At 32.2% G+C, this 65,500-nt stretch overlaps 8 protein-coding genes and 1 long non-coding RNA gene across 11 annotated transcripts; 3 read left to right on the top strand and 6 right to left on the bottom strand.

The window, feature by feature from the left end:
• Window positions 1–10,338: 10,338 nt before the first annotated feature.
• LOC108857439 (uncharacterized) lies at window positions 10,339–11,859 on the bottom strand. Its single transcript, XM_057009545.1, has 2 exons — window positions 10,832–11,859; window positions 10,339–10,751 (listed from the first exon to the last, which is right to left on the bottom strand). Exons 1-2 carry the CDS (start codon window positions 11,072–11,074, stop codon window positions 10,608–10,610), a joined length of 387 nt encoding a protein of 128 aa, XP_056865525.1. The 5' UTR covers window positions 11,075–11,859; the 3' UTR covers window positions 10,339–10,607.
• A 2,680-nt stretch (window positions 11,860–14,539) lies between these two features.
• On the top strand, window positions 14,540–15,223 carry LOC108857705 (CLAVATA3/ESR (CLE)-related protein 11-like). Its single transcript, XM_018631719.2, has one exon. The coding sequence runs from the start codon at window positions 14,788–14,790 to the stop codon at window positions 15,076–15,078; it is 291 nt and encodes a 96-aa protein (XP_018487221.1). The 5' UTR covers window positions 14,540–14,787; the 3' UTR covers window positions 15,079–15,223.
• A 4,563-nt stretch (window positions 15,224–19,786) lies between these two features.
• Window positions 19,787–20,577, top strand: LOC108855314 (uncharacterized). The gene has a single exon (XM_018629104.2). The coding sequence runs from the start codon at window positions 19,890–19,892 to the stop codon at window positions 20,322–20,324; it is 435 nt and encodes a 144-aa protein (XP_018484606.1). The 5' UTR covers window positions 19,787–19,889; the 3' UTR covers window positions 20,325–20,577.
• Window positions 20,578–23,276: 2,699 nt separating this feature from the next.
• On the bottom strand, window positions 23,277–23,962 carry LOC108858781 (oleosin). Its single transcript, XM_018632656.2, has one exon. The coding sequence runs from the start codon at window positions 23,915–23,917 to the stop codon at window positions 23,432–23,434; it is 486 nt and encodes a 161-aa protein (XP_018488158.1). The 5' UTR covers window positions 23,918–23,962; the 3' UTR covers window positions 23,277–23,431.
• A 740-nt stretch (window positions 23,963–24,702) lies between these two features.
• LOC108855770 (RNA demethylase ALKBH9B) lies at window positions 24,703–26,503 on the bottom strand. 2 transcript variants are annotated; one of them, XM_018629686.2, is made up of 6 exons: window positions 26,387–26,503; window positions 25,802–26,074; window positions 25,633–25,703; window positions 25,218–25,531; window positions 25,057–25,128; window positions 24,703–24,978 (listed from the first exon to the last, which is right to left on the bottom strand). In XM_018629686.2, the coding sequence occupies exons 1-6, from the start codon at window positions 26,439–26,441 to the stop codon at window positions 24,846–24,848; spliced, it is 918 nt and encodes a 305-aa protein (XP_018485188.1). In that variant the 5' UTR covers window positions 26,442–26,503; the 3' UTR covers window positions 24,703–24,845. The 2 variants fall into 2 exon arrangements, with proteins under 2 accessions (XP_018485188.1, XP_056844097.1); XM_056988117.1 differs by having other exon boundaries at window positions 24,848–24,978; window positions 25,223–25,531.
• A 491-nt stretch (window positions 26,504–26,994) lies between these two features.
• On the top strand, window positions 26,995–27,610 carry LOC108856414 (uncharacterized). Its single transcript, XM_018630207.2, has one exon. It carries the CDS (start codon window positions 27,040–27,042, stop codon window positions 27,430–27,432), a length of 393 nt encoding a protein of 130 aa, XP_018485709.1. The 5' UTR covers window positions 26,995–27,039; the 3' UTR covers window positions 27,433–27,610.
• A 2,755-nt stretch (window positions 27,611–30,365) lies between these two features.
• LOC108815240 (F-box/FBD/LRR-repeat protein At5g18770-like) lies at window positions 30,366–31,459 on the bottom strand. The gene is made up of 3 exons (XM_018587912.2): window positions 31,244–31,459; window positions 31,012–31,155; window positions 30,366–30,932 (listed from the first exon to the last, which is right to left on the bottom strand). Exons 1-3 carry the CDS (start codon window positions 31,322–31,324, stop codon window positions 30,624–30,626), a joined length of 534 nt encoding a protein of 177 aa, XP_018443414.1. The 5' UTR covers window positions 31,325–31,459; the 3' UTR covers window positions 30,366–30,623.
• A 5,587-nt stretch (window positions 31,460–37,046) lies between these two features.
• Window positions 37,047–38,556, bottom strand: LOC108848588 (F-box/FBD/LRR-repeat protein At5g18770-like). The gene is made up of 4 exons (XM_018621986.2): window positions 38,441–38,556; window positions 37,553–38,229; window positions 37,394–37,470; window positions 37,047–37,139 (listed from the first exon to the last, which is right to left on the bottom strand). Exons 1-4 carry the CDS (start codon window positions 38,554–38,556, stop codon window positions 37,047–37,049), a joined length of 963 nt encoding a protein of 320 aa, XP_018477488.2.
• A 25,405-nt stretch (window positions 38,557–63,961) lies between these two features.
• LOC108847452 (uncharacterized) lies at window positions 63,962–65,380 on the bottom strand. 2 transcript variants are annotated; one of them, XR_001948967.2, is made up of 3 exons: window positions 64,639–65,147; window positions 64,330–64,545; window positions 63,962–64,247 (listed from the first exon to the last, which is right to left on the bottom strand). It is a non-coding gene; the product is annotated as an uncharacterized LOC108847452 (long non-coding RNA). The 2 variants fall into 2 exon arrangements; XR_001948966.2 differs by having other exon boundaries at window positions 64,330–65,380.
• Between the last annotated feature and the right edge of the window lie 120 nt (window positions 65,381–65,500).

Genomic DNA, 65,500 nt, shown 5'->3' with positions numbered 1-65,500 from the left:
GTGATATATTTTATTACTTAAATTAAATTTTAATAACTAATACACCCTCAATTTTATATTGTAAGTAGTTTTAGTAAAAAAAAACTTTGTTTCAAAATATAAGTAGTTTTTAACATTTCAATGTAACTTTTGCATTTGTTGTTTATTGTGTAACCAATAAAAATATGTTAGCTTTTTTATAATTGGTTGAGTTCATATATTAAATGATACTTTTTAAAAAGTAAAATTTTTTTTTAATATCAGTGCTTTTTTATCTAAAGCTACTTACAAATTGAAATGGAGAAAGTATAAATTTTAATTAGAAACTTGAGTTTTATTTTGTTAGTGGTCCAGACAGAGAGGCACTGGGGACAAGCGGAGGAAGAGGAAGTGATCTCGGTAGGGAGGTGCCAGCTGTAAGAGACCCAATAAAACAAGGTAGAGAAGTGGAATCAGCTCCCGAGGAGGGGGAGATTCAAATGGAGAAGGAGAGGACCCAGACGCCACCGTCTCAAGAGTTTCAAGATGCACTATCCAACACTCAGGCAGAGGGAACAGAGGTAATATCGGATCCTGTAGATGTGGATAATGGATTGAATGAGGTTAGAGGTTTGACAGGGGATAAGGACGATCTGTTAGAGGAGGAGTTAATGGATATAGATGAGATGAACGCTTATCTCCTGGAACATGGAATTGATATAGATGCGGAGAATTATGATCATGAATTTTCTGAGGAGGGACTCGATGAGGAGATAAGGGAGCAGGAGGTTCTAACAAGCATACTGGAGGAAAAGGCAGAGGTTGGTAATGAGAAGGAAGCACACTTGGTTGACAAGGATATGGCTAAAGCTGAGGGAACCAAGAAGAAGGGGGGCAAGCCAGCAGGAAGCGCAGCCAGCACAGCAGTCAGTACCAAGCTCAGGATTGCTAATGCGCTCCGATCACCACGCAAGCGGGCACCAGCAAAACCAGGAACTCGACAGGGAGGCAACATCAAGCGCATGGAGGAGAAGGGTATGGCAAACCCAAAAGATGGCCATCAGAAAAAATAATTTATGGATAAAGTATGCATAATAATAAATTCTTGCAACCAGACTAGGTTTGGCAAGTTGGTTTTTTTCTTTTGTGTTTTCAATTTTTCATTAAGCTATTTGAGTAGATGTACTCTCTTTGGTATTCAGGTTGTTTTGGTTATTTGTTTCATGCCTTTCTTAAGGCCTCTTGCATTGTTGCTTTTAAGCTTCATCAAAGGAATAAAAGTGGTTGTTTTATTTTATTGGTACGGGTGGTGTGTGGTGATATTAAGATTAATGCTTGGGAACCACTTTATTGTCTTCTTTGAAGTACTAGATAGAGGCTCGAGCACAGAAGCATGTGGGTTATGGAATTGGCTTATGGATTATGTATTGTCTTATGGAGTTTATATCTTTCAGGCAGGAAAATTTGGGACGTGTGGGGTCTCCTTAAACCCTACACAGTTCGGACGGTATTGGATGAAGTATTGGTTTTGTCCTATTTGGGGAGGACAGGATTGGTTTCGTACATGGCATTGTGATACAGGAATTATGGGCTTTTTCTTACGATCTGGATCATGGTCTTTGTCATGGAATATTGACTCAGTACTGTTTATGTTTATATGGAATTGGTTACCTGATTCTGATCACATCAAAAGTGTTGGGCAGGAAGGGAGGAAACGACATGAGAGGACATATGTATTTTTAAATTGGTTTCTACAAGTGGGACTAATGAATAATAGTAGTATTTGGGCTAAATGGCAGAAGGATAACGATGGAGTTAATGTTAATCAATGGGGTGGGTTTTGGTATACAGGTTCGCGATCAGGTGACATTATGGATAATAGTGTTGGGCTTCTCTGGTATATTATGCAGTGCTGTCATTTAAGAATAATGGAAATTGTGTTTCGAAGGGTCTCATTATACCCGATTACATGCTCGGTGGAGCCAAAAATAAGAATTAATTTTGATGAAAGTGCTTAGTTGGAATTGTAGAGGTGCATGAAGCAAATGGACGATAAGTTATCTTCGAGAAATATGGCATAATTATAAACCGGATTTTCTTTTTTTATCAGAAACAAAGCAAGATTTTGCTTTTTTTCACAGGTTTCAATCACATTTTGGCTATGATAATTTGGTTACGGTGGATCCTATTGGAACAAGTGGTGGTTTAGCCCTATTTTATAATAATGAGTATCAACTTAAGATTCTATACACAAGTAATCGGATGATTGATGTGGAAGCCGTTATATTGGGAAAAAAAGTTTTCATGACTTTTGTATATGGAGAGCCGGTGCAGAAATTGAGAGAACGAGTCTGGGAGAGATTGACTAGATATGGCTTGGCAAGGTCGGACCCCTGGTTCATTATTGGAGATTTAAATGAAATAACGGGTAATCATGAGAAAGATGGAGATAATCTTAGGAGTGCAGAATCGTTTGTTTCTTTTAATAATATAATTAGGAATGCTGGTCTGCTGGAATTCCCAGCCAGAGGAAATACACTTTCTTGGCAAGGGAGACGAAACAAAAAGATGGTTCGATGTAGATTAGACCGAGCTCTAGCGAATGAGGATTGGCACACACTTTTCCCGTGTTCTTACACAGAATATTTACGAATGGTGGGATCTGACCACAGGCCAGTGGTGGCATATATGGATAGTAAATTTCAAAAACGAAAGGCCCAGTTTCGATTTGATAAAAGATGGATTAGTCAGGAAGGCTTATTGGAAACAATTGAAAGAGGTTGGAGAGAAAGGGCAGTGTTCTGTTCGGAAAGTTCAGGGGCTTTTGTATCAAAAATAACCAATTGTCGTCATGAAATCTCAACATGGCGGAAGAATAATCCACCCTACGGAAAGGAGAAGATTGGAGAGTTACAAAAGGCGTTGGAAGAGGTACAAATGGATGACAATAGAACTCAGGAAGAGATTATAGAAGTTTCAAGGAAATTACAAGAAGCCTATAAGGACGAGGAGGAATATTGGCAACAAAAGAGCCAAAACATGTGGAACACAGCAGGGGATAGAAGCACGGCGTTCTATCATGCCCTAACAAAACAACGTAGAACTCGGAACCGGATAGTAGGTCTCTATGATAACAATGGTAATTGGATAGTTGAGGAACAAGGAGTGGAAAAGGTTGCTGTGGATTATTTTGCAGATTTATTCGAAACTAGTGATCCTAGTGGTTTTGATGATTTCTTAGAGGAAATAACACCCACAATTACAGCACAGATGAACGTTCGGTTGGTTAAACCGGCAACCGAGGAGGAAGTTAGACAAGCCTTATTTATGATGCATCCGGAGAAAGCTCCGGGTCCAGATGGAATGACCGCTCTCTTTTTCCAACACTTTTGGCACATAATAAAGAAGGATTTGCTGGATATGGTCAATGAGTTCTTGCGTACCGGGGAGCTGGATGAAAATTTAAATGTCACCAACATATGTTTGATCCCTAAAAAGGAGAGACCGACCAAGATGACAGAGCTTAGACCTATCAGTCTTTGTAATGTTGGGTACAAGATTATATCAAAGGTTTTATGTCAAAGGTTAAAGGCGTGTCTTCCACTACTGATCTCGGAAACACAATCGGCATTTGTACCTGGAAGGCTGATTTCGGACAATATTCTTATAGCTCAGGAAATGTTTCATGGACTGAGGACAAATAAATCATGTCAGAGTAAATTTTTGGCTATAAAAACGGATATGAGTAAAGCATACGACAGAGTGGAATGGAGTTTTATCCAAGCGCTTCTCTCGAAGATGGGATTTGCTTCTCACTGGATTCAGTTAATGATGGGGTGTATTTCTTCGGTACAGTACCGAGTACTATTGAATGGTCAACCAAAGGGACATATTATTCCACAAAGAGGCCTAAGGCAAGGGGATCCCTTATCCCCCTATCTGTTTATTATGTGTACAGAAGCTTTGGTTGCAAATATTAAAAAGGCGGAAAGGGAAAAATTATTGACGGGTATAAAGGTTGCGCGGGCTTGTCCACCAATCTCTCATCTACTTTTTGCAGATGATAGTCTGTTTTTCTGTAGAGCTCACAAAGAAGAATGCCAGACAATCCTTAGAATTTTGAAGGAATACGAGATGGTATCAGGACAGCAGATAAATTTTGAGAAATCATCAATTCAATTTGGTCATAAAATTGAGGAATCCATCAGACAGGAACTCCGGGATGAATTAGGGATACAAAATTTAGGTGGTATGGGATCTTATTTGGGAATTCCGGAGAATTTAGGGGGACCAAAAACTCAGGTATTTGGATATGTTCAGGATCGGTTAAATAATAGGATAAATGGATGGACGTTTAAATTCTTTACCAAAAGGGGAAAGGAGGTGATGATAAAATCAGTGGTCACGGCTTTACCAAATCATGTCATGTCTTGTTTTCGTATTCCGAAAACAGTTATAAAGAAGCTCACAAGTGCAGTTACTCGGTTTTGGTGGAGTCCGTCGGGTAATACAAGGGGAATGCATTGGCAATCTTGGGACAAAGTGTGTATACCCAAAGAGGACGGTGGACTGGGATTTAAGGACCTAACGGTTTTTAACACGGCCATGTTAGGAAAACAATTATGGAGACTAATCGAGAAACCAAACTCCTTATTCTCCAGGGTTTTCAAGGGACGGTATTTTCGGAATGCTTCGCCCTTGGAACCAATTAGATCGTACTCGGCGTCTTATGGATGGCGTAGTATTGTCTCTGCTAGATCTCTGGTTAGCAAAGGACTAATCAAAAGGGTGGGAACAGGTTCATCTATTTCGGTATGGAATGATCCTTGGCTCCCATCCACTCGCCCGAGACCAGCAAATAAAAATAATCACTCTCTTTATCCAGATATTACGGTGGATGCACTTATTGATGCAACATCGAGAACTTGGAATATTCAGGCTATAAGGACATTGGTGGACCCACAAGATGCAAAAATAATTGAGAGTTTACCACTGAGTAAATCGAGGTTAGATGACCGAGATGGGTGGCGTTTTACGATGAATGGAAAATACACGGTTAAATCTGGTTATCAAGTGGAGAGGATTTACCCGGATAGAGATCGAATACTACCAGAGTATGGTCCTTCGGTCTCTATTCTAAAAGCTTTCTGCTGGAAGATCAAATGTCCACCAAAGATGAAACATTTTCTATGGCAAATAATTTCAGGATGCATAGCGGTTAAAAAGAATCTTATGGCTCGAGGGATGAAAGGGGATACAATTTGTGATAGGTGTGGGGCTCCCGAAGAATCCATAAATCATGTATTCTTCGAGTGTCCACCGGCACGTCAGATATGGGCCTTGTCGAAGATTCCAACTAATCCGGATATCTTCCCGACACAAGCAATATACACAAATATGGACCACTTATTTTGGAGAATCCATCCGGAGCTGGACGTTCATCAGTTTGCATGGATTCTATGGTATATATGGAAAGCACGAAATAATAAAGTGTTTAGTAATTTGGATATGGATCCAATGGATACTCTTAAATTGGCAGAAACGGAGGCGTTATTATGGACTGAAGCTCAAGCTATAGAGCCGCAGGGCGTTGATCGTGGCAGATCACTGACACAGCCGATAATCCCAACTATACCAGGTAGATGGTGTTTTACGGATGGTTCATGGAAAGAAAATGAAAGTTTCTCGGGACAAGGCTGGTATAGTACATTGGAAGGTTTTAGGGACTTTTGGGAGCGAGGAATACGAGAGCGAGTAGTTCGCCATTACACTCAGAAATGGAGGCTCTTATTTGGGCTATGGAATGTATGAGGAATTTACGACAATTCTCAGTTACTTTTGCAACGGATTGTTCTTAGTTGGTGAAGATGGTTTCGGAACCAGAAGAGTGGCCAGCCTTTGCAAGTTACTTAGAAGACATTATCTCTTTGAAAAGAAGTTTCACAAGATCAGAGCTCCTTCATATACCACAGACACAAAATAAAAAGGCGGACAGCTTAGCACGCAGTGCAAGGAAGCAATCGTCTTTTGTCGTCCATATGGATTCGGAGCTACCAGTTTGGTTTACAGAGTCTACATGAGTCTGTGTTTGCTGACAAAAAAAAAAAAATTAATTATAATAAAATATTTTAAAATCCAACAAAATCCTACCAAAAGTTTCAATATTTTTTGTAAATAATACATTATTATTTCATAATTAGTAATGCAATCTTATTAGAGATTAATGATAATTAATTTTTTACATAGACAAAAGAAAATACAAGTTATATGCTATTTTATAAATATTATAATTATCTAATCTATTAATTAGAATTCTATATTTTATTTACTGTTGATAAGTCATAGTAGGACCATTTAATTAACTATTTAATGTGACATAGTTATTTATTTACAGTAAATCTTAATAATCAATAAAATATTAATAATAATTCAATTTTAATCAGAAATTTGAATTTCATTTTATATATAATAAAATCTACTGAGAAAATTCTAACATAATCCTACCAAAAGTTTTAATATCTTTTATGAAATATACATTATAATTTAGTAATTAGTAATGTAATATTACTAGATTTTTTCATAAAAGAAAAGAAAATAAAAATTATATGTTATTTTATAAATATTATAAGTATCTAATCTATTAATTTAGAGTCTTATATTTGATCTACAGTTGATAAAAAATAGTTTGACAATTTAATTAACTAAAAAATTATACTATTTCATAAATATTTCTCATTAAATTAAATATGAAAATATATTAAACTAGTAGATTAACACCTTTTTAAATAGTTTCAGTTTAATAAATTATCATTAATCGTCAAAATGGGTTAAAATTTATAAATTATATTTTTTACAAAAACTAAAAAATTCACATAAGTTAAAATTTTGTATCTAAAAATATATATTATCATTATATTTATTTTGAAACCCACAGCAATATATTATCTATAGATAATTATATACAAAATATAATAGTATATAACTAACATTTAGTTCATGTATTACTTTACCAAATATATTAATTTCGAATTTTATATTTTATCTGCTGTTGATAATCATAGTAGGACCAATTAATTAACTACTTGATGTGATGTATTTTGATTTACAATAAATCTTAATAACCATAAAATATTAATAATAAATCAATTTAATTAGAAATTTGAATTTTTTTTAGTTATAATAAAAAATTTTGAGAAAATTCTAACAAAATCGTACCAAGATTTTTAATATTTTTTATAAAATAATACATTATCATTTCTTAATTAGTAATGTAATCTTATTAGAAATTAATTGAACTTTTTCATTAAAAAAGAAAAAAAGTATATGTTATTTTATAAATTTAGAGTTATATATGTTATCTATTGTTGATAAGTCATAATAGAATCATTTAATTAACTACATTTAATTAACTACATAATGTAACATATTTTTTACATTAAATCTTAATTATCAATAAAAATATTAATTATAATCAATTTTACTCCAATATAGACAGCGGTGAACCTAGGTACATTAAGAAGGGTGCAGGTGCCCCCACTAAAATTACAACTAAATTTAAATGTACCAGAATTTATATATATCTTGCAGCTTAATGGGTTTTAAACCTTCTGTTTGCACCCACTAAACCAAGGTTCGAATAGACAAATACCTTTTTTCTGTGTTTTTGCCCCCACTAATTATATGTTCTAGATTCGCCACTGAATATAGAGATTCTTATTGGAGCAATAAAGTGTATGAAAAATCTACGACAATTTATTGTTATTTTTTTATTGTTATTTTGTAACAGATTTTTCTCAGTTCATAAAGATGGTTTTGAAAACAAAAGAATAGCTAACCTTTGCAAATTACTTACAGAGCGTAAAAATTTTGAAAAATATTTTTCAATAACTCAGAGCTCAACGCAGAATTCAAAGATAGACACTATTGTACACAATATAAAAAAGCAATCGTGGTTTGTTATGTTATCCATGCTAATATTTATGTTTACAAAATCTACGTTTTCTGGTTTACGTCGTTGACAAAAGAATTAAAAAGACTCATTTTGTCTTTAATCAAACTGTTGTGAATGTATATCTTATTAATGTCCAATATGTGCTCCTTATATAGGAAGTTGCAATGTCTGAAACCCTAATGAATCAGTTACAAGATGGGATACTAATGGGCCAAAGCATAGTAAGTATCTTATAGATAAACATCCATCTGAACCAGTCGGTTTATAACACAAACAACTTTTTTTAGGCTCAACAAACTCTAATACACACTTCTGCACTCGAACATTTTAGGCTATATGAGTTTTAGTGGACACACATTACTAAACCTTTTAAGGGAGGCCCATTATAGGCTCATATGTATTACATTGTAATCAATAAGCTAAATGATAAAGCCGAAGGTGGCATTGGTTTACAGCTGTGAAATAAATCACGTTTAACGCATTGTACGGAAGAACTACAGACGCTTTGATTCTTCTGGGTTTCAAATCTTTGATGTGATTATGAAATTATTAAGTAGACATATACATCATCTAATATGAGAATAGGCCTAAAGTTTGCAATATAAGTATACTTGATTAATAATTAAGAAAATGTCTGTGCAGTGCAACATTTGCGTGTCTTTGCATTCATGCATTGTACTATATTCAGGGCATCAAAATTATATTTTAACATTTCTTAGTGTACATTATGTAAAGTTGTAAACATTGAAAAATATCTACTATTCGTTCAGAAGAGGTTTTAGCTGTCTTTGATTCGTTTGCTTTGTGTACAATGCATATTAATATTAATTACCTATAGTAACATTCCATAGATCACAACGTTCAAAAGAAAAACTTTCCATAGATCAGTTACAAAAAAAACTTTCCATAGATATTTTTATATAAAGGATACACAAATCAAATCAAGTTTGAATAAGTGCCTATTAGTTTGGAAGCTCAATTGATCCAGTGATTTGACAAACACTTTATTAATGCGTCTATACCATGAAGTCTGAGTTTCCTTCCCGAAAAATGCGGAATTATGCGAATAAGAGAAAAAAATGATTACAAGAAATCTACAGCATGGCACAAGTAGTACCGTCAAGCGTTGGATCTCATAGACCGGCTCAGGTGATGTAGTCATGCGTGAATCCTCATACGAGAGATATAATTATCGACTGTAGAATCGTCTGAAATATTTATAATAGTTGTAATATCATAATTATTCAGCGTTAAAAATGCCTATTAGTTTACATCTTAATTTAATAAAATTATTTGCCCCAAGAGATTTAATATACTAATAATATCATATATTTAACGTATCTCAGTATCCTATCATTATCTAAGCATCCTACTTAACTAAAAGAGAAAAATTTAGAATAATCTTTTTAGTTTATTTTACAAAATAACCCTAAAAAAACAAAACAAGATTTCATTGAAGGTAACTATACATTTATACATATAAATATATAATAAATTAATCTAAATTTAGAGTTTAGAGTTAAGGAATAAGGTTTTAGGGATGAGGCTTTAAGAGTGAAGTTTCAAATTTCTTTAAAAATATATATATTAAAATTTCAAAATAAATAGACATTTTAGTATTTTAATGATTTTTTTACGACAAAATTTTAAACAAAGCTATTTAAGAAAACTCCCCTAATTTGAAACAAATAATTTTATAAAAATACATTTCATACTGGACAAATAATTGAATATAGGTAGATAAAATAAGGTTTATTAGAAGGTTTTCTCTCTCCTTTTCTCTCTCTCTGTTCACACATCTCCATCTTTCACAAAGATGAAGTTGAAAAGAGTGAATCAATTGTGTTTTTTGTTTCTGATCTTTGATCAGATATTTAGTTTTCGGGTTAACCGATTAAAATAACTCTGATTTAAACTCTTCGAGTAGCCGATTTTGTTGTGTTTTCGACATAGATCAGAGCTTCTCTTCATAACTTTTCTTTTATCTCTGATATTGAGTTGATTAATAAAGTTCCTAATTGCTTAGTCGAATTATAAAATGTAGCTTTCAGTGTTATTTATATCCTCACCGCCTCTACTCAATCGGAATCGCTCTCTTGACTAGGTAATATCGAACGGATCAGAACCCACAATCCTCAGTTGGCACGCATCTCACTACAAGAAAAATGGCTTTTCTTAGCGGACGAAAAACGCTATCTATCAATACGATAGCGATTTATGAAATGATGTATCATCGTCCGTGATAATAGTCAAGCACTTTAGATAACGGTTTTTTGTGCCGATATCTTTTGTTCCGTTACAATAGCACTTTTTTATCTGCAATTAAATATTCTTTAATAGCATATAATTTTCGTTATTATTTTTTTATTGAAATTAAATATATATATATATATATATATATATAATTTTTTCGTTTAAAAAATGTAATATATCAAAATTATAATTTATAAATTAAATTGAATTACAAATTACAACTGGTTTACATGGAAAAAAATAAACCAAAACTAAACCAAGCTTAAACCTAAACCTATTTGCTAATTAAACCTAATAACAAAACACACCATCTTCAAGCTTCTTAACTCCACCGCCGGCAACCACCTCCATCAACGACAAACTCTGCCATGGATTCAGCACCTCTTCTCACGACCACCAACTTCTTCGTCGCGTCATCGCCACAAGCCCCATGCCTCCACTCTGCTCACGACCAGAAGATTCTCCTTCGCCTCCTCGCCACAAACCCAATGACCAACACTGTGTTCCTCTTCCCCTGTCTTCTCTGTCTCACCGGAGAGAAGCTCGGGCCGTCATCTCTGGTGCTCCGCCTTGATGTCTTCCACCTTCCCTGTAACATCCCGAGTTGTGATATGTGAAAAAGGCTTAAGAGAATTGATTTGGCTACCTATGTCACCAAAGTTGACTTACCTTTTCCGTCACACATCCGTTTAGAACTCCAGAGTTAAGCGTGCTTGGGCTGGAGTAGTGAAAGGATGGGTGACCTATCGGGAAGTGATTCGTGATACCGTGTAAGTGAGGCCAAAGCACGGAGAAAGGTCGGGTGGTGATTGCAGGGTCAGTAAACAATGATTTCGAGCCTTGGAAAATTAATGACCGACCGTCAGATGGGATGGGGCCCACGGGCCGAGTGAGCGGGCGTGGGTGGCCCATTAGCCGTGGGCGGTCGGGGCGTTACAAGTGGTATCAGAGCTGGTTAGCCGTCTCAGTTCTGACCTGAGAGGCGTCTTGAGACCTGTTGTGGGGCGCAACGAGGACGTTGCGTTCTTTGAGAGGGGGTGAATTGTAACATCCCGAGTTGTGATATGTGAAAAGGCTTAAGAGAATTGATTTGGCTACCTATGTCACCAAAGTTGACTTACTTTTTCCGTCACACATCCGTTTAGAACTCCAGAGTTAAGTGTGCTTGGGCTGGAGTAGTGAAATGATGGGTGACCTATCGGAAAGTGATTCGTGATACCGTGTAAGTGAGGTCAAAGCACGGAGAAAGGTCGGGTGGTGATTGCAGGGTCAGTAAACAATGATTTCGAGCCTTGGAAAATTAATGAGCGACCGTCAGATGGGATGGGACCCACGGGCCGAGTGAGCGGGCGTGGGTGGCCCATTAGCCGTGGCGGTCGGGCGTTACATTCCCACTGACGCTCCTATGCCATCTCTGTTTATATAACTTGCCATCTCTTAAGGATCTGGAAAGACAATATATATTTCTCTGCTACAAAATCTAAAAAAAAAAAATCTAACAGTAGGGGAAGCGTTAGGGTGAGAGAGAGAGATAGCAGGGGAACCGTCGGGAAGGTCTGTTGTAAATGACAAAGCTTCGGGGGGGATGAACCATAGGGACTCTCTAGCTAATGAGAAGAAAATACTTTGTTAATTTTAGTATCGAACAAGAGAGAGTTTAGGAAAAAAAAAGATATCGTGAGAAAGAGATTGATCTTAGACACAAGATCAAAACAATCAATGGCCAAAAATTGTAATCCTAATTTTGATAGATTAACCAATAAAGAGAAAGGATAAGGATTGAGTAAAATTGATTTGTAACCATTGGATTAAAAGCAATCAATGGTTGAAAAGTAATCAATCAAAAACTGTTTTTATTTAATAGTTGTTTTAGCAATTATAATTTTATTGTTAACTAATTTTATGTATATAAAAATTAAATTATCATTTACATCTATAAATTTAATGATATATAACATTAACAAAGTGCAAAATTTCATTTTATCTGAAAATCCATACAAATGCATTTATATAAAGTATATTTGTAAATAAATTAAAGATTTATAAATAATTAGTTTAAATTACATATGTAAATAAATTTAATATTTTATGATTTATAATTTTAAACTTGATGCAATAATTTTATAAGTTTTTATTTCGAGTCTATAATTTAATGTTTGGAATTTAGAATTAATGTTTAAAATATAAGGTTTGAGGGTTAAAAGTTTGGAGGTTTTGAATTTAAAATTTGAGAGTATTTTTCTTAAAGATTGATTTTTGAGTTTATATTTAAGAGTTGGAATTAAATTTAAGTTTTGATATTAAAACATTAGAGTTAAGTTTCATGTTTAGAATTTAGGGTTTAAAAACTTATTGAGGGTTTAGGGATTCAAAAGGCAAACATAACGTTTATTTATGTTTTGCTATTAAATCCTAAATTTTCATAGCGTTTCTAATTATACTATTCTATCATAATGTTTCTGAAAATACAAACGCTATCTTAAAAACACGGGTATATCAACTATAACATAATCGTAAAAAACGCTATACTTGTCTGCTATTAAAACACATTTTTCTTGTAGTGTCTCCTGGATGAGTTTAACAGAGATACATGTGTGCTCCTCTCAGAAGCTGATGAAGACTGAAGATGAGAAAGGAAGGCGGCGGTGGGAAGCTACTCTCTTCAGTATCGGAGTCTAAAGCGGTGCTGTTCTTATGGAGTTACTATAAAAAGCGAGCTTTCTTTCGATTTACGGCGAAGATACAAAGAAGATGAGAAGCTGCAGCACGGTGGAGCAGCTTTCCGGCGAAGGTTAGTCGATAAGGGATGCATGATAGACATGTGTAGTAATACATGTTCTTTGGTTCTGACGCTGACTCTGACGCTTGTCAAATTTGATGAGATCAACTGCTTCTTATTTGGTTTTAGAATTGTATTTTCCGTGTACACTTTGGGATATATATGTTAATATTTTATGCCTCATACCTTATGTATAGTCTAGTGGGTTTATATTTCTTTTAATGGAAAACCAAATCGTTTTGGTCTAATAGTAAAGGGGTTCTAACTGGAGTTTCCGTCCTGGATTCGAGTAGCATTGGCAACCAATAGACACCTTAAGTGGCAAAAAACTTGGTTTCTATGGGCTTCGTGGGATTAGTCTTTGGTCTAGAAAGCTTTTGGGATTTTCACGGTTATCAGAAAAAAATCTTTTAATGAAAATTGGATGGACATATATCTTTTAATGGAAATTGGATTGACAAAAAAAAAAGAATATAGATAAAATCAAATAATATATAAACAAACCAAAAAATAAGTTCTCAATTGTTTCAGTTAGTCCATCGAATATAATATTAATGCTAGCTATTATATTTAAACACATGTGACCATTTCTTGATTTTATTGAAAAGTGCTAATATTGTATTATATAGTCCTTCCGTTTTTAAATAAATGTCACCTTGACATTTTTCACACATATTAAGAAAGTGACGGAAATATATGTAAGTTGTTATTAATTATACCTCTCTGACCAATAATATTTGAGATAAATAAAATTATTTATAAAATCAATATAGTTTGCAATTAATTTTTAGCTGAAAATAAGTACTCTCTCTGTTTCTAATTGTAAGTAGTTTTATTTAAAAGCACAAATATTAGAAAGTTGTTATATAAAAATATATCATTTAATCAATTAATTCAATCAATTATAAAAATCCTAATATTATTTTATTGGTCACACAGTATCCAATAAATGAAAAAAATGCATTAAAATATGTAAATTACTTATATTGTAAAACAAACTCTTTTTGCTAAAACTATTTACATTTGAAAACAGATAAAATGTAATTTACATTAAAATTATAAAGTGACGATTTTTATGAAACAGATGGAATATCTAATATCATTATTGTATTTGATAAAGTCATGAAACCAGCAAAAGTAATATCATGAAAGTCATCATCAAGTCAACTACCACCGTGCATTATGGACGAATGTGCAATATTCAAAACGTCGGACTGCTCAAACTTACTTATACAGCTCATTTAATTTGAATATAGTTTCTTATATAAATATACACAAAAGTTAATCTCGGCTTAAGCAGAACCCGTATATATCTGAAGTCTGAACTATATGGAATAGTATTATATAATATATATACACGTCGAAGATGTAAAGTTTAATAATGTGCTCATCCTCCAATGAAATTAGGTCTTTACCAAATACAATGTAATAAATTCAAAACTTTGACTATTTGGCCTCTTTTCATGGCACCACTCCACCACCATTCTCCCTTGAACGTTAAGTAACCTTTTATACTCTTTTATTTGCCTCATTTTCTCAATTTGTTTCACAAATCATATACACAAAACTCGCACGTATACGCCAAATATTTTTTTTTATACGCCAAATATTACTCCATACCATATCTTATAAATTAAATAAAGAACCTGTACTTTGCTCTCTTAAAAACTCGACACATGCTGTATATAATTTCTTGGAGATTAACAAAATACAACCTTCAAGTTAAATCTGAAATCTCATTTTTTTTTTCTCTCACAATTTCTCTTATTATACATCTCTCTCTCTCTTCTGTCTCTGTCTCCATGAGCTCTATTGCTTCTTCTTCATATATTTCATCTTTAAGGCCATGAAGAAACACCCTAAACCGTGTAGTTTCCTTTTCCACATCTTTATACTCTCTTTGCTATTTGTCTTTCTTCTTGTTTCTTTTGCACATACGACCTCGTACAAGCGTAAAGCCGGCACTGGTCTCGGTCATAAGAGAATTCTAGCAAGTAATTTTGATTTTACTCCGTTTTTCAAGAACAAAGATCGTACTCAACGTCAGCGTAGAAGCTCGACCGAAAAAGAAACTGAATCTTGGTATAATGATGAGGACCGGATCGTACCTAGCGGTCCAAACCCTTTGCATCACTAGCTAAAAGGGTTTTAAAACTTTATTTGATTCAATAGGTTTTTGTTGTTTTTTGAATAATATATTGTTGACTACTACATACATGACCGTGGATCATGAATCTATGTTGTGAAGTGCATTAGATTGATGTAACCATTATATTTGTGTATGGTTTCTTGGTTTGCAAAATGGGGCTCGTTATCCTCTATCAATAGCTTCAGTTTTTTGTAAACTAGCTAGTTAAAGTTCTCTCTGCTCTCACTACACTGATTCTTAAGATATCCACTGTACGTAAGCAATTTATGTGAATGGATTGAGACAAGGTACGTACAGCGTTAATCTTTTGTCTGAATATATTTTTCTTTTTGTTATTATGTTAAATTTATTGGTTATAAATTAATAGTTTTATAAGTATTTTGTACATCTTCTATGTTTTTTATTTTGTTGTGAAATTGAAACTAGTGTCTTTACAAAAGATACTACTTTCTGATAATAAAATTTAATGATCATATGTGAGAAAATATTCTGGTACTATATAAAATTAGATCTCTAATATATAGTTCAATATAAGTTATTTAATGTTTTAGTTTGGAACTTTTTTTCCTTAAGATATTTAGAATGGCATATAGTTGGTATTGACATTTAATTTGTAGAAAAAATGGTATCCATAACCGATCTTTCCAAATGTCAACAAAAAGGTTGTGTTTGTTCACTAGCCATTCAATTAAAATATAGCGCCACGAATAAAGGCGAGTGCATGTTTGTGTGGTATGTGGTTCGATTGGATAGCCGCTTCAAGAATAAATTTTCTGCGATAAAATCTACGTCTTGCGTCTTGCGTCTTGCGTAGAGTGAATTTTTATGATAACTATTTAAAATATATAGTATTGAAAAATGATATCAAGCCAGTAATAACTCGGTTTTATTATGGGTAATCATGTCGGTTTAACTACATGTTTAGGTTTTGTTTAAAAAAAAATAAACTACGGGTTTAGGTTCGGTTTGGTTTATTAAGGTCTAAGAAACTCTTAACCAAAGTCAATTCATAACCAAAGTCAATTCAAATTAGTTTGGTTTGATTTGTGTTCGATTTTATTTCAGTTTGGATTGTGTTCGATTAAGTTTTATTGTAGTTTTGTTTGTGTTTGGTTTGTTTTAATTTGGTTTTGTTTATGTTTGTTTAATTCAATCGAATTGATTTTTCTAATATTGTTTTAGTTACAAAATATAATTTATAAGAACATAAAATCTATCTCAGGTACATTTAAAATATTTTTACCATTCTTTCTTATTCTATTTTGATCTGATTTTGTGATATAATTTTTACCAAAGAATTTAAAATATGGTTTTCTGTTTCCTTTGAATTTATTTTCTGGTTTGATTGTCCTCTTTAGAGATTTTATCTTGATGATATATTTCTTGGTTTTGATTCTTTAGTGTGTGTGAAAATCAGAGAAGAGATGTGGTTTGCGGCATCAATGAAAATTGTGTCGGGTTTTGAGTTGGAACAACTTACGAAGTCTTTTCCAAGATTTGTAAGCTGCTAAAGAGTAAAGTTTTTTTAAGTTGTGTTCTTGAAGTTCTTTTCCGATGTGAATAACTTTTAAATTATCTGATATTATTTAGATTAGCCAATTTTTAGTTTTATTTCATTATTACATGTTATAAACACGTATCACAAATTGTAACGGTTAACAAATTGTTAAATGTTTATATACATAGTTTGTTAGTTGATACATTGTTGAGACATGATTTGTTAGTTGTTATATGAGTTATTATCCGATAAATATTTTGTTAGTTGATATACGACTTAAGAATAAATGATAAGTATTCACTATTATGTACAGTATGTTATTAATTCCTGTAACATTAGACTAACCGTTATAACTTGTGCATATGTAAATATAACTGCTTAACCAACTATCTAACTTAAAATAATACTGTACTGCAATCGGTTTTTCATAGAAGATTATAACATGTACAATCGTCAAAGCGGTTTTTGATCATTCAACTAACTGTGCAGTGGGACCCTTTAACACATATATTGCTTACAAGTAAATAAATTGATATTATCATTATTATTAATATTACACCTACACATAAACAAGCTTTTTGTGTATAAGCGTCTTACATATGACAAATCCATCATGTTGCTCAACTTAAGCCGGCCCCATTTAACATATTCTCATTTTATTATAACGTATTCTCATGTTGCTCAACTTAATCAACTATGGGTCATGCTTTTTATCAAAAGGTTTTCATTAATTTTATTTTTGAAAAATGGTTTTCATAACTTTGGACGGTGCTATGTAGTTTTATTTGATATATAATTACAAACACTTGTGTAAAAATAAGAAAAATAAAGATTCAAATGTTTATGTACGAATCTAAAACATAATATTATAAATATGAATTATGAATTTAGTTGAGGAAGTGTAATGGTAAAAGTATTTTTATAATGTTATACAGTTAGAAAATCCAAATTATAAGTTCATTCTATAAGTTATTTTGTTTTTATCTTATGTAAATAGTATGATTTTGCTTTTATAAGTTGTTTACTTTAATTTAATGAATATTAATATAATAAATTTAAATTAATTATGTACACCAAAAATACAATAAATGTTAAGCTATGCATAAAATTTGAAATAAAAAAGCATAGGTTTATTTATTGTTTGTAAAAAAAAAACAAAGTACTTTTAATGTTAAAAGATAAGTATGGAAAACTTTAAAATTTATAGGTCTTATTCCTATCCCAAAGTTCATATCAATATATATCTTTTTGAAAAAAAAAAAAATATATATATATACTGTTAAATCGATACTACTAACCACATTTCATCTATTCTAATAAAAGAGGATTATATTCAATTGAGAAATATTTAGTTCAGTTATTTACAATCCACATATATATAATTCAAATTGACTTTTGAACTGTACTTAGATATAAAAGTTAAATTTTTCAAAAAAAAATTAAAGAAAAATATGTCCGCCCTTTAAAAGTTTATCAAAATTTAAAGAATCACAAATCATATAGTTTATTCAATTTATGTACTATTTAAAATATATAAAAACATTGAATCATTTTAGAAAAAATATAATCAAATTTAAATAGATGTTTATCGGCTAACCAATGTCGGATCGTGGGTTAGTGACGGTCTTTAAAAAATTTACAGGTTTAGCTGGCTTTTAAATATCGGATTTTAACTAAGTCTGAACCATATTACATATGCCGGATTTACCCGTTTGACCGGGGACCTGTATCGAATACAAAAGCGGGTCTGGATTGTCTACAACAGCATAAAACAAAGAAAAATATGATTAAAAACATATATAAAAATTAAATTTCTAAAAAAATGTTATCAAATCTTTATTACTTAAGATTATTAGTTGTCGTATATATATTTAGTCACATTAGGTAATTCCATAAGTTTTATTTAAGGAAAGATATATGCGACCAATGTAATGCTAGAGAGTATAATTTTTAGACTATAGTTTATATAAGGTGCTGTAGAATTCTTTGAAATAGGATTTAGAAAGCATACACAAGTGACACATAAGATGAGGTCCTTTTTTAATTATTACAAAATTGATGTTACATCTTTTCAAAAGATCCCTAATTAATATATAGAAGATATCTTAAATTTGACTCCTAAAAAGATAGAACAAGACTTAGGTTCACCCCATAGGTGAACCTTTAAATTCACCACACCATTTATGACTAATCAAACTGACATGTAGATAATTAAATAAAAAATATTAAATTTATTTAAAATTAGCTAAAAAGAATAATGTCAACTCTAAACCCTAAATCTTAATTTCTAAACCCTATACATTAATTCTTAAATCCAAACCCTATACCCTAAAGCAAAATTATATATCCTAAATCCAATATCTAGACCCTAAACCCAAACCATAAACCTTAAATTTAAACCCTATACCTTAAACCAAAATCCTAGACCATAAACCCAAACCGTATACCTTAAACCCAAATCCTAGACCTTAAACCCAAACTGTAAACCCTAAACCCAAATCCTATATTTAAATTTTAGGGTTTAGGGTCTAGAATTTGGATTTAGGATATACAATTTGGGTTTAGAGTTTACGTTTTGAGTTTATGGTATAAGGTTTGGGCTTAGAATATACGGTTTGGATTTAGGATATATGATTTGGATTTAGGGTATAGGATTTTGGTATAGAGTTTAAGTTTTGATTTGGATTCTAGGATTTGGATTTGGGGTATAAGATTTTGGTTTATGGTATAGAGTTTGGATTTATGAATTTATATTTAGAGTTTAAAAATTAAGATTTGTGGTTTAGAATTGACATTATTCTTTTTTAGTTATTTCTAAATAAAATTTAATATATTTTATTTAGTTATCTACGTATCAATCTGATTGATCATAGAAGTATGGTGAATTTAAAGGGAGTGAACGTAAGTATTGTGCTTGTTATATAGTCTGAGTTCACGAATAGTTCTATTGTCGTGATTAAGATCGTTTATACCTGTTCGTCGAATGCTCTTTGAACTTTCAAACATTAATAGTATAATTCTAAAGAAAACGAATGTTTCAAAGTCTCAAAAATTCATTGTCCATATATGAGAAGATATCAAAATATATTTTAAAGAACACTAACGCAAAATTGACCGGTTCCACGGGTAACCCAACACCTTTTTCTTAAATCTCGTCGACGCGTTTGAACTTATTTATTTATATATTCGTTCATTTCAGACAATATGAGATGAATCCGCCTGGAGATATCGTCTTTGACTTTGACCCACTAAAACAAAAAAAAAGAAAAAACTCTGATCGTATTTTTCCGGCGAAATTATTATGTACCGTTCTACGCCGACACATAACTCTTCAAACAAGGGTCTAAGCGTGAGCTATCTCGTTTCTCTAATGGTACTCTGCGCCAGGCATGCGAATCGCCTCTCCAAGAAGCTAAAGCCGAAGAAGCGCACGCACTACGAAAACTTCGGCGGCCGATGGAATCTGACGAGTTCGCCGATGAGATTTAAGGCTGACAAGGAGAAAACGGCGGCGATGGAGGAGGAGGAACATGGCCTTTGGCAGAGAGAGATTTTAATGGGCGGAAAATGTGAGCCGTTAGATTTCTCAGGAGTGATTCACTACGACCGTAATGGACGGCAGTTAAGAGAGATGCCACCGAGGTCTCCACGTGGCACTCCATTCCCAGTTCCCCAACCCGTTCTTAAGACGGGTCGCCATGAACGGGTCACCGTTGGACATGATAGGAACGAATGATTTTGAAGCAGCAAACAGATTATGTCTATGAAGCATGTTATTATTGTAATGCCTTTTATTCTAAGTTATGTTACAACATTTAAACTTGGGGTTCAAAGTCCAAACCAACATGCCACACTAATATATACTCTTGCTAAGTCAGTTGCTACTGTAATCTGATCATTCCCTTTAGAGATTAGCTTTTATGTTTTCAAATCGCGTTCATGTTTTAAGATATTTACGATATATCGAAAGTATCCGTAGACTGCGTCAGCCAACTTTCAATCATAGCATAGAGCCAGTAACGGTAAAACAGCTTTTCGTTTTTATTTGGTTATTTAAATTGTAGCAAAAGATCGAGTTTTATTGGCTCGATTAAAGTTTGGTTGTTCATTTTAATATTGACTCGATCCGCTTTATTTATTTAATCTGACGTAGTTCAGTTTGACTGGGTTATGTGTGGAAACTGAAAATGCTATTTATACTTTGCTTATCGAGAACAAGTCAGCGGTGAGTAGCCCAAAAGCTATTAAAATGAGAGGCAATGTCCAAAACGAAAAAACAAAACTGAAATAAAAGTTGCGTTTCCACTCTTATTATTTCTTCTTTTTTTTCAGTCTTACTATTTTTTTTTGTAAATAACGTAATTTAATTTAGTTACTAGATATGGATCCCCGCAACCGCGCAGATGTTACTTTTATTTTTATTTATATAAACATTTTGTTTTTATTTCAAGAATAGTGTATATTATAATCACATATATTCAAATGTGTATATGGATTTTTCAAACATAAGTATGTGATTCAGTTTGTTCAAGAAAAAAAATATATGATTCAATTTTCTTGTTTTTCAAAAAATTAATAGTTTCAAAATCTAATATGTATTTGTATCTTCTTTTATACATTTTTGTTTGTTGACTTAGTGTTTGATTATTAAACTCATGAACATATGTAAAGCTGGATAAATAGAAAACTATTTCCATTTCCAAAGATATTGTAAAATTTTACAAAAAATAAAGTTTAAAAATAATCGTACTTAAATCTTCTCAGATCATAATTATAAGTATAATGTAATTAATTAAAAATTTAGTATTTTTGGTTTTTTCAAATCAAGTATTAAAAAATAACACTGACATATATTTTAAATAAATTACATATGAAGGTATACTATTAAATATAAATTTCAAAATCTATACTTAATTTTAAGATTTCAAATTAAAATGTATTTTAAATAAGCATAAATTTCAGAAAAATATATTCAGTTTATCTTGTTAAGATATTATTAGATTACTAAGAACATACATTTAATAAAAAATTAAGAAAAATTCTAATTTAAAAATCACACATATACTGAGTTTTACTTCTCTTTTAGTAAGGAAGATTCAGAGGAAAAGAATTTTTATTATATACAATTATTATACCACTATATACTATATAATTTCAAAATAATATAGTACATAGTGAAAGCTTAATAGACTAAATAAACTTACATAAAATTATTAAATGTAATATTTAAATCAGCTAAGAAAAATATAAACTTAACAATATATTAATTTTAGGAGTGGGCGTTCGGATACCTATTCGGATTCGGTACAGGTCTGTTCGGGTTATTATTTTTGGGATCAAAGATTAGCCTCATTCGGATATTTCTAAATTTTGGTTCGGATTCGGTTAGGATAATTGACGGCTCGGGTTCAGATAACCAATATAAAATATTTTTAAAATTTTAAAGTTTATTCTATACTTTAATTTCTCAAAATCTATAAGTAAAATAATATTTTACATATAAATTTGAATTATATATGTAAAAATACCTAAACTTAAATATAAATTGGTTTGGTTTGAATATCTATATAGAGAATCAATAGATATTTTAAGTGTTTTGGTGTTTTGAGTCTATTTTAGCTATTTTAAATATTTATTTTTGACTATTTGTATATATTTCGACAACTTAAAAGTATCTTATATTAAATAATTTTTTGACAACTTAACTTAATTGCATTTTGTAAAATCTTATTGGTTAAAAATATAAGAAATATAAAATTACAGAAAACTACGTATTTTATAACTAAATTTTAATATGTTTTATTAAAAAATATGAAAATTCTAAAATATGTATCAGTGCATTAGTTACTCAAAAACTGATGTGATGACTATTATTATGTTGTTATATACAGTGAAACCTCTATAAATTAATAATGTTGGGACTACTACACCAAATCTATATTTTTTATTAATTTATAGAGATATTAATTTATCGATATACAAATTGAACCAAAAACTCAATTTGAAACTATAAAATTATATTATTTTATAGAAAATTTTAGTATATATTAATTTATAGAATATTAATTTAAAGAGGTTATATTGTACCTTGCAAGTGATAACCAAAAACATTGCGGTTGTTAGGATTATAGGGTCTGACCAAAATAATAAGTTAAGTCTGATGAAATTAGTTATCTTTATGTTAGGTAGCGGGTTAATATAGCGCAAGTATAGGAATCAGATAGTGTGTTGATTAATAAATTGATTTCACATATTTAATTCAATAAGGAAACAAATATACGTTTGTTAACCGAAAGATTTGGAGTGATATTAGGCGTGGATGGAAATATTTGGAGTGATATAGTAAGGCATATTATTAGTAATGTATAAATGATAACTGATTTCTAGTTAAGATTCATTTACAGTATTTAAAAATCACATATGAATAAGAAGTCATAACTTCTTTTTAATATATAAGATTCGTAAATCGAAATAGATTACTTGCCAATTTTTATACATATATGTGATATTTGATGTATGGTTAATTAAGGAAGCTAGTGGCTGTCTCCAAGGCGGAAAGAGGTTGTGAATGTAAGATCTGAAATTTCTAGTCTTTGAAAGAGAAGATTAGGCCATAAATACATGCTTATGATCGACTTTGGGTTTGTGGAGTTGTTGATGTTCAATCAATATTTGAATCTTCCAGCTAAGACAACTTAAAGCTGAATTTCAAAGCTTAAATTGATCTCAGTATACATCATTGATGATCATACCAAAAGAGACGGAACAAAACTAAAACAACATAAAAATAAAAACAGAAAAGTAATTTCTACATGAAACCAAACTGTATACGGGTAAAGCTTTTCATGCACCAGGTGCTACATCTTTCTGCTTGCCATGGAAGTATCCACCAGCATAGTCTTTGACATGAGCAGCCGTGTCAAAGATCCGACTCCGAGCATAATCCACTTGATCTGACCCGACAGGGTGCATGCCTTTAAAATACCTATACGTCCACGAGATCAAAGCCGCCGTACCGAATACCATTCCAGCGAGGGACAAGAATCCGGTAACGAGGAGGAACAAAGGGATCCATATAGGGCTTGAGATGATGATGATTGGAAGGAAAGCGATGAATCCGAGGACGAAAGCTGTGACGGTGATTCCGGTGAGTAGGAGGAGTATTCCTCCGGAGATGAAGAATGCAAGGAGGCCGAAGAGTTGGCCAGAGTGATTAGGAGCTTTTGATTGTAGCTGACGGAGGAAGGATGCTACTGGATGGTTAATGTTGGTGCTGCGAGGCACGGTGGTTGAGCCGTACATGGGTCTGTGTTGGATGTCGCTAGCCATAAACGAGATAGCAAGAGAGAGGGATGAGATAACAAGATTGAAAGAGAGAGAACATAAAGGGTGAAACAAATGGAGACATGTTTCGGATTTAAAGGCGCATGCATGCAAACACGTGTGGTTCCGGTCATGTTTTTTTACTGGCTTCTTCTGCGTCTACCCGTTGAAACTTTTACTGGTTTAAGTTTTTTTTCCTATTCTTTTCTGGTCAATATTATTAGTTAAATCTGGTTTTTGGTCCTGGAATTTTTAGAAATGTAGGTCTAACTGGTGACTATCTCGGGAATAATAGGAACAAAAAGGAAAAGAATAGATGAGAATAAAATTATGGGAATGATGAGGAACGGTTATTCCATATCAAATTTGGTGAGGAATAAATTTGTTCTTTAATTCTCTACAATAAAAGGAATGAGAAGGAATGAAAAAGAATGACTATTCCTAATGAATGATAAATTTGTTAGGAACATTAAGGAATGCATTATTCCTCTTCATTCCTTGGTCACCAGTTAGACCCGTAATTTTATTCGTTTTGCAAAAGTTAATATAAGTAAGTAACTATTCGTTATCCATGACTTGCGCTACTTACCATGAGTCCATGACCGTAGTTCATGGTTTTAAATAAAGACGAGTAGTTACATATTTGTTAGTTTCTTTTCAACCAAAAAGTTCTGGTCTATCTAGCCATATTCAAAACAAATCCATTCCTACGAGATATAAACATAATATTCACAAAACCTGGAGAAACTTTTACCAAAAAAACCTGGAGGTGTCGATCACTAATAAATTAATCCGTATAAATTTTCGGTTTATTTGATTTCGTAGAGCATATTGTTCAGTCACATCGTTGAAGAAAAGTGGAAAAAACAATTATTCACATAATATATAAACACAAACCAAACTGAAATTTACATAAAGTTACACATTTCAGAAACTAATAAACATGGTTAGATGAACTGGACGATTCCAGCTCGAATGGCAATGGCTGTATCCACTGCAAATCAGGCTCTGGTGTGAACCAGATTGGTCGTTTTGACTCGTTCATTTTTCTAAATGTGATTGATATTCTGTTGAAAAACCCGAGTAAAACACACATAAATAACACAAACAATGTTGTTAATAAAAGAAAAACCAATCAAAACTACCTTTTTGTGGGAACTTCAGGTACACAATGCTTAGCTACATTTGCTCCATTCCCGTTTAGCACAAGCACTGATCTGAAACAAGTTAAACAAAAATTTTCTTATACAGTTCCAACAGCTGACATAAATTTATTTTTCAAGCAAAATACATATATAAGATTTACCCAACTGGAAGCGGTAATAAGTATGAACCACCCGAATAATCACCGTTTTCCTCAAGTTTGAGGTTTGATCCGAATAGGATACTGCATTCGCTAAGGAAAGAAACGGTGCAGAACGGACGAAGAAAGTCGTGATTATCTACATGAGGAGGTATGCAATCACCTTCATCATAGATGTTGACGACACAACAATCAGGTACACAAGTTGGAGGCAGAACATGCCATTTAACCAACCTTCTAATGATCACTTTGAAAAGAGAAGGTAATGGATCAACAGTTTCATGTCTAAGAATCCCAGCCGGGATTCCATCTTTGCTCTGTCAAAATGAGAAGAAAGAAACAAAAGTTCTATTACAAAGAACGAGCTCTACTACTAACTGAAGGAAAAGACAGATCAATAACAAGTTTAACTGCTTACTGTTCGGTAGTTGAAACAACAGCCGAATTGAATAGCTGAACGTCCTTTTCCTTTAGGAGTAAATGCACGCTCTACAACGAAGAGAAATACAAGAGAAGTCTTTTGTAAAGCTTTTGGCAAATCGAAGAAAAAACAAGGAAAGCTTTAGCTTCAAGCTAACCCTACTTACTTATTTCTCCTTTTCGCGCCTTTTCTTGTAGCTCACACACGTTTTCAACTATCATTTGCTGTTCCGCTGCACTAAAAATATCGGTATGCAATTCGATTCCCTCCAGTATGTTCACCATCTCGCCATTAACTTTCTCCAAGCAAAGAAAGTCTCTTTTTCTCTTCACATTCATCACTTGGATAATCTCTCTCTGCCCCCTAGAGAAGTTATGTTTCTCAAGACTCGCATCTCCACATGCATCTTCCTGATCCTCCAGTGTCATGTCAACACTATCTACTGAAACTTGTGTTAAGAATCCAAAAAATCATCCGGATTTACCAAGAATATGATCATCATAGACTGTGCCGTTTCCATCATAATCATAATCATCAATTCATATTGTTATTAATTACAGGTTTCTTGTAATTTTATATTAATCACCATTGAATTTGAAAATAAATCAGGTTCCTCTATATGCATACCAACTAAATGCTATTACGGTTCAACTAAGCTAAGCAAATAAAAACTGAATAATCTGATCCAAAAAATCATAAGCATATATATAGGTTAATTTTTTTCTGAAGTAATGGTTATATACGCCTTTACCTTGTTCTAGAGAGCAGAATCGATGGGAGGCAACCTTGATTTGTGAAGCGCTCATTGATTTCAATCGATCAGAATGGGACAATTAAGATCATAAATTTGAGTTTGGTTAAAAAAGCGTTAAGGGTCAACAGATTGGATATTTTGACTTTTTGTTTAGGTCGCCCAAGTCATAATCAAATTGTATGCGTATAAGCTATCGCATGTCACTGTAAGAATTGGGTTTTGACTTCTGAGATCTGACCAAGTCATTTCGCTGGAAATCTTCAATGAGAAGTTACTAACCAAATGATTTTATTTATGTTTTATCATCTAAAAGGGGATGACAAAAAAATTTTTATAAAAGGCTAGTGGCTTTCCTCAAATTTTAACCTGTATGATCATTTGACTTAGAAGGCTTGAACACAAAACAAGATGTCCACGAGATTTGGAAGAGCAACCAAAATTGACTTGTTTATCCTTAGATAATGTTGACAGCAAATAAAAAGCAGACTAGGATATAATATTATTATCTTGATGCACAAGCACATTTGACTATTCGCATTTTCTTGTGTGCCAAACATATGAGCCGTAAGTGTATGTCCCTCTATATATATATCCACACATGCATTGGTAGTTTTACAATTCATCAAAGTCTCAAAGCAATCTAAGCAAAAATGAAGAGAGAAGGTCGTCAACATGGCTTCGTTCGTATCGGGATGATTCATCCGTCGGGATTTAATCCAAGACCCTCCAACCAATTCGTGAACCGGCTTGATTCACCACCGGCTTTTGGAGAATTTACCAAAGTTCCATCAAAACCTACTAATCATTCAAAATCCACAGGAAAACGTGAGCGTTCCAAGTACAGTAATTGCCATGTATCGCCGGCTATAAAGTCTGCGGACAAATCTAAGGGTCGCCAAAAGTTAGAGTCGACAGATTGGTGGGTTGATGATAAGCTAGACCGGCTCACCGGGTCGGATGCCTCCTCTGCTAGAGATATTTTGGATACATTATGTGGTGAAGATTATGGTGGTCATGCTTATGATGATGACGATGATTGTTAATCATTTCATCAAGAAACTTGAAAGTTGTTATTTTCTTATGTGCTTGAGTTAGATAACATATGTAACAATAGTTACAAAAAAATTAAACAGCTATTCGTTTGATTTTATATTATTACAATTAATTAAACAATCACATTAATTATATAATAAAACTTGAGATTTTTTTATTTATGTTATATTTTATTTTCTAAATGACTATAAAATATAAATTACTAAAACTGTTAAAAATCTCACATTAAAAATTTGTGATCGACAATTTTTTTTTTGGTATAACAAAATACAAATGATCATAAACCTATATAAATAAATTTTTTAATTTAATAGATATTCAGTTTAAGAATATTAAATATATTTTATCTTATTATAGTATTTGTTAGTATACTCAGGATCACTGATAAACAGATTAATTAATTTTACCAATCATAGTTAATTTATCTTATATTTATGAGTTGTGGTTGCTTCTAATGCTTTTGTTGCCATTTAATTTTTCTTTTAATTCACTACTATAATAATTTTTTGATTCCAAAATTATATAATATTATAGTTTAATTATTATTAAAGAAGATTTTGATACAAAACAGAATTTAATGCATTAATTGTCAATACGGATACCAAAGTTATATATTTATAGATAGTTTAAATTAATTAGTTAATTGTAATTAAAAATTATATTTAATTTTGATAATTAAAATAAAAATAAAAATAACATTTGAATATATTCTACTTGGGGTGGGCTCAAATGACTGTACATATTCTACTTTCATGACTTCACATAAAATAGAGATAATCATGCCATACATGCAAACTGTACAAATATATGTACTGTATATATAAAAGTCAGAAGATTTTTTTCCCAGAAAACAACTATCAGCTATTATGAAGATTCGTATAGGATAAAAAATAAAACAAAATTGGATAGTACTTTGAAGCTTTTAAAGAGAAAATAATGAAAATCATATAAATAGAGCCCTTCATCAATAACTAGAAAATAACATAACATATTTTCTTCTCATCAGATATAAAACTACAAAAATTACAATGGATATCACAAAAATCTCAATCACTCTTTTCTTAGTAATGACATTGGTAATTTCATCCAACTGTGAAGTTCTGGCCGCATCAAGTATAACTTTTCTTCCCAAAAAATTCATTATTTTATTATTAGTATTTTTTAACTTTGAACATTTTGAAAGTAGTACTTGTTAAAAATATATATAAATATACATATATGATAGAATTTGCGATAACCATTTATATGGATGTGTAAGAACTTTGATTTGCCAAAAGAAGAACAACTATTATTTGGATATGGTATATATGACTATAATCTTAACCTTGGTTGTTTATAGGTGAAGTAAGTAAGACAACAAACAATGGAGAATGCATTTACGAGGAACTTTGTGAGATGGGAAAGTCCAGAACTCATGAATGCTTGGTTAAGTGTTCTAAGAAGAATAAGAAGTACATAAGAGGAAAATGTATTCCAAAAAATCCAGAATATGGATATTGTTGTTGCACAATATAAATAATGTTATTATAGTATAATGTTGTTTTAAATATTATTTTTTTCCGCTGGATAACTTATTAGATCATTATATAATCTTTAATCCTAATAGATATAATGATCAACTATCTGCAACATATGTAATATCGATGAATAAATTTACGGATAATTATTCCACGATGAACATAATAACTGAACCATGTATATAGAGTCATAGCCACAGACTGATACACAAACCAAACCACTTATAAACATGCATAAAGCTTCAACATCAAATAAACATGTTCTTAAATAGTCACAACAAATGGAAAATCCAAACCAAAAGAATTATCTTACGCACAGTCACAAATCTGTCTCGGGCAAAACAATTTATGATTGTCATTACAAGACACCTCATTGTGCTGTAAGAAAATATTAAGAATCAACTTTGAAAAATAAAATAAAAATTATATAAGAATCAAGTCCAAAACCAAACCCATAACAGAGAGAAGTAAATGAGTCAAAAGTAAATAACATTGAAGAAGAGAAACTAATAAAAGTTATAACACTCTTCAAACAACCAACAACAATTTGACTGACCACAAAAAAACCATTCAGTATAAACTGAATTTCAGGATGGTGTAATATAGGATATTTGAGATGTTTTTTGGGCATTGGTGTTGGAGTTTCTAGAACAAGTCGAATTTCCTCTTAAGAAGATCTTGCTTCCAACGAGGTAAGTTGTTGAATGCTTCTTTCTCCATCCCAAACACACTCTGGAACTCTTCCTCAGATAGATAAGCCTTTGATCACCGCAATGAAAAGAACGGTAAGTTAGGAGATAAGGAGAGTTATACAGTTTCATACACTACACCGAACCCGGTAACGTCTCGTGATATCCGCTTTCCTGAACCCGCTGACCTGGATGAGACCTCATGCTCCCCTCTGTCGTAATTCACGTACACGGATTTATTCTCCTGGAGTGTGTCGGAGGCCTTCTCAGCAGCTCGAGGACGACAGGCGAGGCGAGGGAAGATTCTGGCGGAGTGATGAGGTGAGTAACGGTTGACATTAGAGTAAAAGCGGGGAAGGAGGTTCTGCCGTAGAAGTATTAAAGTGTGAAGTTGTTCCATCCTGTTCTCTTAGTTACTACCATTCTTTATAATTCCATCCATATCATACCAGTAAAAAACTTCATTTTTGTTCTTAGTACTCATTCAAATGTATCTCTTTTTCTTGTCTTCAAATCTACATATAATTTATCAGCATGGTTCACCATTTTGTCTTTTTTTTTTTGTAACACCAGCATAGTTCACCTATCATCCATTTTTATTGGACTGACATTGTGTACAGATGAGTTTGGGTACCTTGTCACATCTTGCTTCCCAACTTTAGATCCAACCTTACTTACACCTTCTTAGAGCACCATTATCCTAAAGATCCATTTAGAGGTTCTTAATTTTTTTTAAAAATATTTTTTAGTGGTAAAAGTGAATTAGGAGACTGCACTAAGAGACCCTGCTATTTTTGTGCTCCAATGGGAGTCTCCTATTAGGGGTTCTCAAAATAATTCAACCAAAACCAAATAAAGTCTACAGTACCTCACACAGAACGGAGAAAAAAAGGAAAAAGGGAAGCCGTGGGAATCAACCTAAACTCTGAGCCAACTAGTTTCATCTTCAAGTCCAGCCTTAGAACCTATGGGATTTTATTTAGGCAATGGATTCGAAGTTGGAAAAACTTTAAATTGAGACAAACCATAGCGCCTTGAATCTTTTACGAGTTGTTCCAAGACACAAGGCTCGTGTTTAGCTCCATTAGACTCATTCAAACGTAGAACGAGCTTCTTGAGTGTTGGCAAGTTCTTCATAAAGCATCTAGCCAAATACAGTTCTGTAGCTTCCTTAGTGACCGGGCTTTCTATTTCAACAGATTCAAGAGACGATACCAAAGAACGAGGCAACCTCACAGTGGAGTGTCCAGTTATCGATGCCACTGGATAATCAATAAACAATTCCTGCAAAAACACATATCTGACACAAGTCAAATCCAGGACCGACCAGATAAAAACCTTTACTAACTAAAAAGTTTGTTACCAATGTAAAGTGTTTCAGATTGGGGCAGCTCTCAAGAAGCAGTGGCAATAGTTCAGGGGGTGCGTTTAAGCACACAGTGGCGCGGAGACGGGTCAAGTCATGAAGTTTGGGGAGTGTGCACATCCGATCCATTTCATATATAAACTGAAAGCAAAGAGAAGAGCATACACAAAGTGAGAGGAGATAAAAAAAAACAATGATAATGAGAAAGTTTTAAAACCTTATTATATACCTGCAGAGTTCTCCATGACATGGTCATATCTTTAACACCTGAAAAATTGTTGAAAAAATTGTAGATGATCATTTCCAACATGATATTACTCTTCTCCGCAAACTCGACATCAATATCAACCTTTAACGACGACTCAGCCGTACTGACTATCTTAAAGCTTATGTGGGCTTTGGGTTTCAGCTTCACTTTAGTTGGGCCGACTAGAGTGGGCTTCGATTTGAATCAGCTGAGAAGAAGTGATCGAGCTGGACTTGCACGTGATCACTTAAGCCCGTAACTCTACTGCGACGTCGTCTTGACTGCGACGTTAGGAGAGGCCGTTATAACGGACATAATGGCAACAACGATCTTCATCTTCTTCACTCGCGAGATCTGTAAACAGAGAGAGAGAAGAAGTGAGACGAGAGAGCTTCACGAGAAGAGAATCAGAGAAGGAGAGCTTTACCGGTAGCTATTTCAACAGGAGACGGTGGTGAGGAGTCTCCGACGTTGATCTAGCCGAGGATCCGATTATCTGTGGTATATTTCGGAGGTAACAATGCACAAGACTACTTCGTTGTATTTAGATCTCTGTTGTACGAGTTGTTACCGAAGCTCCATACTGATTCTAGTGAAGTTGAGGGTACCGATCCCTCCCCGGACATTAGGCAACAAAGTCCGGGTGAACAATCGTCTTTTGCATTTCTCTTTTGTGTTTGATCACCTGCACACAAACGAACGAATCGATTAGCTAAAGGATCATAAACCTGAGAATTGAATCAAGATAAGCATAAGAAATTACCAACAAGTGGTATCAGAGCTGTGGTTGCTTGCTTGAGGTTTCTTGATTCAGGTGGAGCTGGTTGATCGAAGGGAGAGAGTCGTATGGAGAAGGATAAGGATAAGGTTGAGATGGATCCCACACGGGGTCGCTTCCAGATGGACAAGTTCGACGGGAAGGGAGACTTTGGGATGTGGAAGTATAAGCTCCTTGGTCAGCTTGAGATTCAGGGGCTTGGTTCAGTTCTTGAGGAAGGAGCTACTCTCTTCAAGACGTCAGAGAAACTGGAAGAAGGAGCTGATCATGTTCTTGATCCTACAAAGGTTGCCAAAGATACGCGAGTCAAAAATCTTATGGGAACCTGTCTCAGTGATATGATTCTACGTAAAGTGATGCATGAACCTACGGCTTATGCAATGTGGAAAGCTCTAGAGCGTGACTATCAGACTAAGACTCTACCTAACCGGATCTATTTGAAGCAACAGTTCGCTAGTTTCAAAATGGATGAGTCTAAGAGTATTGAAGAGAACATGGATGGTTTTCTAAAGTTGATCAACGACCTATCTAGCCTCAACATTACAGTGAGTGATGAAGATCAAGCTATACAGTTACTTACCGGTTTACCTCCAGAGTATGAAGCGCTTGTTCATACCCTGAAGTATGGAACCGGCAAGGATACTCTCACTGTAAGAGAAGTTGTGTCGTCTGCCTATGCCAAGGAGATAGAGCTGAAGCAAAGGGGTGTTCTTGGGAAGGCTGGGAAGTCAAATGAAGGTCTGTATGTTGAGTCTCGTGGAAGATCCAGCAAGAGGAGTGGTCGTGGAAACAGTAAGGGTCAGTCTGGCAGAGGCAGATCCAAGTCTCAAGGCTCACGTGCTCAGTCTAAGCCGAGAGCCAACAAAGATGGGAAGACAGCCTGCTTTATCTGTAAAAAAGAAGGACATTGGAAGCGTGAGTGTCCTCAGAGACAAAACAAGTCACAAGAGTCTAATGATTCAGCAAACACAGTTTCAGAACGGAAGCAGCCTCTAGTCCTAACTGTGAGCACCTATGATTCTAAGCTAGAATGGATTCTTGATTCAGGTTGTTCATTTCACATCACGCCACAAAGAGATGTATTGTTTGATTTCAAAGAAGTTAATGGAGGAAGGGTCCTCATAGCAAACAATACTCAGTGTGAAGTAAAAGGAATCAGAAGCATCAAGATTCTAAACTCTGATGGGATGGAAATTATACTTACAGATGTGAGGTATATGCCGCAGATGAGTAGAAACTTGATATCGTATGGTATGCTTGAGAAGTCTGGGTGTTCCTACAAAGGTGAAGGTTACAAGGTTGAATTCTTCAAAGACGGTGAACGAGTGTTGTCTGGAAATTATCAAAACGGGTTATATTACCTTCAGGGGACGGTTGCTAAAGGAGAAGTGAACATCGGGAAGGCAGAACCGAGTGTCCAGGCTTGGGCATATAAGTGTTGCCAATATGAACGTTTTGATAAAGAGAGGATACCTGCAAATCAAAGAAGTCAAAGGTTTAGCTTTCTGTGAAAGTTGTGTTCTTGGAAAATCACATAAACAGAGTTTCAAGAAAGCAAAACACACAACAAAGGGTATTCTAGACTACGTTCACTCAGATTTGTGGGGATCTCCTTCTACACCAGAGAGTCTTGGTGATTGCAAGTATTTTGTGAGTTTTATTGATGATTACTCAAAGAAAGTCTGGGTTTACTTCCTAAAGACTAAGGATGAAGCTTTTGATCGTTTTAAAGAATGGAAACTGGAAGTTGAAAACCAGACAGGAAGGAAGCTTAAGTGCTTAAGAACAGACAATGGTTTAGAGTTGTGCAATCACAAGTTTGACAAGCTGTGTAAGGAGTCTGGAGTTAAACGACACCGTACGTGCACCTATACGCCTCAACAGAATGGAGTTGCTGAGCGTATGAACAGAACGATTATGGACAAGGTTAGAAGCATGCTCTCTGAAACTGGTTTGGGTTCTGAGTTCTGGGCTGAAGCTACTTCAACCGCAGTGTATCTGATTAACAGAACTCCAGGATCTAGTATTGAGTTTGATATTCCAGAGGAACGATGGACAGGTGGGAAGGTGGATTTGTCTCATCTAAGGCGTTTCAGGTGCTCAGCATATGTGCACAGAGTACAGGAGAAGACAAGTCCTAGAGCTGTGAAGGGTGTGTTTGTTGGTTACCCTTTTGGGGTGAAAGGCTACAGGGTTTGGATTCAGGATGAGGGAAAGTGTACTACGAGCAGGAATGTTGTGTTTCGAGAGGATGAATTGTATAAAGATACTCAGAAAGCTGAGAGTGAATCTGACACTAAAGGAACTAAGAGCGACAGTAAGATGAAGAAGAAAGTCACTTTCAGTAGTGATTTGATTCAGGGACCGTCATCAGGAAAAGTTGAGATTGGAGAGTCGTCAGGTTCAGGTGGAGTTTTCACAGAAGTGTCAGATGAAGAGAGTGCTCAGAGTTCTACAGATTCAGAAGAAGGTTCAGATGATTCAGACTCAGATTTGGGAGGAGGAATTGTTGTCAGTTCAGGAGATTCTTCACTTGACAACTATGTGCTAGCTCGTGACAGAAACAGGAGACAGAACATTAGGCCACCATCAAGATTTGATGATGCAAACTTAGTTGCATACGCATTGAATGCAGCAGAGGAGCTTGAGATTGATGAACCTAAATCTTATGCAGAAGCTATGAAAACTAAAGAGAGAAAGTTATGGAATGCAGCTGCTAAGGAAGAAATGGTGTCTCTTGATAAGAATCGAACTTGGGATCTAATCGAAAGGCCAAAAGATCAGAAGCTTGTGGGGTGTCGATGGATTTTCAAGTATAAACCTGGTATTCCTGGAGTTGAGGATCCAAGGTTTAAAGGACGAGTGGTGGCTAAGGGATATTCCCAGAAAGAAGGGATAGATTACAACGAGATTTTTTCACCAGTAGTGAAGCATGTGTCTATTCGAATTATCCTATCTTTGGTGGTTAACTTGGATTATGAACTTGAGCAGATGGATGTTAAGACCGCTTTTCTACATGGTGATTTAAATGAAAGGATTCTCATGGAGCAACCTGAAGGGTTTATAAAGAAAGGAGATGAGAATAAAGTTTGTCTACTAAGGAAGTCCTTGTATGGACTTAAGCAGTCACCAAGGCAGTGGAACCTAAAGTTTGTCAGTTTCATGATGAAACAGAATTTTATCAGAAGTGAATATGATTCGTGTGTCTACATGAAGAATGTTAATTCTGATGATGCGATCTACCTACTGCTCTACGTGGATGATATGCTAATTGCTTCAGGGAGTAAGTCAGTTATTCAGGCTTTGAAGGACAGTTTGAGTGCTCAGTTTGAGATGAAAGATTTGGGAAAGGCGTCGAGGATTCTAGGAATGGATATCACCCGTGACAGAAAGAATGGAATTCTAAAGCTATCTCAGTCTAAGTATTTGGAGAAGGTGTTGAGAACGTTTGGTATGATTGATTCAAGGCCAGTTGTTACACCTACAAATTCGAGTTTCAAACTAAAGAGTTTACATCCTAAGGAGAGGGCAGATGAGTATGAACACATGAAGGACGTGCCATATGCAAGTGCAGTTGGCAGCCTTATGTATGCGATGGTTGGTTCAAGACCAGATTTGGGGTTTGCAGTTGGATTAATCAGTCGGTTCATGTCTCATCCTAGCAGGGCGCATTGGGAAGCAGTGAAGTGGGTTCTACGCTATGTGGCAGGGACTTATGAGAAGTGTTTGACATTCAAGAAATCTAAAGAGTTCAGAGTTGAGGGGTTTTCTGATTCAGATTACTCTGCAGACCTAGATAAGAGGAGGTCAGTTTCTGGGATTGTTTTTCAAGTTGGGGGGGAATACCGTGTCCTGGAAGTCAGGACTACAGCCAGTGGTAGCTCTCTCCACTACGGAAGCAGAGTACATGGCTTTAACTCTAGCAGTTAAAGAAGCCATTTGGTTGAGGAATTTTGTTACTGAGTTGGGTTACAAGCAAGACAGTGTAAGGATACACTGCGATTCACAAAGTGCTATTGCATTATCTAAGAACGCAGTGCATCACGAGAGGACTAAACACATGGATACTCAGTTCAATTTCATCAGGGATATTGTGTCTAAAAAGATTGTCAACCTAGCGAAGATACATACATCTAAGAACCCGGCAGATTTTCTAACTAAGTGTTTACCTGGCACTAAGTTTGAATTCTGCTGTGAGGTTCTGAACATGTGCTGAGAAGCACAGAGTGTCTCCAGGTAGCTCCGTGGTGGTCTCACAAACATAAAAAAAAAGAGGATGTGTGTGTGAGATTCATTTTATAAAATAAAAAAAAAAGGAAGAAGCGAAGAAGGAGTTACCTGTCGAGATACAGAGGTCGTGGCAAGGAGACCTCAGAGTTAAGCGTTTCAGGTGGAGACATCTTTTGGAATCTGTAACGCAAAAGAAAGGAAGAGTCAGTTCTGTTGATTCTTCAGGAAAGTTCGTCTGAAGCTTCAAGTTTCAGTATTCATCGGAAAAAGAAAAGTTCTAGAAACTTATCTGGTTACACGAGTGGAGTAAAGACTGAGGCTTTGAAGGTTTCTTCAGTGAGTCTTTTCAGATCTGTTTGAGCTACAGCTGAGCGTGTTCGTCCCATGCAGAGTCGTCTGATTTAAGCTTTTGTTGATTTTTCTTCTGGGGTTTTCTGAGGAGTTTTAGATCGGGGGCTGAGCTGGTTTGATGATACAAGGATGAGAGGGAGTGGTTTACTGGGGAAGCATGATTGATTTCGCTGGTTTGCAGCGAAGGGGAGTCGATTGTTATCGGAGGCGACGAGCATCGCATCCGACAGACGAAGAGAAGAGAGAGAAAGCATGAATCGAAGTCTAGAGCTTTCTCGGTTTGGTCTGAAACCAAAAAGGTGGAGATTTGTGGGCTTTGGGTTTCAGCTTCACTTTAGTTGGGCCGACTGGAGTGGGCTTCGATTTGAATCAGCTGAGAAGAAGTGACCGAGCTGGACTTGCACGTGATCACTTAAGCCCGTAACTCTACTGCGACGTCGTCTTGACTGCGACGTTAGGAGAGGCCGTTATAACGGACATAACGGCCACAACGATCTTCATCTTCTTCACTCGCGAGATCTGGAAACAGAGAGAAAGAAGAAGTGAGACGAGAGAGCTTCAAGAGAAGAGAATCAGAGAAGGAGAGCTTTACCGGTAGCTATTTCAACAGGAGACGGTGGTGAGGAGTCTCCGACGTTGATCTAGCCGAGGATCCGATTATCTGTGGTATATTTCGGAGGTAACAGTGCACAAGACTACTTCGTTGTATTTAGATCTCTGTTGTACGAGTTGTTACCGAAGCTCCATACTGATTCTAGTGAAGTTGAGGGTACCGATCCCTCCCCGGACATTAGGCAACGAAGTCCGGGTGAACAATCGTCTTTTGCATTTCTCTTTTGTGTTTGATCACCTGCACACAAACGAACGAATCGATTAGCTAAAGGATCATAAACCTGAGAATTGAATCAAGATAAGCATAAGAAATTACCAACAGCTTCTGAAATGGTAGTAATCCATGAGACTCAGATACTCAAGTTTTGGTGCATCAATCACAACTGAATGTACAACAGCATCAGCAGCATTAACATGTTTTAAAGTGAAGCTCTTAAGCGACGGTGAGTAGACACGTAAAACTACCACAAAATCATCTTTACTAAGGCATATCTTCAAAACTTCAAGAACCGGAGAGCAGGAGAGCAGCGCCTCTGCAGCCGCATCACTAGGCATAACAACGTCTTCCAAGAACATGATCTTGAGACAAGGCAAGGAAAGAGAGTTCAAATCATCATTCAGCCTAACAAAATGGAGCTTTAAGCAGACCAATGCTTCACAGACGGAAAGTGTTAACCGTGTCCTGAAGTCATCAATGCTATGAGGTCCAAACCTATTCTCGACTTGGAAACCTTCAAGCTTCCTCATATCCACTCTGCCTAGACAAGGCTCGTAAAGAGAAGAATCACCACCAAAGATGTCGTGGTCAATGGTCAACTTGAACTCACGCAAGAAGTACTTGCCTTGGAAAGCAAGAAACTTATCGATGAAAGCCACACAGACTTGGTCGTCTGTGAAATCAGAGCTGTCTAGTTCTAATCTAGGGAACCATCTCCAGATATGTCTCCAACTAGAGGATAAAACACTTGTCTGAACCGCTTGCTCAGTGGTGAGAAAGCTGAGTATGTGACATAGTAACGGGTCAGGTCAGTGGCGGATCCAAGAATGCATTTAAGAGGTGTCAAAATAAATCAAAAGTGTCATTGGTGAGGTTCGAACCTGGGTTAAGGGGTGTCAACAGGGGACTTTTACCAGCAGATCTACTGAATTTTCAATGTTTTTGGGAACAAACTATTTTTTATACTGATTTAAGGGGTGTCACCTGACACCCTATTGACTCAAGTGGATCCGCCACTGGGTCAGGTAATAAGCTTATCATTTCTTCCCCTCTGATAACTACTCCTTGTCCCTCTCCAACTGAACTAGACGAGACGCCTAATAACATTTGCTGCATTAAAAATATCGGTATGCAATTCGATTCCCTCCAGTATGTTCACCATAGATGAGAATCAGAAGAAAAGATTGAGATAGAGGAGCAGAAGAAGAAGACGAGGGAAAGGAGAGAGAGAAGATACAGATATTTTTGTTATTTGATAATTTGATACCATTCATCAAAGCATTTAGTGATTACATAGTAGGGTATAAAATGGGCTTTAACCCTTACTCAACCATAAACGACATTAGCCTAATAGGCCCATTTCCTCTCTTCCGTAGACTTATCAGACTCGCATCTCCACATGCATCTTCCTGATCCTCCACTGTCATAGTGTCATGTCAACACTATCTACTGAAACTTGTGTTAAGAATCCAAAGAATCATCCGGATTTACCAAGAATATGATCATCATAGACTGTGCCGTTTCCATCATAATCATGATCATCAATTCATATTGTTATTAAATTACAGGTTTCTTGTAATTTTATATTAATCACCATTGAATTTGAAAATAAATCAGGTTCCTCCATATACATACCAACTAAATGCTATTACGGTTCAACTAAGCTAAGCAAATAAAAACTGAATAATCTGATCCAACAAGCATATATATATGTTAATTTTCCTCCGAATTAATGGTTATATACGCCTTTACCTTGTTCTAGAGAGCAGAATTGATCGGAAGCAACCTTGATTTGTGAAGCGCTCATTGATTTCAATCGATCAGAATGGGACAATCAAGATCTCATGTACGTACGGACATAAATTTGAGTTTGGTTAAAAAAGCGTTAGGGGTCAACAGATGGGATATTTTGTCTTTTTGTTTAGGTCGCCCACGTCATAATCAAATTGTATGCGTATAAGCTATCGCGTGTCACTGGACGAACTGGGTTTTGACTTCTGAAATCTGACCAAGTCATTTCGCCGGAAATCTTCAATGAAGTTACTAACCAAATGATTTTATTTATGTTTTATCATCTAAAATATTTGATTGTCAATTGCGAGTTTAAAAGACCATGAGAAACCCACGTGTATACAGAAGGTCTATGGCTCGTCTTTGGTACATACCGTATCAGATTGAATTGGAATCGTATGGTAATCGTAAGAATTGACCACTTCATCTTGGTTAAGTTGGGATTGAGATGATGAAAACAACCTCCTATTGTAAGGTTGTTAAGTTCTGTTTTCAACCAAAACAGAGAAGGATACAAGCATTTCTACTTCCTCTTTTGATCAATTTGATGTACTCTTTGATAGTTAATTTCTAAATGTCAATCATTGCAAGACAGCTTATATTCTGCTTTTATTTTTACTTATATATTTGGATAAAGTTGATACAGTACACAGATCACATATCAGGCGGCACACAAGGGTAATCATATCGGCCCATACAATTATAACTTACTTGGGGGTCACAAATACCACTTGCATTATGTCCAGAAAAATAATCTTTGCATGACCGATCACGGTCTGAGATATCAGGACACCGGGTTTCACAATGGTGGTCACTGCACCGCCCAAGTATTCTTGCGCACTCTTTGGATCCCATACTCTGTTCACCTATATCAAACAAAGCTACATTTCATATCTTCTCGATGACAAAAATTTCGCTACTACTTGAAGAAAATAAATATACTGAACTACAATATTTGTTATGTGGCGATGAATAGTTACCCGAATCTCAAAATTATAGCAGGTAGTTATTGAATTGTTTAAATAACATTAGCGATAAATATACTCCAACGGTTAACATCATAACCTGTAGGAATCAGGGGCGGAAGCACTTGTGCCACATCTCTTTTTGGTTTTCTTTCTATAGTGTACATAAGACTTTATGTAGCCCCAACTCAAATATTAAACATAACTACAGTTTGACCCGCCCCAACTCAAATATTAAACATAACTAGAGTTTGACCCGCGCTTTCAAAACACGGGATTATTTTTGTTGACAAATTTATTAACTCGTTTTTGTTCACCAATATGTTTAAATATGGTGTTCGGTTTTTGGTTTTGGTTTTAGGTTGTTTTTCTTTTCGGATTTCGGTTTCAGTTAGATTATGATTTTCCTATTTTGATTCAAGAGATATATAAACCATTCAGTTATTTATGAAATAAATTAATATATTTATACTTGTGTTTACCCGATCCGGATCTATGGGATCAGTTTTTTTTTCAAAAATTTATTTACTGAAAATTAGAAATTTTATACATGTATTTTTTATTAAAATTTGTTTTATAGATAACTAAATTAAATTTAATAAATATAATTTAATGAAAATAAGATAATTCATTTATATAACCCGTCTTTATTAATTTTAGTTATAATTTAAAACTTTAAATTATAGTATTTTTTTTTAATTTTTATATCGGTCTAAATTATTTATTATTATATAAATTAACTATATTTCAGTCAACCCGTATCGTACTATATTGAATTATTTTTAATGTTCTAATTTAAATATGTAATTATATATGTATCATACTATATTGAATTATTTTTAATATTTACTATTTTGTTTTAATACGTTGAAGTATGTGGTAAAATTCATGAATGTATGCTATTCTTTAATTTTATGATTTATAAAATATTTAGTAAGTGAATTAGATTACTTTATATTTACTAGTTGATGTATTAATATAATTATGAATATAATTATTATGGGAATATTATTTCTTATTCTATAATGAAATAATTAATATTCGTTAATAATTTTATTTAATATTAATTATGAATTTTATTATTTAAAAATAAATATTAAAAAGAAATTTATGTTTACATCTTAAATAAAAGATATTATTAAAATGAAATCTAGAAAAGGATACTTGAGAAATATATATATATATATATATATATATATAGATATATAAGTGTATATATATATATATATATATATATAACTGGTAGATACACACACATATAAGTATTCAGTTCTGGACGGGCTTCTGATCTGGTCTTTTTGAATATGTATACTAGAGTTTAATTCGTGTGGGTATTTTTTATTTTACAAATGTTAAATTTAATGTTATCATTAATATTTTAGATATGATATTTATATTTTAGTGTTAAATATTGTGTAATTCCTTAATTTTATTGTTTAGGTTTTATTATCTTTAATATATAGTGATTTATTTTATATTTTTTATTTTTTTATTAATTTTTATTACATTATCGAGTTGGTAAATAATTTATAATTTGAAATAATCAAATTAAAATCCTTTTTAAAATATGATTTTTGAAAATATATTTTTTTCGAATAAAAAATTTAACATATGTTAATAACTAATTTTTTTGTATAAGAATATTACATAGTTAACAAATTTTAACCCGTTTTAATGGTAAATAATAATTTAATTAAATGAAAATATTTTCAAAAGTAAGTAGGTTAATTTACTAATCTAATATAATTTTATCATATTTAGTTTATTGAATACTTCTATTTTACTCAAAAGAGATTATGGGTCCGATTGGTAACAGCTGTAGCTTCGAAATTATTGCTGTAGAAAATAATCAGTAGACTTTTTGATGTAACTTTAGATTTTGTTGCTGTAGAATTTTATGAAAGCACTAAAAAATTGCTTTGGATATTTGGCTCTGCAGAGCACTTCTACAGCTGTAGGTTATTTCAAGAGCTGTAGTTTAAAAATATATTAAAGCATGATTGCTTTGATTTTGGTGCTTTAGAAATAAATGGGGCTGTGGAGAGCACTCACAGCCACTACCAATCACACCCTATAACAAAATTTATAAAAACATTCTATATTTTTATTTTTGTTTTATAATAGAACTTAATTAATATGAATTAAAAATAATAATAAATTATTAATTACGAAATTATTTGTTTTTATTTAATTTAAATATTTTTAAAGTTTAATAAGATTTTGTTAGATTTCTCTCTTAACCGATTTTGTTATAACTAAAAAGAAAAATTAATACCATATGCCAACAATACTTATCCACCTATGCTCTGTTTAATCCCTATAAATAACCTATCCACCATTACTCCGCTTCTTATCTTCAATTGATCCTTCTAGATCAAATTCTATCTTGACTGAATTGTTAATCTCCCTTTATTTTTTAAATATTCTGTTAGTAAAGTTTTAATTATTTTCCTTTCAGTTATTTTTAAAATAATTTTATTTTTATTAATGAGCTTGGCTTGTAATATTGCATGGAACTGGGCTAGATTCTGTAAAAAGAATTAACTAATAAATACTGTAGTAGATTTCTTTTAAGAAAAGTATCCTCTAATTAAAAAATATGCCAAAAATACATCAAATATATAAATACATAAACATATATAGTTAAACTATAAAGGTTTTTATATACATATACATATAAGTATCATAATTGGTAGATACTTTAGATACTAGACTAAAAATTAGATACTAGAATGGTCCAATTTGATTTATTTCTGTCACTAGAGAAATTAAACGAGACCTATGATATCATATCATAGCTTTTGCATATGTTTATATGATAGACTCGCCGATTTCGCAGCCTCCTTATCCCTCCACTTCGAGCTTCATCCCATGTCGGCGTAATCGGAAACGTGACCGATCCGAGTCGATTCGAGACGAGGCCCAGCGAGGCTGTGGTGGTTCACTGGATGCAGCACCGGTTATACGACGTCACCGGGAGCTATCTTGATGCCGTGGAAATCATACGGAGGTGGAAACCGAGTCTGGTGACGGTGATGGAGCAGGAACTGAGCTGCGACGACGATGGAGGAGGATGCTGCGGTGTTGTTCGACGCGCTTGGTCCGGTTTTCAAAACCATGGCGACGATGATGGAGGAGGAGGCATGGTTTTGAAAACCTGACCAGACCGGTCGGTCGGACCGGTCGGTCGGACCGGTCCAACCGTAAATCGTTAAGCTAACCGAGTCCGGGTCGATTTAAATTAAACCGGCTAACTCGGTTAAAACCCTGCTAAACCGGTGACTCGGGTCAGTAAAGAAAACCGGTTCATCAAAATATTAAATGTCGTTTACTAAGTTTGATATAGAAATGGTAACTTCTTGATTTGATTACAGATTCTTATCTTTTTGTTTGAAAACCCAAATAATTTATTTCCTTTTATAGTTTTTTATATAATTTTTTTCCTTATATTCATTATACACATCTATAACAATAAATTATTATCCACTGATGGTCACGTTTATTATAACTTATATGTATACCATCGTGGTCACGCGTAAAACAATAGTGATCACAAACATTATTATTTAATAATTATTTTAATTCTATGTCTCATTAATAAATTATAACATCAAAGATTCATCCTTTCGATGGCTTTGTGTATCTTCAAGTTTTAATTCAAATAATTTACAGAGAAAAAAGAAGAAAAAAAATTATAACATCAAAGGTTTCTAGGTGTCCTCTCCGGTTATCAGATTTTCACTTATGTATATGCATATATATATATATATATATATATATATATATATAACAAAAATCACTGAAAACCCGGTTGAACCGATTGGACCGGTCCGACCAATCGCCCAGTGATAGTTCGAAATCAGTGACCGGTCCGGTTTTCAAAACATTGTGAGATATTCACCGTGGAGTAGATCATGCTTGCGACGGAGATAAGAAACAATGTCGGAGGAAAAAGGAGGAGGGTGGTAAGGTGGAAAGAGGAGCTGAGTCGGGTCGGGTTTAGACCCATTTCACTTCGGAGAAAAACAAATTGACTAAATATGAATATTTCCTTATTAGAATAAACAATAAAGGATTATTAACTTAATGCACTTAAAATAAATGTTAAATATACACGTTCTGCGTTTATACACTAGATACACGATTTGATGGAAACTTAGCCAATATGTAGTTACGGAAAATTTTTATCACCAAGGCAAAAATTAATTACATTTATTTGGGAATTAAGGAAAATCTTTATCAACCAAGGAAAATCTTAGTAACTAATGGTAAAAATTAACGACATGGACCTGGAATAAGACCAGCACCCATTAAACATATAATAAAAAATAAGCATAGAACAGTTTTAAATTTTATATTATTAAAAGAAATTAAAATATCACATTTATTATATAATAAAAAGTAGATTGTTTCTTATAAGTTATATTTTGAATTTCTTAAAGCGACTATAAACTACAGAATTATTAAATATCTCACTTTATTTTTTATGATCAATGGCTTAATTGTTTTTGTTATAACAAGATACAAATGATCATAAAATCGTATTAACATCAATTTATATATATATATATATATATATATATATTATTTTAATATTGTTTAGTTAAACTATTTACATGTAAAAATATATAAATATGTTAATTTTGAAATTGCATTGAAAACGTATTGGTACCTTAGTATTTTAATTTTAAAATTTTCATGGAAAAAATATAACATCAAAAATTTTGGGGTTAATGGTTTGAATTTTTTGTTACATCAAATATACAAACGTTAATAAACCATGTGAGTGAGAAGTCTTAATAATAAATATTTATATTAAAAATATAATATATTTATTCAATATCATTGACATTTATTATATACCATATACAATAAACAAAATAATTATTTCGATTTATTTACCATAAAAATATTGTAAATAAGAAAAAGGTATTATTTGTGTGATTACTCTGATCTCCCAAATATTAATTGATTAAAAATTATTACTTTTGCAAGTGTAAGATTTTATTAATTAATATTTTCTAAAATCTTACAAGAAATCAATAAAACGAAGATTTGTGTAAAAGTAATTAAATCGAGTTATTTTTGGGTTTACCCCCTAAGGTGAATTTCTAAGTTTACCAACCAATACTACTTTGTTATTTGATATTTGATATTTAATATCTTTTAAAAAGGAAAACAAAATAATAAAGAATTTAATTATATAATGTTTTTAAAATAAATAAAAAATAAAAAACCTAAAAATAGTAATAGTTGAAGAAAAAATTGTTAACGCCGTAACCACAATACTAAACCATAAACCCTAAATCCTAAACCCTAAATCTTTGGATAAATCCTCAAATTTTGGGTAAATCTTAAATCCTAAAAACATTAAAAATGAAGTCTTAATAACACTAAACCATAAATTCCAATCAATAAACCCTAAACCCTTGAGTAACCCTTGAGTTAATGATAAACTCTAGGGTTCATAGTTTACCAAAGAATTTAGGGTTTAGTGATTACGATTTAGGTTTAGTGTTATTAGGATTTCATTTCTAATATTTTTAGGGTTTAACATTTACCCAAACATTTAGAATTTATCCAGGAGTTTAGGGTTTAAAATTTAGGATTTAGGGTTTAGTATTGTGTTAACAGTGTTATCAATATTAGTTTATTTTTTTTTTAAATATTGCTATTTTAGGTGTTTTTATATTTTTATTTAAAATATATAATATAAATTAATTTCGTTTCCTTTTTTAAAAGTTATCAAATATCAGATAACCAAATATTATTGGTTGATGAACCTAGAGATTAATCCTAGAGAGTGAACCTAACGAGAACATAGATTGCACAAAGGTTCATCCTAGGGAGTGAACCTAAGAAAACATAGATTGCACAACAAATTTGCTTTCCTAACCCTAACTCTCCTTTCTATTCGTTACAACACCGACAAAGAATATATGAAAATGTCGATTGACAATCTGAAATGGTAATGGTTTTTAAGTTTATCCCATTTTTTCGTAAATGGGTCTAGAATAGTTTTTAATGATTAAGTAAATGAGTCACGTACATAGTAAAATGTGTTTTGGTTTAAATTTTATTGCATACACAAATTTAATATGAACTATCATCATTTTCTTTTAAATTTTGTTAAATATAGTATTGGGCGAAAAAATCCAAATACAAAAAACCGAACCAAATCACGATCCAAAAAAGTAGTACTGAACTTTAACCAAAATTGGTTAGATATCCAAATGGGTTCAAAATTTCGGGGTATCTGAATATATCTAAACCAGATTTATATACTTAAATATATTAATTAGTTAAATTTAATATCTAAATAAATATACAAAATATATAAGATTTTTCTAAGTTGCTTAAAATACTTTGAAATATATACAAAATAGTACAAGTACATGTTTAAAATAGCTAAAAGATATTTAAAATACCTAAAATACTTAAATTATCTATTTATTTCTTATCAAAATATTTAAGCTAAACAAGTATTTATGTTAAGTTTAAGTATTTTGGCATACATTATTAAAATTTATATGTTACATATTATTTTTATTTTTATATTTGAAAAATTTAAGAATATATAAACTTTAATTTTCGGAAAAAATAGATAGGTTATATAAACCCAAACCCGAAACAATAACGCAACTCCAAACCAAACCAAACCTGCAAGGATTCGAACCAAACGGTACTCGAATTCCCACCTCTAATCATTTTTTTAAAAAATATTGATAAAAGTGTATATTATTTATAATTATTTAAATAAAATATATTTTAAAAAATTCACTTCCATAGAATGTGGATTACCTTTAAATTCAATATTTTAATATTGACTTTTTGGCCCAAGTACAATCAACAACATAATAATAGCAAAGTAAAAAAATTAATATTACATATAAATATGGTTAAACTTGGCAATTTTGGCTTAACAAAACCAATATTTACTTATATTCGAAACTGTTGAACAAAAATACACGGAAAAAATCATGTAAATTTCCAATTTTGTTTCCGAAAATATAATCTCATCCCGCGCAAGGCGCGGGTCTTATCCTAGTTTTGTATTAATTAAAAAGTCACCCCATCCTAGGTATCAATCAATTAAGTATTCAATTAATCCTATGTGGCAGCTTTAAATTCAATTGGAAAACTAGTTGGTCCAATTCAATTATTTAATCTCGCTAAAGACATTGACTATTAACTATAGGAGATATTAACCGATACAAGATCAGCTTTATTGTATACATTACATAAACCGGTAAAAAGTCAGTAAACTTCCTTATTAACTCTATGGAATGCAATAATCCGAGACAATATGATTCTTCTTTGTTGATATGAAACCCAATAGAAACACTGTTCTGGAACTCGATCGTCACTTCGTATTACAAAACTTTCTTGAAGAGTTGTTTTAAAAAAAAAAATCGTGAAGAGTAACACTTCAACGTGTGTGTACCTGTTAGAAAATGATAATACATCGATGTAAAGCTTTACATTTGCCTTAGCGATGCATGACCATGATTATACTCCGTTCTAGGAATTTGTTATTCATTAAATCATGTCCATGATTAAATAATATTTATTTTCTAAGTGTTTTGTTTATGCACTTTTGATCAACATTTTAAAATTAATGTATCTTCCACCCACGACATTTTGTATATAGTGAAATCATGGACATTTTTGTATATAGTTTAATGTATGTTTTTTCTTTTTAATGTATGTAGCTTCTCAACACCCATTTTGTATTTAGTGTAATCATGGACATGTAATGTACTTGATTATATACAATTCATGATCATGGATATCTGTAAACTATGGTGTATATAGTTTTTTTTATTTATTTATAGGAGATTTATTCATAGTTCTTCACCATATATACACAGTCAATTCGTACGTGTATACTTAATCACATATCATTTTTGAATATAAATGTAACTAAATATAGTTTAATCGTAAAGGAAATACAATATGTGATAGTTAGTATATGTTTTCTAATTTTATTATTAATTATGTTTTTTTAAAGCAGACTTTATATATGTGCGGACATTGCATCTATTCTGATACACCTATAATCATATACAGTATAACCTCTTTAAATAATATTCGATAAATTAATATAAACTAAAAATCTCTATAAATTAATATAATTTTATAGTCCCAAATTGAGCTTTTGGTTCAATTATTATATCGATAAATTAATATTTTCTATAAATTAATAAATATTTATAGTTTTGGTGTAGTTCCAACATTATTAATTTATAGAGGTTTCACTGTATATTGCTTGGGAAAGAATTCTATAGAGATTATTATCTCGCAAGATTATATTTATTATTGGAAATAAAATATATGAAATGATACTATGTATAAACAACAATAAATATAGATTTATTGCTAAATGGTATTATACATGTCCTATAAATGAATAGATACTTCTTAATACGGTTTTAGAGCTTACTATAAATACAAACATGCCCATATATTTCATATATTGTTGACATAAACGAGATTGGATGTCTCATTAATACGTCCACAATATTTTGGTGAATGGTTATTTTTTATTGAGTAATTCTTGGGTTCACTCCCTATGGTGAATCTCTAGGTTCACCCACCAATAGGATTTACCATTTTATATTTAATGTTTTCTAAAAAGGAAATAAAATATTGTCAAGTTATATTATATTTTTTAAATTAAAAGATAAAAGCTCAAGAATTAAAATAAAAAATAATAGTAGTTGAAAAAAAAATATTTATAAAAAAAAATTTTAATACCATCAGCAAAATGCTAAACTCTAAACCCTAAATCTTAAATCATAAACTATTGGGTAAACCCTAAACCCTTAAAAAAATCAATTTTCTTGATTTTTAAAGTAATTTTAGTACCGTCAGCAAAACACTAAACCCTAAACCCTAAATACTATACCCTAAACCCCTGGGTAAATTTTAAACCCTTGGATAAATCTTAAATTCTATGATTTATCCAAGAGTTTAAGATTTACCCAAGAGTTTAGGATATAGCATTTAGATTTTAGGGTTTATTATTTAGGGTTTAGTGTTTTGCCGATGGCATTAAAATTAGTTTTTTTAAAGTTTTTTTTGTTTCCAACTAATATTATTTTTTATTTATTCTTATCTTTTAATTTTTAAAATATGACAATATTTTGTTTCCTTTAGGTCCACCCACCAATAAGAGTTCACCAACTCTGAAATCCACTGTTATTGAACAAAATTTAAGTGATAGATTTTAGAGTGATGTAAGTATTTCTAGAGTGTTTGAGGGGAGTTCCTTAGTTATAAAAATAAAAATACAAATCCCACTGTTTTAGATGAGTTTCTAGAGTGTTTTAACGAAAATCACACCAAATTCTCTAATTCTCTTGCAATTATCTAAAAACTCATTAAAAATCAAATCACTTCAAATTTCAGATTCAATACACCCCTCTAAAATTATTAATAAACAAACATTTGTATAAAAATTCATCCCGCGCATGAGCGCGGGTCATCAACTAGTTAATAACTAAAAGACAAAGGCGTCATTAGTTAATTTGACACTAGTCATTACATATTAAATCAAATTAATAAATATGAATATGAAATTTGATGGACAAATTGTTAAAAAAATTGATGGACAATAAAAGGTACCTGAATCTTGAAATTGCGAATCTTTTGGGCAGTTCCCACATCGGTGACTTCTTCGGTAAAGAATTTGGTGGTGAAAAGAACTTTTTTGGTTGGACGAGTTCATACTTGAAATCTGTGTATATAAATAACAGTGCCTTAGCCATCAACGGCACCATTGTGTCAACCATAGTCACTGGCAAATACTTAAGCAATTGATTGGTTTAGCATTTATTAAAAAAATTAGAGAATGGATTGAATAAAATGACATATGGTAACGGAAAAATTAAGAATACTAAGACATTTACTGGTAAGAATTTATTAAAATTTGAAAAATTAAAAGATTTGTTTCTTTGTTAAAGTTGAAGAAACCAAAGACATTGATAAAACTCATACTGAACTAAACTAGCAAGAAATCATATTCCCTTTGTATCACTTTAATTGGTGTTTAAACCTTTTTATTTTGTTTTATAATAACTAATGTTTTCAATATTCTATATAAAATTAATGTGATTTTGAAAAGTGTGACCAATTAGAAAAAACTACATTTTTCTTATCGGTTGAACTAGTTTTATCAAAGGTTACTTTTATGTAATAAAGATAAATTGTATGAAAATTTGTATTTTCTTAATATTTGTGCAAAAACTTTAAACAACAACTAAAATGAAACACGGGGAGTAGTGAGTAGCATTATCATATGATACTATGGTCTATAATAATCCAAACAAGTTTTATCCATGAAGATAAAATATCAATTCTTTCACACTTAGAAACAAAATCTAAACCATAATTTGACATGCAAGAGAAGTGTACACCTTTAACGTTCATGCATTCATAAATTAATAATTAAAAGAAAAAACCGACATTAATTAAGTTACTCGAGGAGTTCTAATATCTATTCCCTCGGGAAATCCGTAGAAAATGCCAATTTTCTTGTAGTAACGGCTGTATTAGCATCCAAGTTATTAAGAGCAAAATTAGTCTCCAAGCCATAATTTCCACTTCCGACCACTTCAACTTTTTACCTATAAAGTCACACCCAGACTTGTACTGACTTGAATGCACAATCTGACAGGTGAAAGTATCAATCCCTTTCACCTCTGGAATGTACCCTTCTCCATTCTCTCCAGTCGCAACCACCCTAGACTTTAACCAGTTCAACTGCTGGAGTTTGTGGTACTGGTCGGAGTTTCTGGCGGTTGCGACCAAAGAGAAGAGACATTGGTATCTTCTGGCGGTGAAAGGCTTGAAACTTTAATCGCTGAGATTGTGCATTCGAGTTGGTACAGTATGGACATGACTTTAAAGGTAAAAATGTTTTTATGGTCGAAGGTGCAAATTCTGGTTTAGAGATAAGCTTTGATCTTAATAACTTGGATGCTACTAACTCCAGTAAGAAAATTAATTAATCTCGCTTTTCTTTTAATTACTAATTTCTGAAAAAATGAACTTTAAAGCTGCACACTTCTTTTGCATGTCAAATATTTGTTTAGATGGGTTTTTCAGTTTGAAAGAATAACTGATATGCCTCTCAACAAAAATTGATTTTTTTATCTATTCATGGTTAAAAACTCGTTTGAATATGTTTTATCTATTCATGGTTAAGAACTCATTTGGATTATTGAGTTTTGAGCTCCATAGACCATAACTTCGTATGATAATGCTAATCGTTATGACCTTTTTCTTGTTTCGTATAATATGAGTCTTATCGTTGTCTTTGCTTTCTTCAATTATGAAAGAGAAAACAAATCTTTTAATTCTAAAAAAAATAATAAACGCTTAGCACCTAACTTTTTAATTTTTTTTGTTATTATATGTCGTTATATTTAATTAAATTTCTTAATTTGTGCAGAGGACCAAGAAGTATACTTGTAGATGTCATTGCTTAAGTATCTTATGGTGACTATGGTTGAAACATTGGTGATGTTCCTGGAAAGGGTTATTTATGTACGTATATCACTCAAAGTATTGGCTCGTCCGACCAAAACAAGGTCCTTTCATCACCACATTCTTTACAGAGAGAACTCCAGTCATCAGTATGAGAACTTTCCAAAATATTTGCAATAGCATGGACAATAGAAGATACATGAATCTTATCATCGCGAATCTTTTGGACAGTTCCCACATCAATGACTGGAGTTCTCCCATAAAAGAATTTGGTGGCAAAGGAACCTTGTTTTGGTCGGATGAGTCCAGACTTGGAGGTAGGGATGGGTATTCGGGTATCCTTTCGGGTTCTGTTTGGATCTATTTGGGATTCGGGTTTTTGGAGTTAAAGGTTTCAGCTCCATTCAGATATTTACAAATTTCAGTTCGGGTTCAGTTCAGATCTTTGTAGGTTCAGTTTGGGTTCAGATAACCCGTTTTGTAAATTTCTCAAAGTATAAAAATACAAATAATATATAACATATAATGTGTGAACCATAGTCACCAGAAAATATTTAAGAAATGACATCCCCAAGTATACCTCTTCTTTGGCCAATACATGCACATGTACAAATTTAGGTAATGGACTGAATAAAACGAAATATAGTAACGAAAAATTAGAATAATAAAACTTTATTAGTTAAGCATTTATTAAAAAAATATTTTCTTTGTTAATGTTGAAAACACCAAAGACATTGATAAAACTCATTTTTTACTAAGAAAGCCTAAAATCATAGTGATCATCATTATCATATGATACTATGGTCTATAGATCCCAAAAATTCAATAATCCAAACTATTTTTTAACCATGAAGATAAAATATCAATTATTATTGACAGGCATATTTGTATCTATTTCACACTGAAAGAAAAAAAACTTAAATCTAAATCCCAATTTGACATGCAATAAAAATGTGCAGTTTCAACTTTCATGCACTCATAAATTAATAATTAAAAGAAAAAGGCGTCATTAATAAATTTGACACTAGTCATTACATAAGAAATCAAATTAATAAATATGAATATGAAATTTGAAGGACAAAGTGTTAAAAAAATGGGAAAATTGCTAAAACCAACTCAAATATTGATTGCAACCCTAAAAGTAGACCCTATATTCAATCAATTGCAAACCCAACCTAAATGGGTGTTAAAACTACTATTTAGCCCTTATGACCAAACAAAAAAACATAAAGTTATTTTACTGTTCTGTCCTTCGTAAGTCTACACATAACAAACGTAGTCTACATATCTGTAGACGTCGTACACAGTCTACACTGTTGACTTAATTTGTAGTCTACATTTTAATTTGATCTAGTTAATTACGTTTAAAAATATATAAAATTATTTTTTGTGAAATTATTAATTAATCATCAATTTAAAGGCTAATATAAAGTTTATAAACTAAATTTGTATATAAGTGAACAACTAAAAAGAATATATGTTGATTTGGTAACCATGTGAGACAATGTTTATGATTTAGTAACAAAATGTCACATAACATGTTATATCTTTAATGGTTAGATCTTCAGGGTTAGATTTAGATTGATTTTTTTTTTTTGTTTAAATTAATATATAATTACTAAGTAGTTTATATTTTGTAATTTGATATTTGATACAATAAAATTGAGACTCTTTTGATTATCAAATAAACATTTAGGGTTTGAGTTTTGTGGTTTAGGGTTTCGTAGATTTACAAATCAGTCTACTTTGGTGAGTGTAAACTGTCTTTTAAGGTCTATTCTCATCAAATTTAACCTAACCGGATTTAACCAAGTAAATTATAACCTAATTCAATTTAAACCAAGCCTTAACATTTAGGGTTTGAATTTTGTGGTTTAGGGTTTCTTAGAACAGTTTGCATTTTTAAATTTTTTTACAAAATATCATTATTTTAAAATTAAGTGAGTTCCTTAAGAATAAAAATGTAAAATCATATACTATAACTATTAAAAATAAAAAAAAAATTAATAAATCATATATAAAAATTATCAAAAATAAAGAAAAAATAAATAATGAAATTATCATAGTAAACTTTCTAAAAGGTCTACTAAGTTACAATAAAATATACTCTAAGAATTTTAATTTTAGTAGACTCCAAAAGAAGTCTACAGTGTCGTAAATTTTAACCTAGTTTCATTTTTGTCTCCCTATATAAATGAAATTTACACAACCTCTCTCCAAAATGGCTGCATATCTCACTTCTCTCTAAAACTCTCTCCCTTCTCTCTAAAATTCTCTCATTTCTCTCATATCTTTCTCATAATATTATCTTGTTATATTAGGTATTGTGATTCATGGTTTTCATCATCTCCTTTACAAATGTAAGTTTTAGATCTGTAGATTTTAAATATGTACTTTTATGTTATTTATTTCTCACAATATTATCTTTTTTTGTAGGTATTATTATATATGGTTTTCATCTTTTCCTCTAAAAATGTAAGTGTTAGATCTATAGATTTTAAATGTGTAATTTTATGTTATTTATTTCTCACAATATTGTCTTTTTTGTAGGTATTATCATTCATGATTTTCATATTCTCCTCTATAAATGTAAGTTTTAGATCTATAGATTTTAAATGTGTATTTATATGTTATATTCAAATAAAATTATAGATCAATCTCTGTGGATTTAATTTGCTACTATTTTATCTTATAAATTCTATTTTGAAGTATTTCCAGATTTAAAACTAGATTTACATTTAAAAATGTACACATATTTTCCAGATCTGAAAAATATCAGATAGTGTAGACTTCTAATGAAGTTTGCTTATAAGCTAAGGCTAGTAGATTTCATATTAAACCACAAGATTTTAAGTAGACTTCATTGAAAGTCTACAAAAATATGAATAATTTTTCCTATGTTCTTTAAATAATTTTATCTAATTTTGCAGATATTTTTTTCCATGGTTGTTATCTCCTCCTCCCAAAAATGTAAGATTTACATCTATAGATTTTAAATATGTTTTTATACTTATATTTAAATAAAATTACATATTAAAACTATGTCTTTAATTTATTACTATTTTTTTCTTTTAAAATATATTTTCTAAAGTTTTTTAGATTTAAACTCATTTCATATTTTAATGTATATATTTTTCATACTTAAAGAACAAAAAAGAATTTCTAAATTTCTAAATGTACACTAATAGATCTAAAAATTTTCCGCTAGTGTAGACTTCAACTAAAGTCTACTAAACCATAAACTTTAAGTAGACTTAATAAAAAGTCTACTAAATTATGATTTATATTTATTCTTATGTTTTCTCATAATTTTATCTTATTTTGCAGGTACTTTTTCCAAGATTTTATTTGAAGCATCAAGATTATGAAAAATCAAACACACTAAAAACAAATATTTAATAAAATGATTTGTAATAATTTTTCATAACAAAATATTCATTTGTAAATAATTGTTTGATGCATAATTTATAAATATTGTATTCATTTTTTAGTTGTGTTTCACTTGTATGATATTATTAATTTTTGTTAGCTGTCAATTTTTTACATAAGATACTCTAATCAACCAAACAATTAAAACTGATGTAGTAGGCTTTTGTACCAGACTTGTGGCTGTAACAGACTATGTAATTTGCATGCAGCAGACTTCTGTGAAAGTCTTCTGTAAAAGAAGACTAATACTTAAGTCTGCTGCTAGACTATCATGCAGCTTCTTTTGTATCAGATATTATCAGTATTACTCTTATTTTCGAAATATTCATCACAAATTTAACAAAAATACAGTAGACTAACCAAGAAGTCTACGTTAAAAGAAGATTAAAACGTAAGTCTGCTCGGCCGAAATCAGCCATGCAATAAACATGTCAAAAGACCTACAAACTCAACATTCATCACATAAGACATCATCCAAAGCAACAATACAACTCATAAGTTCAACACTGACTAAAGACCCACAAATCAAACATAAGTTCAACACATAAGACAACATCCAAAGCAACAATACAAGTCATAGCTCGTCGTCACCTCCAACTTCTAGTTGACACTGGCTTGATGCACAAAGGCATACAATTTGGGTCTTACATAACTCGATAGAGTTCCGTACTTGTCTATCACTCGTGACATGCATAGGAGTAGTATCCGGATCCATTTTCTCTAAAAGTACGTCTGGTAAGGAATATGTCAGCTCCACCTTCTCGGTTTTCTTGTCCAGATCATAATCTTCTTGTGCCATTTCAAGAAGTTCACCATATGTACAACCATCATGCACAAAGAACATTCTCCTTTTTTTCCATTTATCAACCACAAACTCCCACAAAGAGCCTTTCACCACCCATTCTCCATACACAACAGGCAAATTAAAAATTACCTGCAAAAATAATACATTTACGAAATTAGCGACCAATAATTTTATGTTTGATAAAATTATAAACGTAGACTTCCAGAGATGTCTACACATGTTATCTAACTACATACTCAAACCAAAAATTCGATAGTTTCCTAATTATAAAATTTTATCTTTTAAAAATAGTTAAGAACAATTAGTATTAACTAATACACAATTTGAAACAAAAAATCTTGAAAATACATTATGAATAATACACAAATTCACTTTTTATAGATTTTCAAGAGTAGACTTTCGTTACTGCCAACAAAAACATAGACTATCATATAGGTCTACAGTTTGAGTTAGTTTTTGCAATTGCAAAATTCACGGGTTACTATCTGTATTTAAAAAAACGTTGTGATATTACACAAGTAGACTTAGTTTTCAGTCTACATTTTGAAAATGTTTGTTTTTGCAATTGACCAGAACTCATCCCAAATTTGACTTTGAAAAGTAGACTTCAGAAACAGTCTACAGTTGAAAAGTAGACTTCATGAACCGTCTACATTTTTTTTATTTTTCTGAACAGGTTAGTTTTTGCAATTGACCAAGTTGACTTTCTAAAATTAGACTGACACAAACGTCTACAACTGTGTAGATGTTATATGAAGTATACGCGATAATCCGATGGGTTACTTTTGCATTTGACCAAAATAAAATAGTAGACTTCATATGCAATCTACTTTTTTTTTCTGAGTTCAGTAGACTGAATAAGAAATCTACACATTTTTTCCATCCTGGTAAACTTTTAAAAATTTTAGTCAAATACAAAACTAACTTAATCAACGGAGTCAAAGTTTGGATCAAATGCAAGACTGACCTTCTGTAGACTTTACTAGCAGTCTACAGTTTGTAGACTGATTCGGAAGTCTACTTTGAAAAGTCAAAAGTTTGGTCAAATGCAAAAATTAACCTCTTTACGTAGACTTCTTGGTAAGTTTACATACTATTTTTTTTTGTTATCAAAGGAAAAGTCGTAGACTTCCAAGAAAGTCTATTTTATAGGTTTTTAGCATTTTGGTCAATTGCAAAACTAACCTGTGCGTTGACTTGTAGACCGCAATTTAAGTCTACATCTTCCCGTAGACATACAAAACAGTCTACTGTCGCGACACAGATCTGAAAAAATGACGAAAACCATGAAAACAGTAATCTTTTTCCGATGTAAAGCTTGTTTCCACTCTTTTCCACCATCCAAGCTCCAAATATGAATAAAAGGATCCAACTTTGCCTACTCACAACAGTGTACACTCGAAAATATGAAATTATGGTTATGAAAATGAAAGTTATGGGAGTTTTTTAGATTGAAATGGAGAGGAAATAAGAGGAAATAAGAGTTTTTTTGTTTAGAATCACAAAAAAGTGGTTTAATATTGAATTTTTGAGGTTTAATGAGCTCAAAAATGGTTGTCAATGGTGGTTGAAAAATTAATGATAATGGCATTGTTGTAAATAAGAAGAAATGTTTAGGGTGTTATAGGTTTTTTATTATTTTCGAAATTATTAAATAATTAAATAATAATGGCAATTTTGTAAATAATTTAAAAACATAAGTATAGTTTGGAATTTTCCATGGTGAATAGTAATGACAAAAAAAAAGAGGTTGGTTTTGGGGTTGAATTGAATTTGTAGGTTGGTTTTGAAAGAAGCCCTAAAAAAATTGATGGACAATAGAAGGTACCTTAATCTTGCAATTGCGAATCTTTTGGACAGTTCCCACATCGATGACATCTTCGGTAAATAATTTGGTGGTGAAAAGACCTTGTTTTGGTCGGACGAGTCCATACTTGAAGGGATCTGTGTATATAAATAACATTGCCTTAGCCATCAACAGCACCATTGTGTCAACCATGGTAACTGGAATATACTTAAGCAATTGATTGGTTTAGCATTTATTAAAAAAATTAGAGAATGGATTGAATAAAATGACATATGGTAACGAAAAAAATTAAGAATATTAAAAAATTTACTGTTAAGAATTTATTAAAATCTGAAAAATTAAAAGATTTGCTTCTTTGTTAATGTTGAAGAAACCAAAGACATTGATTAAAACTCATACTGAACTAAGCTAGCCAAAAATCATACTCCCTTTGTATGACTTTAATTGGTGTTTAAACATTTTAATTTTATTTCATATTAACTAATGTTTTCAATATTCTATATAAAATTAATGTGATTTTGAAATGTGTGACCAATTAGAAAAAAACTACATTTTTCTTATCCGTTGAACTAGTTTTATCAAAGGTTACTAATCAAGATAAATTGTATGAAAATTTGTATTTTCTTTATATTTGTGCAAAAACTTTAAACAACAACTAAAATGAAACACGGGGAGTAGTGAGTAGCATTATCATATGATACTATGGTCTATAATAATCCAAACGAGTTTTATCCATGAAGATAAAATATCAATTCTTTCACACTGAGAAACAAAATCTAAACCACAATTTGACATGCAAGAGAAGTGTACAGCTTTAACGTTCATGCATTCATAAATTAATAATTAAAAGAAAAAACAGACATTAATTAAGTTACTCGAGGAGTTCTAATATCTATTCCCTCGGGAAATCCGTAGAAAATGCCAATTTTCTTGTAGTAACGGCTGTATTAGCATCCAAGTTATTAAGAGCAAAATTAGTCTCCAAGCCATAATTTCCACTTCCGACCACTTCAACTTTTTACCTATAAAGTCACACCAAGACTTGTACTGACTTGAATGCACAATCTGACAGGTGAAAGTATCAATCCCTTTCACCTCTGGAATGTACCCTTCTCCATTCTCTCCAGTCGCAACCACCCTAGACTTTAACCAGTTCAACTGCTGGAGTTTGTGGTACTGGTCGGAGTTTCTGGCGGTTGCGACCGAAGAGAAGAGACATTGGTATCTTCTGGCGGTGAAAGGCTTGAAACTTCAATCGGTGAGATTGTGCATTCGAGTTGGTACAGTCTGGACATGACTTTAAAGGTAAAAAAGTTTTTATGGTCGATGTGAAAATTCTGGTTTAGAGATAAGCTTTGATCTTAATAACTTGGATTCTACTAACTCCGGTAAGAAAATTAATTAATCTCGCTTTTCTTTTAATTACTAATTTCTGTAAAAAAATGAACTTTAAAGCTGCACACTTCTCTTGCATGTCAAATATTTGTTTAGATGGGTTTTTCAGTTTGAAAGAATAACTGATATGCCTCTCAACAACAATTGATTTTTTTAATCTATTCATGGTTAAAAACTCGTTTGAATATGTTTTATCTATTCATGGATAAGAACTCGTTTGGATTATTGAGTTTTGAGCTCCATAGACCATAACTTCGTATGATAATGCTAATCGTTATGACCTTTTTCTTGTTTAGTATAATATGAGTCTTATCGTTGTCTTTGCTTTCTTCAATTATGAAAGAGAAAACAAATCTTTTAATTCTAAAAAAATAATAAACGCTTAGCATCTAACCTTTTAATTTTTTTTGTTACTATATGTCGTTATATTTAATTAAATTTCTTAATTTGTGCAGAGTACCAAGAAGTATAATTGTAGATGTCTTTGCTGAAGTATCTTAAGGTGACTATGGTTGACACATTGGTGATGTTCCTGGCAAGGGTTATTTATGTACGTTTATCCCTCAAAGTATTGGCTCGTCCGACCAAAACAAGGTCCTTTCATCACCACATTCTTTACAGAGAGAACTCCAGTCATCAGTATGGGAACTCTCCAAAATATTTGCAATAGCATGGACAATAGAAGATACATGAATCTTATCATCGCGAATCTTTTGGACAGTTCCCACATCGATGACTGGAGTTCTCCCATAAAAGAATTTGGTGGCAAAGGAACCTTGTTTTGGTCGGATGAGTCCAGACTTGGAGGTAGGGGTGGGTATTCGGGTATCCTTTCTGGTTCTGTTTGGATCTATTTGGGTTTTAGGTTTTTGGAGTTAAAGGTTTCAGCTCCATTCAGATATTTAAAAATTTCAGTTCGTGTTTGGTTCAGATCTTTGTAGGTTCAGTTTGGGTTCAGATAACCCGTTTTGTAAATTTCTCAAAGTATAAAAATACAAATAATATATAACATAGAAATTTGAAAAATGTATTTCCATAATACCTAAATTTAACATAAAAATTGGGTTAAATTAAATATCTGGATAAAAAATCAATAAATATTTCAAGCATTTTTGGTGTTTTGAGTATTGATTAGCTGTTTAAGATATTAAATTTTAACTTTTTTATATTTTTTCAAGTATTTTGGACAACATCTTATATATTTTGGATATTTTTTGAAATTAAATCTAAAATTATTTAAGATATTTAAGTATATAAATTCGATTCAGATATATTCAGATACCCAAAATATTTTGGTTCGAGCCGGGTTCGGTTAGGATTCTCTAGATACCAAATTTAGAGCCCATTTAGATATTAACCAGTTTCTATTTGGGCCGATACTACATTTTCACATCGGATTCGATTCAGATTTTTTGTACAGATCTATTTGGAGGGGTATCCATAAATAAATAAAATCGCCTTAGCCATCAAAATCACCAATGTGTGAACCATAGTCACCAGAAAATATTTAAGAAATGACATCCCCAAGTATACTTCTTCTTTGGCCAATACATGCACATCTACAAATTTAGGTAATGGACTAAATAAAACGAAATATAGTAACGAAAAATTAGAATAATAAAACTTTACTGGTTAAGCATTTATTAAAAAATATTTTCTTTGTTAAAGTTGATAACACCAAAGACATTGATAAAACTCATTTTATACTAAGCAAGCTTAAAATCATAGTGATCATCATTATCATATGATACTATGGTCTATAGATCCCAAAACTCAATAATCCAAACTATTTTTAACCATGAAGATAAAATATCAATTATTGTTGAGAGGCATATTAGTATCTATTTCACACTGAAAGAAAAAAAAAACTTAAATCTAAATCCCAATTTGGCATGCAATAGAAATGTGCAGTTTAAACTTTCATGCACTCATAAATTAATAATTAAAAGACAAATGCGTCATTAGTTAATTTGATACTAGTCATTACATAAGAAATCAAATTAATAAATATGAATATGAAATTTGAAGGACAAAGTGTTAAAAAAAATTGATGGACAATAGAAGGTATCTTAATCTTGCAATTGAGAATCTTTTGAACAGTTCCCACATCGATGACTTCTTCGGTAAATAATTTGGTGGTGAAAAGACCTTGTTTTGGTCGGACGAGTCCATACTTGAAGGGATCTGTGTATATAAATAACATTGCCTTAGCCATCAACAGCACCATTGTGTCAACCATGCTCAGTGGAAAATACTTAAGCAATTGATTGGTTTAGCATTTATTAAAAAAACTAGATTCGTTGTCCGCGCTACGCGCTGGAAATGCTTTTAAATATATTCAATTTTTCTTTATCATAAATTTTGTAATTTTCAAAAATTCTATGAAATTTTAAATACTTTTACATAATTCAACAAAAATTAAATATAATATTAATACAAAAAATGGTTATAACTTGGTTATTACTATTATTTCTTAACTTGATAAACTATTATCATAAATTTATATGTTGAAGACTGCCTTTCTATGAGTTTTTTTGGTAAAGATAGTTATAACGTTTATTGTGTTTTTGAAATAAGATTTTATTTTAGTATTGAATCATTTAACAACTTTCATTCAATGTATCAACTAAAAATATAAAATTTAACCATTTTCTTATCTTTATCAATTTTCTTTATAATTAATTTTATTTTAGTTATACATTTAAATATTAGGTACATTATTTATAATATAATTTATAGTATTAATATCATTACATTCGACTATAGAATATTTAATAGTTGAAAGAACTGACTGAACTAATATTATATTCTTATAACTTTAGTGATATAAAAATATAAAAGGAATTCAGCTGTATGTTCTTTGACACAGGATTATCCCAATTCAGTCATGTTATTGTAATTGCATACATTATCATATAAGAAAACTCCAAGTTATAAATTTATAAACATTTGTACAAAATGATGCATTTATAGTTTGTTAAACATTAAATTTACAACATATTTAATAATCAATCATTTACTGAAAATATATAATAGTGTGAGCTTGTGTTAAAATGAAGGGATCTGTGTATATAAATAATATTGCCTTAGCCATCAACATCACCATTGTGTCAACCATGGTCAGTGGAAAATACTTAAGCAATTGATTGGTTTAGCATTTATTAAAAAAACTAGAGTCGTTGTCCGCGCTACGCGCGAAAAATGCTTTTAAATATATTGAATTTTTCTTTATCATAAAATTTGTAATTTTCAAAAATTCTATGAAATTTTAAATACTTTACATAATTCAACCAAAATTAAATAATATATTAATACAAAAAATGGTGATAACTTGGTTATTACTGTTATTTCTTAACTTGATAAACTATTATCATAAATTTATATGTTGAAAGACTGCCTTTCTATGAGTTTTTTTTTTGGTAAAGATAGTTATAACATTTATTGTGTTTTTGAAATAAGATTTTATTTTAGTATTGAATCATTTAACAACTTTCATTCAATGTATCAACTAAAAAATATAAAATTTAACCATTTTCTTATCTTTATCAATTTTCTTTATAATTATTTTTATTTTAGTTATACATTTAAATATTAGGTACATTATTTATAATATAATTTCTAGTATTAATATCATTACATTCGACTATAGAATATTTAATAGTTGAAAGAATTGACTGAACTAATATTATATTCTTATAACTTTAGTGATATAAAAATATAAAAGGAATTCAGCTGTATGTTCTTTGACACATGATTATCCCAATTCAGTCATGTTATTGTAATTGCATACGTTATCATATAATAAAACTCCAAGTTATAAATTTATAAACATTTGTACAAAATGATGCATTTATAGTTTGTTAAACATTAAATTTACAACATATTTAATAATTACTCATTTACTGAAAATATATAATAGTGTGAGCTTGTGTTAAAATGAATCTTTTGAAATTAGTCAACCAAAAAATAATAAGTTGGTAAGATTAGTTATGATATTCATTATATAAAATTTAGATGTTATTTATACATTTTTTTTGGTAGTGAAGAATTTTGTCTGGCGAGATCATAGTTTTGATGGGTTAAGAGTTCTAGAATTCCTTTTTAACTTTGTAACCCAACACAAAAGAACACTGAGGTTCGTTTTTGAACAATTTGAAAACCAAAGGATAGACTTTGAACTGCTTTAAGTTCTCGAACATATTGTTCCTTGAGTCTCAAATGCATTGGTTTCATATAAGCAGTCCTATGTATCTTCGGTGCACACTGACCACCCGAACAACTCTCATGGAACATGGCTTGAACAATCTTTGGGTGTCACATCCGATAAGGAAGACATTTACTCAGTATTATCATCTGGATATTAAAAAGGGACGAAACAGTATCCGTTGTGCTTTATATAGTAGACAACTGATCCTGCTCGATACATTTCTGACTGTAACCAAATACACCAAGTTTTTTAGTATCCCAAGAAGTCTCAGGAGATGTCTGATTCCCATTTGCAGCCTGACATGAAAGTTTAAAGAACACTTTTCCAGTTGTTTGTCCCATATACATTTCTTCACTTCCTCCACCTTAGTATTACTTTTGAAGCATTCTTCTATGGTGTAAGTTTTTGTGGAGCTGATGCCTCTGAACTTGCTTATGATATCTCGGTTTTTGCTCTCATCTCTCACTCAGAACTGGCTACACGACCATGTAATCCCCTTGCCTACTCAGGCAATACACAATGAGACACATGTCCATGCCACATGGTGTTGGAACTTTGTTATTTCTGGGAAAATTGCATTTGGACTTTGTACACCAGCTCTAAATTTCTGCTGTTGCGGAAGGTGTTCAGAAGTGGAGGACATGTTTTTACCTAGTCGAATATGAAGAAACTAATAACTTGAAGATTGTTACAAAAAACGTAACTCTTCTGCTATCAAACTTCATTGCGTTGCAAAATTTGCAGTACGAATATTAAAAACCAAGAACCAAATGCTTCACTGAGACATAAGAGTCCCCTAAGTCTTTCTCATATTGTCTTGCTCTCTGAAACAGAACAATATTGTCTTGCTCTCTGAAACAGAACTTCTAAATCACGTCTCATCATCGAACCAACAGCTTCTCCATACACCTGAAGTCACTAACTACATAACTCATTACCTCGAATAGAAAAAAACAACAAATTTCTAACCCTGATAATAGACATTCATTACCATTGGTTGGTGTCGGATGCACTCATCTGTTGCTTTTAGAACCTTCGTGTTATCCACACCGATCTTAGAGAGGATCCTGCACTGTCTAAACCATTCTCATGCTCCATAGAGATTTCATTAGATGCTCTGCTCCATAACCACAATCTGTTGTGCATTTTCTTTAGCCACATCTGACTGGTGAAGAAACTATCTATTGCCACACCATTTGTATATATTCTTGCGATACAAACAAAAAAATAAAGGTATAAAATTTCCAGGTTGGTGAAGCCAATGAATACTTACAATAAAAGTTCAAGTTTTAGACATTACCCGTCTGAGAAGACAACGTACGGCCGATGTTCAGACACGATGCGGATCATTGAGAAAGCTATGTTTGATCGGCACGTCGGAGCACACAGTCGGCCTTGCCGTTTCGTTTCTTCGACATAGGATCACCGGAGACAGCTTTAGTGGAAGAGTCACCGGTTTGGTCGGTAAGTTTGATCGGCTCAGCGGAGGAGACACCGTCCTTTCTGTTTGGTTTCTTCGAGAGAAGATCATCAGAAACAGAGGAATTTTTGTTGGAATTTATCGCTTGAGAGGATATTTTTGAGTGATAAATCTGGGGAAAAGAATGGTGTTATAAAGAAACTTAGAGGGAGGAATGCGAAAGAAAGTCATAAATAAGATTAACGGAGGATTCATTTCACAGAGTCGATTGATCGCCGTTGAGGAAGTGGAAACGAGAAAAAAGTAGATCGTCTTTGTGCGCAAGAAAAAAAATGAAGGAGATTGACGAAGCTCAGAGTCGCGGTGCTCTCCGCTTAGGGCTTCACTAGATGGGCTTCTGGACCAATTTGATCATTTTATGGATTTTAAAAAAATTCAACCCAAGCCAGTGTGACATGGCAAAAACAGATGACTCTATTGGTGGATTTTTAGTGCAGACGTGGACACCCTCAATGCTCTAGTTTAAGAGCTTTTAGTATAGTTTTGATTTTAATTAGAGAATGGATTGAATAAAATGACATAATGGTAATGAAAAAAATTAAGAATATTAAAAAATTTACTTGTAAGAATTTATAAAAATCTGAAAATTAATAGATTTGTTTCTTTGTTAATGTTGAAGAAACCAAAGACATTGATAAAACTCATACTGAACTAAGCTAGCCAAAAATCATACTCCCTTTGT

This window comes from Raphanus sativus, chromosome 1 (genome assembly GCF_000801105.2).
Source record: "Raphanus sativus cultivar WK10039 chromosome 1, ASM80110v3, whole genome shotgun sequence".
In the NCBI taxonomy this organism is placed as follows: Eukaryota; Viridiplantae; Streptophyta; class Magnoliopsida; order Brassicales; family Brassicaceae; genus Raphanus; species Raphanus sativus.
This window is presented reverse-complemented; position numbering and strand designations above follow the sequence as displayed.

Bases quoted from the DNA above. Each gene is read 5' to 3' on its own strand.
- LOC108857439 (XM_057009545.1), bottom strand. From the start codon at position 11,074: ATGGGCCACCCACGCCCGCTCACTCGGCCCGTGGGCCCCATCCCATCT. The intron at 10,752-10,831 runs GTAAGTCAACTT...GGGATGTTACAG, and splicing joins ACGGATGTGTGACGGAAAAG to GGAAGGTGGAAGACATCAAG.
- LOC108856414 (XM_018630207.2), top strand. From the start codon at position 27,040: ATGAAGAGAGAAGGTCGTCAACATGGCTTCGTTCGTATCGGGATGATT.
- LOC108858781 (XM_018632656.2), bottom strand. From the start codon at position 23,917: ATGGCTAGCGACATCCAACACAGACCCATGTACGGCTCAACCACCGTG.
- LOC108815240 (XM_018587912.2), bottom strand. From the start codon at position 31,324: ATGTTGGAAATGATCATCTACAATTTTTTCAACAATTTTTCAGGTGTT. The intron at 31,156-31,243 runs GTATATAATAAG...CTTTGCTTTCAG, and splicing joins TGTCATGGAGAACTCTGCAG to TTTATATATGAAATGGATCG. The intron at 30,933-31,011 runs GTAACAAACTTT...GTGTTTTTGCAG, and splicing joins ATCTGAAACACTTTACATTG to GAATTGTTTATTGATTATCC.
- LOC108857705 (XM_018631719.2), top strand. From the start codon at position 14,788: ATGAAGAAACACCCTAAACCGTGTAGTTTCCTTTTCCACATCTTTATA.
- LOC108855770 (XM_018629686.2), bottom strand. From the start codon at position 26,441: ATGAGCGCTTCACAAATCAAGGTTGCCTCCCATCGATTCTGCTCTCTA. The intron at 25,129-25,217 runs GTAAATCTTATA...AACTTGTTTCAG, and splicing joins TTATTACCGCTTCCAGTTGG to ATCAGTGCTTGTGCTAAACG. The intron at 24,979-25,056 runs GTAGTTTTGATT...GTTTTTCAACAG, and splicing joins CCTGAAGTTCCCACAAAAAG to AATATCAATCACATTTAGAA.
- LOC108848588 (XM_018621986.2), bottom strand. From the start codon at position 38,556: ATGTTATTAGGCGTCTCGTCTAGTTCAGTTGGAGAGGGACAAGGAGTA. The intron at 37,471-37,552 runs GTTGGTAATTTC...GTTTGTGTGCAG, and splicing joins TTACTACCATTTCAGAAGCT to GTGATCAAACACAAAAGAGA. The intron at 37,140-37,393 runs GTACCCTCAACT...CTCTGTTTCCAG, and splicing joins TAATGTCCGGGGAGGGATCG to ATCTCGCGAGTGAAGAAGAT.
- LOC108855314 (XM_018629104.2), top strand. From the start codon at position 19,890: ATGTACCGTTCTACGCCGACACATAACTCTTCAAACAAGGGTCTAAGC.